This window comes from Elephas maximus, chromosome 1 (assembly GCF_024166365.1).
Source record: "Elephas maximus indicus isolate mEleMax1 chromosome 1, mEleMax1 primary haplotype, whole genome shotgun sequence".
Lineage (NCBI taxonomy): Eukaryota > Metazoa > Chordata > Mammalia > Proboscidea > Elephantidae > Elephas > Elephas maximus.
In genome coordinates this window covers 145,935,449-146,007,537 of record NC_064819.1, presented here as the reverse complement: position 1 = coordinate 146,007,537, position 72,089 = coordinate 145,935,449, and the positions used below count along the sequence as shown (strand labels likewise).

General features: G+C 38.6%; 1 pseudogene; it reads left to right on the top strand.

Annotated features, from left to right (window-relative positions):
• Positions 1 to 52,422: 52,422 nt before the first annotated feature.
• Positions 52,423 to 56,200, top strand: LOC126070057 (general transcription factor 3C polypeptide 6-like; annotated as a pseudogene).
• The last annotated feature ends 15,889 nt before the right edge of the window (positions 56,201 to 72,089 follow it).

Below are 72,089 nucleotides of genomic sequence, written 5' to 3'. Positions count from 1 at the left end.
GAATTTGAGTTGAGAATTATAAGTACAGAGAAGATCATTGAAGCCATAGGAGTCATTGTGATCACTCAGCAAAGACATTTAAAGGAAGAAGAAAATTCAGATTACCCCAACTTTTAAGAGAGAACAAGAGAAGGATAAATCATTTTGAAAAAACAGCTAGAAATGTAGGAGATGCACCAAAAGAGTGTACTACTGTGGAAATGAAAGATGGAGAAAGGTCCAAGATGCCCAACAGAGGCAAATGCTTTTAGAAGATTGAGTAGGATGAAAATTGAAAATAGATTCCTGACTATGAATACTATCAGACAGTAGAGATTATATGCATTGTGGACAATAGCGGTGACTTATACATAAGCTACATGACTGCACTGGAGTTTGTACATTGCCACTCATTCACTGTCTGACTTGCTGGGCAACATACTGCCACTCTCTAAGCCTCACTTTCTCATCACTATAAATAGGGCTGGAAACCCTGGTGGTGTAGTGGTTAAGTGCTATGGCTGCTAACCAAGAGGTCGGCAGTTTGAATCCAACAGGTGTTCCTTGGAAACTCTATGAGGCAGTTCTACTCTGTCCTATAGGGTCAGTATGAGTCAGAATTGACTCGACAGCAGTGGGTTTTTTTGGTTTTGTTTTTTTATAAATAGTGCTACCGAGAGGGACTTCCGGCATGACAGCATGGAGAGCTCTGAGGACCCACTCCTGAGTGGGACTAGTGAAAATTATAAACAGAAAAGTATTTAAAGCCTCTGGAAGTGGTACGAAGGACCTACAGCAAATGAAGAAACTTTGACTCAAGAAAATCTACTAAAATTTGGTAAGAACAGTGAGAATCTGTAGTATTTGAACAAAGATCTTCCTCCAACTGCCTCGCTCCCAATTCAGCAAGACGGAGAGTGTCCACATTGAGACACTGGGAAAAGAAGAGAAAACTAAACCTAAAATAAGTAGAAGGAAGGAAATAATAAAGATTTAAGCAGAAACGACAAAATAAAGAGAGAAAAAAACATAGAAAATCAATGAAACCCAACCCTAATTCTTTGAAAAGATCAACAAAATTGGCAAACCTTTAGCTAGGTTGACCAGGAAAAAAACAGAAAGATGCAAATTATTAGAATCAAAATTGAAAGAGTAAGTATTAATATTGACCTTACAGAAATAAGAATTACAAAGGATTAGTATGAACAATTGTATGTCAACAAGTTAGATGACTAAGATGAAATGAACAAATTACTAGAAAGACAAAAACTACTAAAACTGACCCAATAAATAGATAATCTGAATAGACCTATAACAAGTGAAGGGAATGAATTCTCAATAAACTAGCCACAAAAAAGCCCAAGCCCAGTTAATCTTCACTGTTGAATTCTACCAGACATTTAAAGTAGAATTAATACCAATTCTTGGTAAATTCTTCCAAAAGTTAAAAAGGGAAAGAGCACTTCCCAACTCATTTTTAGAGGCCAGTATTACTCTGAAAGCAAAACTAGACAAAGACATCACAAGAAAAGAAAATTAAAAACCAGTAATTCTTATGAATATGGATGCAATAATTCTCAACAAAATACTAGCAAATCCAATAACATGTAAAAAGAATTATGTACTATGACCAAGTGGGGTTTATTGATTAATGTAATATATACTGTATAAATAGAATAAAGAAAAAAGCACATGATCATCTGAATGATGCAGAAAAAGCATTTGAAAAAATTCAACATCCCTTCACGATAAAAACACGCAATAAACCAGGAATAGAAGAGAGTTTTTAAATAGCATCTACAAAAAACCCACAGGTAACATCACATTTAATAGTGAAAGACTGAATGTTTTTCCCTTTTGGCCAGGAACAAGGCAAAGATATTTCCTCTTACCACTTCTACTCAGCATTTTACTAGAGGGAAATTAGAGAGAAAAAAAATGTACTAAAAGGCATACAAGTTGGAAAGGAAAAAGTAAAACTATATTAGCATATGACATGATCTTACATATAGAAAATGTTAAGGAATTCACTAAAAAAAGCTATTAGAACTATAAACAAGTTCAGCAAGCTTGCAGGATACAAGATGAACATACAAAAATCAGTTTTATTTTTGCAATGAACCATCCAAAAATTAAATTAAGAAAACAATTTTTTACAATAGTATCAAAAAGAGTAAAGTACTTATGAATTAGTTTAACAGAAGAAGTACAAAATGTATACTCTGAAAACTACAAAACATCATTGAAAGAAATTAATGAGGACCTAAATAAATGGTAAGATATTCTGTCTTCATGGGTTAGAAAACTTAATATTGTTAAGATGGCAATACTTTTCAAATTGATCTACAGATTCAATGCAATACCCATCAAAATCTCACCTGCCTTTTTGCGGAAATTAACAAATTGATCCTAAAATTCATACGGAAATGCAAGCAACCCAAAATAGCCAAAACATTCTTGTAAAAGACAAACAAAGATGGAGAACTCACCCTTCCCAATTTTGAAACTTACTACAAAGCAATGATAATCAAGACAGAGTGGTACACGCAAATGGAAAGTCACATAAATCAATGGAATGGAATTGAGAGTCCAGGAATAAAACCATGTTTCATGATTAACTAATTTCTGTCAAGGGTGCTAAGACAATTCAATCAGGGAAAGAATAGTACTTTCAACAAATGGTGCTGGAACGACTAGATAGCCACATGCAAAAAAATGAAGTTGAACTTTACTTCACAACTTATACAAAAATTAACTCAAAATGGAACAAAGACCTAAATGTAAGAGAGAGAACTATAAAACTCTTATAAGAAAACATAGGGGTTAATATTCATGGCTTCAGATTTGGCAATGAATTCTAAGACATACAGAAAAATCACAGACAACAAAAGAAAATATAGATAAATTAGACTACATTAAAATTAAAAATATCTCTGCTTCAGAGGACACTATCAAGAAAGTGAAAAGGCACCTTACAAAAATGAGAGAAAATATTTGCCTTTCATATATCTGATAAGAGATTTGTACTTAGAATATATAAAGAATTGTTACAACTTAATTAAAAAATGGTCAAAATATCTGAATAGACATTTCTCCAAGAATGATATACAAATAACCAATAAGCACATAAAAAGATGCTCAACATGGTTAGCAAATGAAAACCACAACGAGATTATACTTCATGCCCACTAGGATGGCTAGAATCTAAATGTCAGATAATGACAAGTATTGGTGAGGATGTGAAGAAATCAGAACCCATATATACTGCTGGTAGGAACGTAAAATGGTGCAGCCACTTTGAAAAACATTTTGGCAGTTCCTCAAGTGATTAAACATAGATGTACCATATGGCCCAGAAATTCCACTCCCATAGAAATGAAAATGTATTTGCACACAAAACTTGTACACAAAGTTTAAATCATGTTAATTTATAATAGCCAAAACGTGGAACCATCCCAAATATACATAACTGATGAATGGATAAACAATTACGGTATGTTGAGATAAAAACAAAAAAACAAACCTGTTGCTGTCAAGTCAATTCCGACTCATAGCCACCCTATAGGACAGAGTAGAACTGCCCCAAAGGGTTTCCAAGGAGTAGCTGGTGGATTTGAACTGCCAACCTTTTGGGTAGCAGCCATAGCTCTCAACCACTACACCACCGGGGTTTCCTAAACACTAAGTAGTGGAATACTATTTTGTTAAAAAGAAATGAAGTACTGGTACATGCCGCAACATGGATGAACTTTGAAATATTGTGATAAATGAAAGAAGCCAGTTACAGAAGACAACACAGTATATGATTCCATTTAGATGAAATATCCAGAATAGGCAAATCTGTAGGATAGTTGATTTGTGGTTGCCTAGAGCTGGGGGGTGGGGGGAGGGAGAAGTAAGAAGACAGAAGGGTGATAGCTAAAGGGCAGGGGTTCTCCTTCGGGGACTGTGTTGATGTTGGCACGTATCTGTGAAAATCCTGAAACTCATTGAATTATACACTTTAAATGGATGAATTTTATATGTGAATTTTATCTCAATAAACCTGTTTTAAAAATGGTACCTACCTCATTGGATTCTTTGAAGAATTAAATGAGGTAATGCATGTAAGCTGCACAGTACCTGAAATACATTATTCACTCAGTAGATACTAGTTTTTTAATTAATAATAATATTGCAGTCAATTGAGAAAACTGGAAGTTAGGACTTAGAGGCTTTTCAAGAAAGGAGAGATAGAAAGCATTAACTTGAGTAGAAAATGAGGTACAAGGAGGGATTTTTTTTTTTTTTTTTTTTTCCTAGAATGGAGAAAGGCTCGAACATGTTTTCAGGCAGGGGAGAAACAGCTAGTAATTAAATAGAAATAATACTATTATTTTAAAAAATTTATCATGCTAAATTTTTTTATCAATGAAAGTTATTTCTTGAAGGTCATTTAAAGATTTAATCTTATAGACTACAGTTTCTATTAACCACTTTCTTTCTCTTTCTTAGATTTTTTTCTTTATTTAGAGAAACTTTTCTCATAAAGGATAAATTTCACAGAGAGATAATGTGACAAGTCCAATAAATCACAAACAGAGAGCAATATTTGAATTGTAATATCTATGGGTGAATCTAATTTGAAACCACCTACAACTTGTTGGCTGTTCCAAAGGAAAGTGTTTCCTCCAAGGGGAGCTTTCAATTTGAAGTTCTTTACTGCTTCTGAAATGAATATGAATTCACCAAAGATACTCCTAAGAGTCCAGAAAAATTTAACTACATAAGACATCACCTCTTCCCAATGGTTTTTCTATTCATTTGAGAATTAGAAAGATGAGAGAGAGAGAGAGGGAGAGAGATTGAAAATGAATGAATACCCCTAAAAAAAACTAGGCAGTCAACCCCACAAGCAGATATCAGGCTGTAGGAATTAACTATGGTAGGACTCTTTGGAGAATGCTGATTTACTAATTACCTTATTGGCCATAAAATATTCAGCAAAGAAGTTAAGCAGCCTCTTCCAAAATGGATGGGGATTTAGTAGCCCCTGCAATGGTCACAGCCAGAATTCTCCTTAGACATGAGGATGGTGAGACTTCGTCTCACATACTTTGGACATGTTATCAGGAGGGACCAGTCCCTGTAGAAAGACATCATTCTTGGTAAAGTAGAGGGTCATCAAAAGAGAGGAAGATCCTCAATGAGATGGATTGATACAGTGGCTGCAACAATGGGCTTAAGCATAACAATGATTGTGAGAATGGCACAGGACCAGGCAGTGTTTTGTTCTGTTGTACATAGGGTTGCTATGAGTTGGCACCAACTTGATGGCACCTAACAATAGCACCATGGTCACAGAAACAAGAGTAAGGGAAAAGAGCTGGAGAATACAGAATTCTGATATTTCAGTAAGTGACTTGATTAAAAAAACAGGCACTTCTGACATATTTTAAAGAAGTGTGATGAGACATTTTGACTGCCAGTGACCATTTTGAACCTTGCCTTAATCACCCTTATACTTGCCATTGAAAGTTTAGAAAATCTTAATCACTACCTGTTCATGATTTTGTCTGGGGTTGGCCCTTTGGGTAAGTGAAGAAAGTTCTTTTAGCTTAGTTCTCTAGACATCTCCAATCCTGGTACTTCCTCCCTCCAGAGGAGCTCTGGCCTCATGGTCAGTGGAAAGGCAGAGTGATTGTGGAAAGTGTACCTCACCAGACTTTGTTCTCTCACTGTAGTGCACAGCTTGCTCCAGTCAAAGCTTCTCTGTTGAATTCTCATTTTCTTCTTGGCTGTCCATTGTCTTCAGGAAAAGAATCTAAAAGACCAATTCAAACTGAGTTGCTGATGACTGATAATGGTTTACTATGCTATCCTTTCAGGCTATTTACATTTTAGTGAGAGACTTCACAAGAAAGCATTAACTCTGAAGGTAGGAATTTTAAGTACCAGGGAATGCTCTAGGGCAGATGTTTGATAGACCTTGAGCTCTCCCTAACACTTCACTAATTATATCATATAAACAGCAGTCCAGTCTTAGCTCTGACAATTTTTGGCAGGCTACAAGGCTGAAGATGCTAAGATACTAATAATAAACCAGGGTCCCAATCCTAAACACTGGCTAGAAACAAAAGTCTTCATAATTTGGGAAAACAAGATGAAATTACCTCCTTCCTCTGTGTAGCCCTTATCGTGGATTAACTGTGACAATTAAATGGATCTTGCACTGATTTTTTCCAAACCGTTGGTTTAAAAAAATCCCCAACAATTATTCTAATCTGAGAAAGAAACAAGAGGAAGAAAGTGGTTCACAGAAACTCTATAAAATTAAATCCTCAGGCCACCTTCAGGAAACAAAGAATTTTCCATCAATGGAAAATTTAGAATATAAAATCACTGAATAGATGTTAGTCACATTTGTAGAAAAGACACTATATTAACTGTTGTGGGCAAATATAAATGATGTGACGGTAAGAAACTACTAAATACATAAAAATTTAAGTGTGAGATATGGATAGATAACCCAGTGTAATTGCATGTGTGTGCCAGTGAGGACAAAATGTGGATGAAGGGTATTATAATGAGTGAATTTAACTGAAACTAGTCTGTATAACTGAGGAAGTTGGTAAAAATCTTCCCTTTCTTCATCTTTGGCCTTAGTAGTTGGTGAGCAAGTAGACCGTCGAGTCCTTCTTCCTAGCCTGTCTTAGTCTACATCTGTGGAAAGAGACGATGGGAAAGCTCCATATCATCAGTTAGAACAAGCCAGGGGCCGACTGCGGAAGAGACCAGCAATTACTCATAAGCAAATTCAAGTTAAAACTTAAGAAAATTAGAACAAGTCCAAGAGAGCCAAAGTACGACCTTGAGTATATCCCACCTGAATTTAGAGACCATGTCAAGAACAGATTTGACGTGTTGAACGCTAATGACCAAAGAGTAGACAAATTGTGAAATAACATCAGGAACATCATACATGAAGAAAGCAAGAGGTCATTTAAAAAACAGGAGAGAAAGAAAAGACCTAAACGGATGTCAAAAGAGACTCTGAAACTTGCTCTTGAACATCGAGTAGCTAAAGCAAAAGGAAAAAATGCTGAAGTAAAAGAGCCGAATAGAAGATTTTAAAGGGCGGCTCGAGAAGAAAAAGTGTTATGATGACATGTGAAAAGACCTGGAGACAGAAAAGCAGAACGGAAGAACATGCTCAGCATTTCTCAAGCTGAAAGAACTGAAGAAAAAATTCAAGCCTCGTGTTGCAATAGTGAAGGATTCTTTGGGGAAAATATTAAATGACGCAGGAAGCATCAAAAGAAGGTGGAAGGAATACACAAAGTCACTATACCAAAAAGCATTAGTGGACGCTCAACCATTTCAAGAGGTAACATACGATCGGGAAACGATTGTACTGAAGGAAGAAGTCCAAGCTCCACTGAAGGCTTTGATGAAAAACAAGTCTCCAGGAACTGATGGAATGCCAAATGAGATGTTTCAATAAAGGGATGCAGAACTGGAAGTGCTCACTTGTCTATGCAAAAAAATTTGGAAGACAGCTAACTGGCCAACTGGCTGGAAGAGATCCATATTTATGCCTACTCCCAAGAAAGGTGATCCAACTGAATGCAGAAATTATCAAATATCATTAATATCATATGCAAGCAAAATTTTGCTGAAGATCATTCAAAAGTGGCTGCAGCAGTATATTGACAGGGAACTGCCAGAAATTCAAGCTGGATTTAGAAGAGGACATGGAATCAGGGATATCATTGGTGATGTCAGATAGACCCTGGCTGAAATCAGAGAATACCAGAAAGATGTTTAGTTGTGTTTTATTGACTATGCAAAGGCATTCGACTGTGTGGATCATGGCAAATTATGGATAGATAACATTTCGGAGAATGAGAATTCCGAAACACTTAATCATGGTCATGAGAATCAAGAGGCAGTTGTTTGAACACAACAAGGGGATACTGCATGGTTTAAAGTTAGGAAAGATGTGTGTCAGGGCTGTATCCTTTCACTAAACCTATTCAATCTGTATGCTAACCAAATAATCCGAGAAGCTGGACTATATGAAGAAGAACAGGGCATCAGAACTGGAGGTTATGCAGATGACACAATCTTGCTTGCTGAAAGTGAAGAGGACTTGAAGTGCTTACTGATGAAGATCAAAGACCACAGCCTTCAGTATGGATTACACCTCAACATAAAGAAAACAAAAATCCTCATAATTGGGCCAATAAGCAACATCAGGATAAATGGGAAAAGATTGAGGTTGCCAAAGATTTCATTTTACTTGGATCCACAATCCACACCCATGGAAGCAGCAGTCAAGAAATCAAAAGACACATCGCATTGGGCAAATAGGCTGCAAGAGACACCTTTTAAAGTGTTAAAAAACAAAGATGTCACCCTGAGGACTAAGGTGGACCTGACACAAGCCAGGGTGTTTTCAGTCACCTCACATGCATGCAAAAGCTGGATAATGAATAAGGAAGACCGAAGAATTGATACTTTTGAATTACAGTGTTGCCAAAGAATATTGGATATACTAAGGACTCCCAAAAGAACAAATTAATCTGTCTTGGAAGAAGTACAACCAGAATTCTCCTTAGAAGCAAGGATGGCAAGACGACGTCTTACATACACTGGACATATTTTCAGGAGGAATCAGTCCCTAGAGGAGGACGCCATGCTTGGTAAAGTAGAGGATCAGTGAAAAAGAAGGCCCTCAATGAGATGGATTGACACAGTGGCTACAACGATGAGCTTAAGCATAACAATGATTGTGAGGATGGCACAGGACCGAGCAATGTTTCGTTCTGTTGTGCATAGGGTTGCTGTGAGTCGGAACCGACTCAATGGCACCTAACAACAACAGTCTGTATAAATTGAACCTAATATTGTTTTGGAGCCCTGGTGGTACAGTGCTTAAAAGCTCGGCTGCCAACCAAAAGGTGAGAAGTTAGAATCCACCACTTGCTCCTTGAAAACCCTATGGGGCAGTTCTGCTCTGTCCAATATGGTCCCTATGAGTTGGAATTAAGGCAAAGACAGTACCAAGTCCTGTCTTTGTATAGGGCAATTGCTTTCACAATCTTTTTTTTTTTTTTTTGATCCTTACAACCACCCTAAGAACTTCAGTATTTTAACACTAAAAACTCAAGTGCAGCAGAAACCCAGAGAGAAGAGTGTTGTTTAAAAGGTCATGCAGCAGGTGGACAGTTAAGGGGAGGAATGGGAGGGGAGTCAGGGTAAAGATTTAGCATCACTATTGACTTGAATATAATTTTATTGTACCCTCTATATGAAAATTTAAGGTTGCTCAAATCATAGTAATGACTCACTTGTTCACGGGCAAAAACATTTTATTTCAATTTAAGTATTCACTACTCCAGTGAATTTAGCCCATGATAATCTCACACATGTATAAAATTTCTTCCTTTTGTTTAAATGGCAAAAGTTTAAAACTATCTTAAATGTCCACCAATAGAAGGCTGATTAAATGAATTATGGCTCAGCCATACAATAGAATATTACATCAAATAGAATGAGGCCCCTCTCTCCCTACTGGTATGGAAAGATATAGAAAAATCTCCAAGATAAATTAGTTAAAAAAAAAAAAAAAAAAGCAAGGTGCAGAGCACAGTATGTAGCATAATACTTCTATGTGTAAAAGAAAAAAGAAAATATGCACACACATATTACATAAATATTTATAAACACACAGAATATCTCTAGACCTAAAAAACCCAGAATATCTCTAGAAGGATTCACAAAATACTGGGGTCTTTTTTTTTTCAGGCAGAAGAACTGCAGATCTAGTAGGAACAGGACAGAAGAAGACTTACATTTTAGTTAATTGGTTTTTAAAATCACAGTTAGGAATCTTCTCAGGTTCTACTCAGTTGCAGGCTGTCTCCTACAAAAAAAATGAGATTTCTTTTCTAAGTCCTTGAGTGACCCATAGTGTAAGATACAGTGCTCCTGAGGCTGTACTAACTGCCATCCTCCTTATGACTGATTATCCACACCCATCCCAACCCCCTCAATGGTCTGAATCAGCATCCTGGGCCACCTCTTTCTCCTTTCCTTTCCTAAGACTACTGCTTCAAAGCCAAATGGTCCCTAAGCTATTATTCATTAGACTATTAATGAAAATCTACCCATTACAATATCTAATAAGATGAGAAAGTTAGGGAGGAAATGCAAAAGAGAAGCAAACCAAGTCTGTCTCAGTTATTCTGAAAGCTTCAGAAAGAACAGTTGCACTTTCTGTATCTGCTGAAGTTTTTAGCCAGACGTTAGTTGAAAATTTGCTTCCCTTCCACATCTATTCTTCAGGTACCTTGAATCTTTCCAGTTCCATTTAACAACGAATTCCCTCAAATATTAGAAGGTATTCAGCTCTTCCCTTCTGAGCTGCTCTGGCAAGATTAACTAGAGAAGGAATTCACTCGGTTTAATGCTAGTCCAAAAATATTAAGTAGAGAGAGAGATTAGAATGAGAATGAGATTGGCCTCTGAAATTACACAGTGAGACTCTGAACAGAAGTGGCCATGTGTATCAGAAAGTGAGTTCTGATTCTCCAATGGGATTGCTATGAATGTGAGAGCAAAGTGTTTAACACCAAAGATAAAATTCTGTAGATCAGAGTTAGGTGTGGCCAGGCAAGCACCATAGCTGTGACTCAGAGAACAGTATTTCCTAAACCTGTCAGGCCTAAGAATCATCTTTTCAGCAGAAAGATTCCTAGCACCCTCCTCTGGAGATTCTGGCTCAGTCAGCTTGTGCTTCTGGTCATAATATCTATTTGCACGATTAATATGTATGGAGTGAAAGTTTAGAAAACACTGAAAAGCAGAATAGTGCACCAAGGGAGGAGAGAGCAATTCATGACTACTCTTAGTGTTTTGTCTTTCTCCACCTGACTGCCTTAAAATTAACCCTTAGAGTTAAGATTCTAAGGTATAAGCAAGAGACTCAGTTCAGGACTACTTGGATGGAATATCTTCATAATTTTATAATGAATTCATTTAAGCAGCATATCTCACACTAGCCCACTGTTACCCTTATTTCTCCTTTTTCCCCATAACTCTAAGATAAAAATTTCCCTGACACAAGTTCCCCCATTCACACCCCCGTATCATTTACATCCTGTAGAAAGGTAGTTGGCTTGAGAGTCCAGAGGGTTTCAAGAGAGGATAATCCTGAGAGACCAGAATCTAGAATGGAATTCACAATGGGAGAAATAAAACTACTCTTCAGGATGAAAATTAGGTCTTTCACCAGTACAAAATTAGGAAACATGCTGTTGATAAAAAAAATTCTAATGCAATTTATTCTGTGAGGTGTTAATAGTATGCTGTCTAAATAGGATTTGATGGCAACACAAATTTGGGAAATACTAATAATTTATTCCTTCCTTAAAGATCCTCAGTGCATATTATCATAGTTAAGACTGGGAGAAGTCCTGATGCACAGTACTTTATTTAATAGTTTGAACTCAGGGCTTAAAAGATTTGTTCTTACATTTTACTTATTAAAGTATTCTTGCAAACTTGGGGTTCCAAGGAGCACAGATGAGACATTACTGCAAATACTTCGACATCTCATTTGTCAGTCGTTGAGAGAGTAGTTTGGGAAAGGAGCTGTTTTCATAGAAATGAAGTCAGCTGAGTGAATGAGATTGGACAATTCCGGGATACATTTACTTATTTAACAAACATTTATTGAACACCATCTGGAAGAATAAACTAGACAAAAATCTTAATTTAACATTCAGTATATTAACATTCAGTATGTTGTAATTTTGTGGAAAAAAATTGTAGACATTTTCTGTTATATTCTCTTCCACAAAATATTCACAATTTTATTAATATGTACAGGATTGTTGGGTTAACAAGTGTTGATTATTGGTCTAAAAAACATCAGAATATGAGGACATTGATGTATTTATTTTTCACATATGTAGTATAACAAATGCTGAATTTTATAATGAATTCATTTAAATGACAATAAAACATTCAAGCTAATGACAAATAAAAATATCTAAAAAGATAGAATGAGGCTCCCAATTAAACATGAAAACTGAACCAGATTTTTTATTTCTGCTCTCTCCTAAAACCCCACATAAATAACAGCAATGGAATAAAAAACAAATAAACCCACAATGACAAGAAAATACGATGGGCAATAACAGCAGCTGAGGAATATCCACAAAATTTTAGAAGATGGAAAGTAGATGAATGAATGGTAGAAAACTAACTGCCTGCAATGAGGAACACCCCAACAAGAAGCACACGAATTGAACTGTAGGCTCCAGAAAGGTTTGGGACTTGAAGACAACTGGTACCCATGAAGGGCCAGGGTGTGGGATGGGGCTGAAAAGAAGAGAATTAATAGAACGACTCTTTAAGCAGCAGTTAGATCAGCCAGCAAAGTCAAACACTGACCCTCTAGTACCCTAGTAGTAGGCAGAGTGAAGAGTCAGATTTGATAGGATGACAACTATATTGCTACCAGACAAGACTGGGCTAAGAGGCAGAGGTTTCTGGGAGGAACGATGAAAGAGGGAGAGAAGGAGAAGATAAAACTGAGGGATTAGCTATTGTGTTGGACTATATTGAGACAAGTTTTATAGTTCAGGCAAAATGTTTAGGAATGAATTTGTTGTCAGCATGGAAAATTAAACAAATGTAAATACAAGCCAATTGCAGACTCAGAAAAAACTAAACAGTTATACAAGAAATAAAAGATACACATAATACAACTTATGGCTCAGTATTGTATAATATTTATCTAGACATACTGCCGAAAACACCAAAAATGTTATTATAACTCTCTTAGGTGGATAGATGGACGGGACCAGGGACCATATGTCCTTTTCCCTTGTTCCTGTTTATTTTCTTCATATCATGATCACTTTCTAGAATTCTATTATTCAGTTTCTTGACTACTTGTTTATTTTTTATCTTTTCACTCCAGAATATACATTTATCACAATGAGGACTTTGTCTTATCCACTGGTACATCCTCAGTGCCTACAACAGTTATTTGGGGGAAGGATGAGGGCAGGGGGTATATAACTGAGTTAAATCCCCATTGTTTAGGAATTCAGTAGACAACGTCCAATACTGAAAAATCTGGAAGTAGTAATACAAGCATATTATTTTAAATAATACCAGTAGAAACAGCCAGCATGAAAGTGGTTGCCTCTGGGGAGCAGACACTGTGAAAGAAAAGGGAGGCAGGTGAGAGCTGTGCTCCATTATAAGTCTTGTAATATTTTTTGATTCCTAAATTATTTACATGTATTACTTTGAGGAACAAATAATAGTTAAAATTTGAAAAGGAGAAGAAATATAAAGGGATACTATAAAATTATGCATAGCAAAATGTTTCATTTTACATTTAAAACATTTTACAGTAGTGTTTTAGAATGACAAATTTTACAAGAATACGTAGAATGAATCGAATGAGGTACGAGATTAGAAGAAAGCAAGCCAGAAAGGAGACTTTGGGATATTTCAGATGTTAGATGATAAGGCCCTAAACTAGATGAGCACCCCTGAAATTGGGGAAGTAGTAACATGTTAAAATAATATTTTGGGTGTTAAAAAAAAAAAGTTTAAAAATATTTAATAGCTCCCCGATGGCTGATAAAGATCAGATTCTTTAACATTCAAGTTCTCCAAGTTATAAATATTATCTTATATTCATCTTTTTCACATAATTTAAACTTAACAAAGAATTTGCTATTCCCTTCCCTGGCTACTTTTTCTAGAATAGGACCACACTCTCAGTCACTCTCTCTTTATCTTCAGTTGTTTCATAGCATTGGTTACTTTCCAAGAATTTATTGTTCATCTGTTTGACTAATAGTTTATTTTCTACCAGAATGTAAACATCCTAACAATGAGGTCTTTGCCTAGTTTACTGAATTTCCAGTCCTTAGACTAGTTCTTTGGTACTGAGCAGGCGCTCAATAAAATTTTATGAAATGCATAGAAGAATTAACAAATGTTCTGCAACCTACCATCTTGTTTATGCTGTTTCCTCCATCTGAAATAGCCTCCCCTTCACTTCTGCCATTTTGATTACACCCATAAATCAAGGCCTTGATTATAACATTCCTCTGCTACAAAATGTTTCCTGATCCATTTTTTCTCAAGCAAAAGGAAAAATCATCTTTGCCTCTTAGTAGATCCCTATAGTAGTTTATTTCTTCCTCTCCCTATGGTATTATTACACTGTGTTATATTACAGTTAATTGTGGACATGCTTCAAGCAACTTGAGTTAGGATATCATGACACATTTTTACACAGTGGAATGAATGAGTATTTTAAAAGTTGTCCAGAAAAGACCACATATCACATAGCCATCTTCACTAGTCATTCTCAAGTAATTTTTTAGTATTGTAGAAATAGTGAGTGCCATTCTGTAATTTAAAATAAACAAGTAAAAAGAAATCAGAGGTCACCCTTTTTTATCTCAATATTCCTTTCCAGACACTATTGTTTTGATGTCCATAACAAGCGATGTCTTCACAATTTTTCAGCACATGTGGTAACTTTCTAAGCTTGAGGTGAGATTACAATATCTATATCATATTATTACTTACAGTTCCATAGGTTCAGAACTCGCTGGCTTTCAGAAGTCAACATCCTCTTGCTTTAAGAAATCATCTGTCATATTCCTGATAAACACCTCAAGCTATCTCTCAGCTCTTTGAAATACCAAAACACTGTGTTTTTCCTGTCCTGTGACATTTACCTTATTCTGCCTTGCATGCTTTTCAATTACTTTCATCCCTCTTAGGCACTGATAAGGCCATTGGGACTAATATTTGTATAATATACATGTAGGTTCTCAATAAAGATTTGTTGACTTGAACTGAGTACTCATATTTGTACAGGCTTATAGAAATCTAATTATTTACTCTTTCCAAGAGCTATTTCCTCACTGAATAATCGATTGGACTAGATCAATTGTTCTCAAACCTGGCTGTACATTAGAATCATCTGGGTGACCGTTTAAATATTCCAGTTGTCCAATTCAATAAAAAATATCTGGGAGTAGAGCCTGGGAAATTTTTTAAGTTTCCCTGTTGCTGATCCTAAAGCACACCAGAGATTGAGAACTACTGAATTTGATGATCTATAGCTTTAATTCTCAAACTCAATTGGGTCAGAATCATCTAAGAAGCTTCCTAAAATATGCATTTGTTGCAGCCTCAAACTCTATGATTATGACCAAGTAGCACTCAGACAACTGCTGTTGATTTGTTTCCTTCAGTTTATTTTATTTGACAAGTTACAGAGACAAATAGCTTGGAGTAGGTGCTTCCCTTAGAGACAATCTTAAGTTTGTACCTTTGTAGTTGGTTGAATAATGTCCCCCAAAACTCATGTCTACCCAGAACCTCAGAATGTGAACTTATTTGAAAATACGGTCTTCTTGTTGTTGTTGTTGCTGTTAGGTGCTGTGGAGTTAATTCTGACTCATAGCAACCCTAAATGCCACAGAATGAAACACTGCCTGGTCTTGCACCATCCTTATAATCATTGTTATGCTTGAGCCCATTGTTACAGCCACTGTGTCAATCCATCTCATTGAGGGTCTTCCTCTTTTCTGCTGACCCTGTACTTTACCAAGTATGATGTCCTTCTCCAGGGACTGATCCCTCCTGACAACATGTTCAAAGTATGTAAGACACAGTCTTGCAATCCTTGCTTCTAAGGAGCATTCTGGTTGTACTTCTTCCAAGACAGATTTGTTCATCCTTTTGGCAGTCCATGGTATATTCGATATTCTTCACCAACACCACAATTCAAAGGCATCAATTCCCCTTTGGTCTTACTTATTCATTGTCCAGCTTTCACATGCATATGATGCGATTGAAAATACCATGGCTTGGGTCAGGTGCACCTTAGTCTTCAAGGAGACATCTTTGCTTTTCAACACTTTAAAAAGGTCTTTTGCAGCATATTTGCCCAGTGCAATGTATCTTTTGATTTCTTGACTCCTGCTTCCATGGGTGCTGATCGTGGGTCCACAGAAAATGAAATTCTTGACAACTTCAATCTTTTCTCCATTTATCATAGCATTGCTTATTGGTCCAGTTGTGAGGATTTTTGTTTTCTTTACATTGAGGTGTAATTCATACTGAAGGCTGTGGTCTTTGATCTTCGTCAGTAAGTGCTTCAAGTCCTCTTCACTTTCAGCAAGCAAGGTTATATCATCTGCATAATGCAGGGTTTTAATGAGTTTTCCTCCAATCCTGATGCTCCATTCTTCTTCATATATAGTCCAGCTTCTCAGATTATTTGCTCAGCATATGGATTGAATAGGTAGAGTGAAAGGATACAACCCTGACGCACACCTTTCCTAACTTTAAACCACTCAGTATCCCCTTGTTCTGTTTGAACAGCTGCCTCTCGATCCATGTACGGATTCCCCATGACACAAATAAGTGTTCTGGAATTCCCATTCTCTGCAATGTTATCCATAATTTGTTATGATCCACACAGTTGAATGCCTTTGCATAGTCAATAAAACACAGGTAAACATACTTCTGGTATTCTCTGCTTTCAGCCAGGATCCATCTTACATCAGCAATGACATCACTGGTTCCATGTCCTCTTCTAAATCCAGCTAGAATTTCTGGCAGTTCCCTGTCAGTATACTGCTGCAGCTGCTTTTGAATGATCTTCAGCAAAATTTTGCTTGCCTGTGATATTGTTTGATAATTTCTGCATTCAGTTGGATCACCTTTCTTGGGAATAGGCATAAATATGGATCTCTTCCAGTTGGTTGGCCAAAGAGCCCTCTTCCAAATTTCTTGGCATAGACGAGTGTGCACTTCCAGCACTGCACCTGTTTGTTGAAAAATCTCAATTGGTATTTCATCAATTCCTAGAGCTAGTTTTTCACCAATGCCTTCAGTGCAGCTTGGACTTCTTCCTTCAGTACCATCGGTTACTGATCACATGCTACCGCTTGAAATGTTTGAATGTTGACTAATTCTTTTTGGTATAACGACTCTGTGTATTCCTTCCATCTTTGTTTTGATGCTTCCTGCATCGTTTAATATTTTCGCCATAGAATCCTTCACTATTGCAACTCGAGACTTGAATTTTTTCTTCAGTTCTTTCAGCTTGAGATACACTGCGCATGTTCTTCCCTTTTGGTTTTCTATCTCCAGCTCTTTGCACATGTCACTATAACACTTTACTATGTCTTTTCGAGAGGCCCTTTAAAATCTTCAGTTCAGTTCTTTTACCTCATCACTTCTTTTTGCCTTAGCTGCTCGATCTTCAAGAGCAAGTTTCAGTGTCTCCTCTGACTTCATCTTGGTCTTTTCTTTCTTTCCTGTCTTTTCAATGAACTCTTGCTTTCTTCATGTATAATGCCCTTAATGTCATTCCACAACTTGTCTGTTCTTCGGTCTGAAGCTGAAATGGACTGGCATTGGCCATTTTGAATCAGACAATCATATAGTCTACTATGCTGGGAATGACAACTTGGAGAGGAATGACGTTGTATTCATCCTCCAAAAGAACATTTCAAGATCTGTCCTGAAGTACAATGCTGTCAGTGATAGGATAATACCCATATGTCTACAAAGAAGACCAGTTAATATGACTATTATTCAAACTTACACACGAACCACTAAGGCCAATGATAAAGAAATTGAAGACTTTTATCAGCTGGTGCAGTATGAAATTGATCAAACATGCAATCAGGATGCATTATAATTACTGGTGATTGGAATCCAAAAGTTGGAAACAAAGAAAAAGGATCAGTAGTTGGAAAATATGGCCTTGGTGATAGAAACAATGCTGGAGATCGAATGATAGAATTTTGCCAGGCCAATGACTTCTTCACTGCAAATATTTTTTTTCACCAACATAAAAGGCAACGATAGACATGGATCTCACCACATGGAACAGACAGGACTCAAATTGACTACATCTGTGGAAAGAGAGGATGGAAAGCTCAATATCATCAGTCAGAACAATGCCAGGGGCTGACTGTATAACAGACCATCAATAGCTCATACGCAAGTTCAAGCTGAAACTGAAGAAAATCACAGCAAGTCCGCAAGAGCCAAAATATAACCTTGAGTATATCCCACCTGAATTTAGAGACCACCTCAAGAATAGATACTGTCTTTACAGACATAATAAGTTAAGGACCTTCAGGTGAAATCATTCTGGATTTATGTGAGGCCTAAACCCAATGGCTGATGTCCCTATTAGAAAAGGAGAGGACACAGAGAGCCACACAGAGAAGAAAGCCATGTGGAGACAGAGGCAGAGGCTGGTGTTATGCTGCCACAAGCCAAGGAACACCTGGGACCCGCAAAAGCCGGAAGAGACAAGGACGGACTCTTCCCTAGGGCCTTAAGAGGGAGCATGGCCTGCTGACATTTGATTCCAGACCTCTAAACTCCAGAACTGTGAGAGAATAAGTTTATATTGTTTTAAGTCACCCAGGTTTTGGTATTTTGCTACGGCAGCCCTAGGAAACTGATACGACCTGTGAATAAGGAATTGATAAACTACCAGGGAGAGCATAATCATTATTTTATCTTTAGTAATGTTCCTCTTTCCTGCATCATATCTCCCTCCTCTTTCCACTTGGCTTACTTCTTGCCTGGAAAGGTGATTTTGGGGTAAGAGCAAGTTAGTACCTGTAAACTTGTTCCAAGACCCTGGGGAAGCAAACTGAATGAAATTACCAAAGTGGTTTATGTAATGCTATGTTTGAAAAGGACTGTTGCTCTTTCAGCAGAAATAGATAATAAAAATAATAGCTGCTATCAAATCAACTCTGATTCACAGTGACCCACTGTACAACACAACAAAATGTTGCCTAGTTCTGCGTCATCCTCATGATTGCTAGCATGTTCTAGTCCTTTGTCACAACTACTGTGCCAACTCATCTCACTGAGGGTCTCCCTGCACTGCCTGACCCTTTACTTCACCAAATATGATTAATTGATCCCTCCTGTTAATGTGTCCAAAGCAAGCAAGTCAATATTCTATTGTTATTCATAAGATTTTCAGTGGCTAATTTTTAGAAGTAAATAACCAAGCTTTTCTTCATAGCCTGTCTTAGCCTGAAAGCTCAGCTGAAACTTGTCCATCATGGGTCACCCTGCTGGTATTTGAAATACTGGTGGCATAGCTTTCAGCATCAGAAGCCACCATTGTAGAATAAACTGACAGATGGGTAGTGGTCACCAGATATAGGTGATATTTAATGGTAAAATATAGTGACCCTGTCCTTCTTATACAACATGCTATAACATTCTTAATAGTATGTTTACTACAAATAAATATATCATTTACTAAATAACAATATCACATTTATTTAATCATTTCACTATTATAAATACATAGGAGCCTCATGACAATTCTGTCAGATAGGTTGGGATATCATCTTCATTTCACATGTGAGCAAACTGTGGTTAAAACTTGTCCAGAGAAGCCAAGATAGGTCTTCTGTCACCTGGTTCCAAAAGCAGTTGTCCTTCATCTCTAGTGTGTTCACCATCTCTTTTCTGGAGAGAGTGAGAACCTTTTTCTTTTCTTTTTTTTTTTTAAGAATGTCAGATTTCAATCTCTGAATATGCCGATTTATTTCTGATGAATACTTCCCTTTGAAAAAGAAAATGGGGTAATGGATATTCCATACAATCAGGACAATACTATTTTTTATAATAATTTTATACATTACTCTCTTGTCTGTTTTCCACATGGAAATAGCAGGTCATGTTTAAAATGTAAAAATTTTCTGCAAAACTATTCTCAATACAATTTTCAAATAGATTTTTGTCCTGTAGATGTGCAGAAGAGTTTGATAAGCAAGTGTCCAAGGCCTGTTTTTCCATGCTGTATACCAAAAAAACTAAACCCATTGCTGTTGAGGCGATTCCAACTCATAATGACCCTATAGGACAGAATAGAACTGCCCCCATAGGGTTTCCAAAGAACAGCTGGTGGATTTGAACTTCTGACCTTTTGATTAGCAGCCATAGCTCTTAACAACTGTGCCACCAGTAAGTACTTAAAACCTGGTTTTGGATAATATTAACAACTACCAGTTCAAGTTGAAACAGAAGAAAATTAGAACAAGTCCATGAGAGCCAAAGTACAACCTTGAGTATATTCCATCTGAAGAACAGGTTTGACACGTTGAACACTAATGATGGAAGACCAGATGAGTCATGAAATGACATCAAGGACATCATACATGAAGAAAGCAAGAGATTATTAAAAAGACAGGAGAGAAAGAAAAGACCTAAATGGATGTCAGAAGAGACTCTGAAGCTTGCTCTTGAATGTCGAGTAGCTAAAGCAAAAGGAAAAAATGATGAAGTAAAAGAGCTGAACAGAAGATTTCAAAGAGAGGCTCGAGAAGACAAAGTAAAGTATTATGATGACATGTGCAAAGACCTGGAGATAGAAAACCAAAAGGGAGGAACACACTCAGCATTTCTCAAGATGAAAGGGCTGAAGAAAAAATTCAAGCCTCGAGTTGCAATACTGAAGGATTCTACTGGGAAAATATTAAACGATGCAGGAAGCATCAAAAGAAGATGGAAGGAATACACAGAGTCACTATACCAAAAAGAATTGATCGACATTCAACCATTTCAAGAGTAACATATGATCTAGAACCGATGGTACTGAAGTAAGGAGTTCAAGCTGCACTGAAGGCATTAGCGAAAAACAAAGCTCTGGGAATTAACTGAATACCAGCTGAGATGTTTCAACAAATGGATGCAGCACTGGAAGTGCTCACTTTTCTATGCCAAGAAATTTAAATGACAATTACCTGGCCAACCGATTGGAAGAGATCCATATTTATGCCTATTCCAAAGAAGGTGATCCAACCAAAGGTGGAAATTATCAAACAATATCATTAGTCACATGCAAGCAAAATTTTGTTGAAGATCATTCAAAAGTGGCTGCAGCAGTATATTGACAGGGAACTGCCAGAAATTCTAGCTGGATTTAGAAGAGGACATGGAACCAGGGATGTCACTGCTGATGTAAGATGGATCCTGGGTAAAAGCAGAGAATACCAGAAGGATGTTTACCTGTGTTTTATTGACTATGCAAAGGCATTCAACTGTGTGGATCATAACAAATTATGGATAACATTGCAAAGAATGGGAATTCCAGAACACTTAATTGTGTCATGAGAAATCTGTACGTAGATCAAGAGGCAGCCATTCAAACAGAACAAGGGGATACTGCATGGTTTAAAGTCAGGAAAGGTGTGCATCAGGGTTGTATCCTTTCACCATGCCTATTCAGTCTGTATGCTGAGCAAATAATCTGAGAAGCTGGACTATATATGAAGAAGAATGGAGCATCAGGATTGGAGGAAAACTCATTAAAAACTTGCATTATGCAGATGACATAACCTTGCTTGCTGAAAGTGAAGAGGACTTGAAGCACTTACTGACGAAGATCAAAGACCACAGCCTTCAGTATGAATTACACCTCAATGTAAAGAAAACAAAAATCCTCACAACTGGACCAATAAGCAATGCTATGATAAATGGAGAAAAGATTGAAGTTGTCAAGAATTTCATTTTCTGTGGACCCACGATCAGCACCCATGGAAGCAGGAGTCAAGAAATCAAAAGATGCATTGCACTGGGCAAATATGCTGCAAAAGACCTCTTTAAAATGTTGAAAAGCAAAGATGTCACCTTGAGGACTAAGGTGCGGCCTGACCCAAGCCATGGTGTTTTCAATTGCCTCATATCCATGTAAAAGCTGGACAATGAATAAAGAAGACCGAATAAAAAAGACCTTTGAATTGTGGTGTTGGAGAAGAATATGGACTGCCAAAAGAACAAACATGTCTGCCTTGGAAGAAGTGCAGCCAGAATGCTCCTTAGAAGCAAGGATGATGAGACTAAATCTCACATACTTTGGACATACTATCAGGAGGGATCAATCTCTGGAGAATGACATCATGCTTGGTAACATAGAGTGTCAGCGAGAAAGAGGAAGGCCCTCAATGAGGTGGATTGACACGGTGGCTGCAACAATGGGCTCAAGCATAGCAATAATGGTGAGGATAGCGCAGGACCAGGCAGTGTTTCCTTCTGTTGTGCACAGGATCACTATGCGTAAGAAGTGACTCGATGGCACCTAACAACAACAACCAGTATCAACATTCATGACACATGCATCTTGCTCTTGATGTATGCATCAAGACACCATTCGACCTTGCTGTGTGGGGAAAAAAAGAAGAATATGTGGAAAAGCCAAAAGGAAACTGCAGCAGTAGTTATAGAGAGGTCTAATTACAGGTATTTGAAACATGAAATTATTGTTTAGAATCTCGTCACAGAGGAAAGCTTGTCCTCTACCAGCTGTATTTTTCCTTGTTCTTTTCTGCTTTTGTTACCCTTCCAAAATGTTTAAATAGACTGCAGCTATATTTTGAGAGACAATTAGAAACTTCAGATCCCTACAAAAGGTTAGAAAAACAAAAAAAGACCTGTTCTAATTGATCTTTTTAATTTTATTTCATTTTAGAACGCAAAATGGGAAAAAAAGACTGAATGAGGAGTTGAGAGTTTATTTTATGCCCTGATTCTGCCACAGAATTTTTGTATAACCCTTGAGCATATCAGCTAACTTCTCAGAGCCTATATTTCCTCATGTGTGAAATGAACGCATTAGACTAGAAGATCTTTACCAGCTTGAACATTCCATAACACTACATTTCTACAATTCTCAAGTTTACTCCTCATTCTACACTGAACATGTTTGAAATTTAAAAGTTTATGTAGATCCTCATTTGAGAAATTGTTTTATTCCTACTAACACTGTTCATTAACCTGTGGTCCTCAAACTTCCTTTAAAAAGAATCACCTAGAATGCTTGCTTAAAATACAGATTCTCAAGCATCTACCCTCCTCCATCAGAATTTATGGGATGGAGGTGGTAGTGTTTAAGAATGTACGTGTCTAATGCGTTCCTTGGTGATGGCTAGTCCCTCTAAAGTTTGAAAATGACTGATGATCCAGGTATAAATCTTAGAAGAGGGGACAATGATAGTGGAATAGTGATAATTTCTGCCCAGTTTTAGGTGGTGGGGGCAGTGGTGGTTTATAGTGGAATTCTTACCTTCCTTGCAGTAGACCCAGGTTCAATTCCCAGCCAGTGCACCTCAAGCAAAGCTCCACTTGTCTGTCAGTGGAGGCTTGTGTGTTGCTGTGGTGCTGGATAGGTTCCAGTAGAGAGTCCAGGCTAAGACGGACTAGGAAGAAAGACCTGGTGATCTGCATCTGAAAATCAGCCATGAAAGGAGGGCTAAGTGGATGACAGCTAACAAGGACAATAGTTTTAGATGAGGAAGAAACAGGTGTAGAGGAAAGAGAGATACTATTTGGATGGGATGGGTGCTCTTAAAGAAGTATCTCTGTTAACATTTCTCACACTGGGTTCCTTGTTTGAACAGACCAAAATCAAGTACTGACTAAGAACTGGTTATGTAAAAATGCCCTGCAGTCATAGCATCAGCCGATATATTAGGTCTCTAGCTTTTGTTTTCTGTGATATTCAGAATCACAGACAAGCAAGTTGTGGTTATGTTTTATGAGTGAAGAAATAGCTCTCCTGAAGAGGTAGAGAGAAAGCTGAAGTAAACAATGACCATTTGGGGTAGCTGAAGATTTAGAAAGAGTGAATTAAAAGATATTCTTCTCCTGCTTGAGATTTTGCTCAAATTTTATTTTATTTTTTCTGTTTTGGGAACTGCCTGTTACTCAGGAGTGTTAAGGCTGGATCATTTATGAGAACCCGTAAGAAAACATACTCTTTTTATCAGCATGATTTCATACCAGTCATAAAACATCATTTTTTGTGCTTTTACAGTGATTGTCCCTGTAGGTTCTTTGACAAGTTTGCCTTTTTAGTACAAACGCACATCCAAACGAAATAGAAAGACAAGGAAAAATCTTATCATATAGTGTCATAACTTCAGACATGCTTGAGATCAAGCCTTGGGGAATCCAACTCATCTTTTGACAAGTCGAAATGTCCTATGTGAAAGGACTCTGAATTGCCCAAGCTGTTTCACTAAGATTAACTCTCCACATTGCTTTCATCAAGAGTGGATCCAGTGTAGGAGCTGCCATCTTTGCGAAGGGTCTTCCAAGAACTATGGACATGGGAGTACAGTCCCAGCACATGATAGCTTTGCAAAGGGCTACAACAAGGTGCAGGGACAACATAACAGTAACACTTCTGGATTTTCATTGATTGAAAAATCAATCGATGCATTTCTAAAATCATGGTAAGTAAGGTCTTGTGGCAGCCTAGCTCCTAGTCAGGCATCATCCTAGTGCAGAGGAGAATAGAAGTAACTGGAAAAAGGTGAACACAAGCTTTTGTTTCCCTTCTCCATGGCTTATTAAACAAATAAATGGCTTTCTTGGTAAGGTCTTCCCAATCTACTCATCCATCTTCTCTGTGCTATTTTTCTTCATAAACTTTATGCTCTTTTATTATCTGTTGAATCCACAAGCTGCTCCTTGGAAACTGTATGGGGCAGTTCTACTCTGTCCTGATAATGTCATTGGTGCCAACAATAATAATAATGTAATAGTAACACTTTAATATTTTATTTTAAATATATCTTTCGATGTTTCTATAATTGTATGGCCTTAAAGTTATTTATTTAAGGATATTTCTTTATAGCTGGGAGAGATGGAGAACAACCAGCACAGATTTCATATTTATTTGGCAGTAGCTTTGGAAGCAGAAATTCAGGGAGATCAAAACCAAAACCAGACCAAACCTGTTGGTGTCGAGTTGACTGCGACCCATAGTGATCCTAAAGGACAGAGTAGAACTGCCCCATAGGGTTTCCAAGGAGCACCTGGCCTCTTCTCTAGGAGGCAGAAGCAACTGAAGTCAAGCTTTGTTTCACACAGACTTCACACAAACTTTGTTCCCCCTCCTAATATACTGCAAGGCTGTTGTGGGGGCAGAGGTTAGGCCTCATCTGCTTCCTTATTTCTGGGGAAAGTTCTGAGTTACAGGTTAAGCAACTAGCAAGGGGACTGTTCAACCAGTATTCAACCTTGGTTTTACTGCCAAGATTTCTACCTGCTTTGCCCCAAAGGTTAGCCCTAAACAATCTGTATTAAGAGAAACCAAAAAGCAATTTTTGAAGCATGAAACTGACCTGCAATAACCAATGCAAAAATCAAGTTAAGCACTAGGAGAAGCCAAACACAATTGAGGATGTACACTTTTGAATCATAAAGTTTTTTTTTTTTTTTTAATTACGTATAACCTGAAGCTTTCAACCAACTATGAGATGATTTTACATTACTTTTTACATCAGGGAGGCAGCAAACGGATTACTGAAAGCTAGAGAAAGGCAACAGGTTTGGAATCTTTCCTCAGGGATGGATACTGATTTGAGGAGATGTCTTTGTTTCTTTGCAGAGAATGAATGCTGCAACCCCCAGGCACTTGCAGTCCCTCTCTGGCTACTACCTGTGGCTCCCTCACTGGTTCTATCTGAAATTGCTATGGGAATGTTGCGAGCTTTTCAGGAAGAGGCTGCTGTTCAGCCCAGTTCCCCAGATGCATCAATGAATTCCACAGCTCCTGGGAGCAAACGCAGGATGAAGTGATGTCTCTGATCAGCACGTGATATACTGGCGTGTCAGAGAGAAGTGCATGAAATTTCAAAGAAGAGACTGTTGCCCTCTGTAATGTTAACTCTGATCTAACTTGGGGAATCAAAGAAAGAAGTATCCTTGGACATACATGTTGCCCAAGGCCCTGCTTCACCAGCTGGTGTCCAGGATAACCATTAGAAGAAGTGGTAAAATGTCTGACTAACAATCACACAATAAGACCCCCAAACCCAGTAAACACTGAGCTGAGTGCTTTATATGAATCACCCCAAAATAAATATGAGAGATGCACACTATAATACCTCCATTTTACAGAGAAAAATGTTTTGAGGAAGTTGCATGGTTTGCTCAAGGTCATACAGCTAGTACATTGTAGAGCTGAAGCCTGTTCAGTCCGATTCCAAAGTCTTTGCTCCTAACAACCACACCACAGTGAATGAATACGTCAGGGAGCTTGGAAAGAAGGTAGAGAGATGGTATATTATATATATGGTAAAAGTTTTTTTTTCTAGAATTGTGGACCCATACAATGTTCTGTTCTGTTATACACAAGGTCGCCATGAGTTGGAACCAACTCAATAAAAACAACACAAGAACTAACTGAATTGGTCAAAACTATTGGAAGTGACAGTAACTCAATTCAAACTAGTCTAAGCCAGAAAATAAAAAAATTATTAGCTTATTTAACCTGAAAGTCCAAGGCTTGGTATTAAGATCTAGGTGTTTAAATGATATTTCCAGGAATCTTTTTCTGCGTATATTCATCTACTGATTTTATTTCCTTTTTTGTGTTGGTTTTATTTGTAGGCAAACTGTGTCCACATGGTGAGGAAGAATGACCTATGACAATGCCAGGCTTACACAATCATTGTAGTTCTTAACCTTAACTGAGTAAATAACCCTGATTATCCATATCAATGCTTGAAAAACCCTGTGGATCTGCTTGGATCACCTGCACATCCTTGGAGCAATCAGTATTTGAGGGGGAGTACCAGCCTGAGCCACAGGCTCACTCCTAGCAGGATAGGCAAGGCCATGTGATCAACAGCTCCATCTCTCCCCCAAAGAGACAGTTCCCAAAAGAGAAGGAGGCTGGGCAAACTAAAAAGGTAATAAAGTAAAAGTGGATACAAAAACTACTAACTCACAAACTAAATAAACTTAAACAAGACAATAACCCTTTCATGACCTGTGAGACATGTGGCACCCACCTACATTTTCTGCCTCTCGGTTCCAAAGGGACGTATATGTCTATTTATTATGCAAGTAATATTCAACCTGGCTATTGTGTCTAAGGAAGAAAAGGAAAAAAAAAAACTTTATAAGAAGAAAATCTGTTAGTCATTGAAAAAAATGACTTTGCATTAGACTAAAAAATACTAAGAGAGAGGTTCATGGTTGATCATCATTTAACACAAAAGCAAGACCTTCAAAGATGATCAGAGCCCATGCTGAAATATTGCATTGATTCAATAGCTAGAAACACAATTAGTAGGAAAAGGAAAATCACTGACATGGGTGGGAACAGTCATCCTAATCAATCTTTCATAAATTGTCCCTGGGCAATTAATTTCATCGTTATAATTTCCTTCCCTGCTCTCCACCCTTTCTCAACACTCAGAAGTATTTGAAATCAGTAGAAGAACTCTTGCCACAGAATTATATTAAAAGGTTTAATTAATAGAAATTTCTGACAGCCCATCCATCAAATACAAAGAGGTTATTTTCTCCACAGGTGAGGCAGTAGGGGTTGAGTGGTAGAATTCTCACCTTCTGCGTGGGAGACCTGGGTTCAATTTCCGGCCAATGCACCTCATGTGTAGCCACCACCATCATTCAGTGGATGCTTATGTGTTGCTATGATGCTGAACAGATTTCAGCAGAGCTTGCACACTTAAGACAGACTAAGAAGAAAGGCCTGGTGATCCACTTCTGAAAATCAGCCAGTGGAAATCCTCTGGATCACGATGAGATCCTGTCTACATCCAATCATGGGGATGGCACAGGACCAGGCAGCATTTCATTCTGTTGTGCATGGGGTCACCATGCATCAAAGTGACTTGATGGCAGCTAACACCGACAACATTCTCCACAGGAATTCCAGGGATTCCTGAGCAACCTCCGTCTGAACAGTCCATTCACCTCAGTCACGACCTCTGACACATTCTCTTCTTGAGAAGATGTGGCAGACTGTGGTTTGAAATCACTTTTATATTCAACTTCCCAGGGCTTTCTGCAACTCTTCTTCATATTATTCCTTCTTGGCTCTTGGCCTGTGGAATAATCAGCTCTCATCTGTAGAGGCCCTTATTCCATCCAGCGATTCACCTGTCACCTCCTGGGAAGCCACTGAACAGAGACACAAGAGACACTGTTGCCTGTGGAACCTGGGGAGCCGTAAGAACTCTCTCCACTATTGTTAAGGGGAAGGGAACTTAGACTCTCTGCTAGTGATTACCATTTTGTTTCTCTCTATAATTATCTTCTTACCCGAGTAGAGTAATGCCCACCCTCACTGGGTCTTCCAGTGACCTTACTAACCTTCTCATTCTTCCAATGCTCCCCTACAATATATCCCTACTTGATAGTGTCGTTATAGGAATGTGCTGAGGCATGCACAAATGGAAGGGAAGATCTAGCTCCAATACAATAACCTGACAACAGTGCAGAAAGAAGGTAATATAATATAGTCCATGTTGACTATCACTGAAGCACAAATGAATTGACAAACCACTAAACTCTAATCTCAGCTCTTCTGGAAACATTCCTGTCTTTACTATCTTCTCCATGTCTTCAAGTACTGTTTTCTTCCCTTTCAGGCACTCTGCTTTGCTTTATGGCCTAATATTCCTCTTTGTTGACTGAGAAGTCACTCAATGATTTGGGAGACAGAAACTTCCTTCCTTCCTTTCCTCTTCTCTAACAAAGCATTTGCATCAATAGGACATTACCTTCATTAGCTTTAGTTTTATTATTTGTGGTTCTCCTTATTGATAAATGGAAACCCTGGTGGGGTAGTGGTTAATAGCTACGGCTGCTAACCAAAAGATCAGCAGTTTGAATCCACCAGGTCCTCCTTGAAAACTGTATGGGACAGTACTACTCTGTCAGATAGGGTCACTATGAGTCAGAATTGACTTGACGACAATGGGTTTGGTTTGGATTTATGGATAAATAATTGGGTATCATTTCAGTTTTTAATTGGGGATCATTTCAGTAAGACAGTATGTTAGCAGAATTGGTTTATCTGATACATTCAAGACTACCTACTATTTTAAAAATTGTTAGATAATGGGCTCAGAAGGATTGAGACACTGAATATTACTACTGAATAAGATTGGTAGGTCATACAATGCTCTAGAGATAGTGGACACTGGTAACTTTTAAAGAAGTTCTGCAATGAGATTAAGAACCATTGTACTTAGCTTATAATACTGCAAAAGAATATCAGACCAGGAATAGATCTTAGAAATCATAGAAGACAAGTGTTGATAGGCACCTTTCAGCTAGCCAATAGCCCCAGTTTATTTTTGGATGGATTTGAGCCTACAACAATTAGGTGACTTTGTATAGAGGTTAAGTACATGGCCTTTTGTGTCGCTCTGCATGAGTGGAAGCACTCCACCATTTACTAGCTGTGTGACATTACAAAATTTACTCTGCCTCATCCTTCTCATCTGCAAAATGGAAATGATGATAGTACCCTTCTCACAATGAAGTTGTAAAGACTAAATAAAACTTGTTATAAACAGCCTGATACATGGAGAATACTCAATAACTGTTAGCTATTATTATTGCCTAAATTTGCGTCTTTCATAGTTTTATTAGGGCACATCCATCACAAATCACAGCTATAGCTCCCAAAGGACCTTCAGATCACAGCAATTTTCTCAACTCTATATTCCAACATGATTCATTCCTACCATGGACTCTCCACTGATGTTTCAACACTTGAGGGTTTATTTTTCATTTAATCTTAACCCCTTAAGACCACTTTGCTTGCTGCCTTCTACCCAGCCAACTCTTTCTCTACATATAAGAGATGAAGAAAGATCAATATTTGGAAAAAATATAAAAAACTCTCTGTAGTTTTTCAAAGTTGGTGTTCAGTGTGTATCGATCCATGAACCTACAATAGATTTGAACAGGATCAAAGACTTTCTGCCCTCTTTTCTGTGGTCTACTGCAAAGTGACCAAGGTCAGGTGGAGGATGGGAGGGTATAGAGGAAAACTAAAGCTCTTTGGTACAGCTTAGTTTGAAATTGACTGGCAGTTATCCCCCCCAAAAAATCTTGTTCTTAGAAAGCTGCACTGCTCAATTCCTTACCTGACTGATACTTCTGCTTGAGTAAAGATAGAACAAAATGAATAAAATCAGGCTATTAACCAAACTAGCAGCAGAACAACTAGGAAAATTATATATATTTAAGCTATAGGGTTGCTCCAACTGAAAGGCACACAATAATAAGAAGAAGAAAAGGTTATAGTTAACGTTTGTTCCATACAATGTGATTTGGTATGGCTGGTGTTAGCAATGCCTGTATACTTTCAGCCCTTTTCGGGTGGATTATTTCCATTAGAACCCTTGTTCTTTCCATCTTTTGATATTCTTCTCTTTCCATATTTACCCCTCTGGAAAACCAGAAGTATAAATGTTGTTTACAGATTTTTTTCTTACCCCCAATATTAATAAAAATTAACCAGCTATACTTGAGATATCAATGTCCAACTAATCTCAATATAAAAAATTCAGCCATACTCTAGTTTTAATTAAATTGATAGCTATGTTTAGTTGTTAAATTTATTTCATCCCAGAAAAGACAAAAATGTCAAAGCAGATATCAAACATTAAGAAAACTTTTATTCTTAATATACTTGGTACAATATAGATCAGAATGTAATTATCAAATAAAAAAGGTTAATAATTTTTAAAACCCTTAGAACATAATGATTTCATTGTCAGAGAAAACATTCATGGAAAGTTTTAAAGGCAAAGACTCTAAATATAATTGAATGTTGTTTTAGTGTAGGCAAAATTTCCAAAATTACTTTAGACACTAGCAAGGTTAGATGTTTTCTCCACCTTTCAAATGTTTTTCATGTAGAAATAAAGAGCATATGTTCTGAACCAAAATCTATATTTGGAGTCTTTGCCTCCGTATGTAATACATACTTGAAATCAATTTTCCAAACTCCTACTGTCTTCTTATGTGGTACTAATACTGCCCAATTCAAAAACTTCTATCCCTAGATTAAACTGAGCCAAAAGGAATAGAATGTAAAGTTAGGTCAGGGTGTACCACTCACTAACTATATAACTTTCGGCAATTATTTAATGTGTCTGATTTTTAATTTTTCTCCTTCATGAAATGGGGATAATTCAAGCTTTATGGGAATTGTTGTGAGGATTAAATGAAATAATGAATGCATAGTGCTTGCACATTTAATCCATATGGCTATTATGAGTAACTTCTTAAGTTTAGCCCCACTCATTTCTCTAACTGACTTATGGAACACATGTGAATACATTCCCCTATGCTCTCAGCACTTGCCTTTATTCTTTTATTGAGCACCTACTATAGCCCAGATACAATGCCAGCTGCTGGTGATGTAGAAAGAACATCAAGAGGCTCACAGAGTAGCAGAGAAGACAAATGTTACGGAAGCTCGGAATAGAAAGCAACTGACTGTCCAGAGTAGAAGAAGGGTAAAAGAAGGGTTCTTAGAAGTAAAAAACACCTGAGTTGTGCAAAAGGGGAAAGGACAGGCAGCTCATGATATGCTCCCTGGGCCTCTTCCTTGAGGAGAGGGTGCCAAAGTTCTCTGTGGACCTCTGTTCTAACATGACTGCACTCCCACACCCTACACCGAGCTACATTAGGGATGGCTGCTGCACTTGAAACCCTGCTTTCTTCTGGGGTCCTATTTCTCTGAAAACTCTGTACAATAGAATTGAAACACTGAAAGGATAAGTTTCTCCTCCTCATGGAGAAAAAAGATAGAATATCATTGTTGTTGTTCCCTACTTCTCCTTCATACATATGTTCTTCCATTCTCCTATGCATTCAAAAACAATTATTATCAGTAAAGTTCCAGATACTGTGCTAGATTCTAGGGATACAGAGAGACAAAGAGCTCAGTTTCGTGAGAGCGACAAACAAGAAAAGCAAAGATTACAGTACATTTATGCGAGCTCTTATAGAAGTACAGTGGAGCCCTGCTGGCACAGTTATTAAGAGCTCAGCTGCTAACCAAAAGGCCAGCAGTTCAAAACCACCAGCTGCTCCTTGGAAACCCTATGGGGCAGTTCTGCTCTGTCCTACAGGGTTGCTATGAGTTGGAATCAACTTGACGGCAACAAGTTTCAGAGGATAACAGGAGTATATCTAAGAGGATTGGCAGAGAAGTGCTAGGGTGAACAACCATCTCGGTTTACCTGGGACTGTTCCTGTTTTAGCATGGAAAACCCACATCCTGGATTTTCACCCCTCAGTCTTGCACAAACCGGAATGGTTGGTCACCCTAGCACTGGAGCACAGAGCAGACACTCTTAATGTAGCTCTGGGTAAAGGGTGGGGGTGCAGTCGTGTTAGAACTGATGTTCAACATGAACTCAGTGAAATAGTAGTTGAATGAAGAGGCTGGGAACATTAGTTAAGTGAATAAGTTTAGCACTTGGAAACTAGATTACATTGACTGGTTAGGAAAATCCCAGCGAGGTGCCCACAGTTCACATGGCATGTTTTTCTTAGAGTTTTGTGTGGGCTGAGTGACTTACGTATTTTTGAACATCTGTTATCTGAAAAGGTAATTCTGACAAAGTCACTGCCTGCAAGGAGCTTATAGTTCAAGAGAGGATAAAACTGTATATATAAGTCATTATAAAGTTAACTGCAGATCTAGAGAGTTAACCTGAAAGAAATTCAGAAACAGTGCCATGAGATTCACCTCTGGTGTGTGGGAGGAGTGCCTGAGAGGATCCAGGGATGACTTCCTGGAATAAAAGCGTGGGAGAACGAACCAAGAAGAATTGCAAAGAGGATTGGCAAGAAGGAGCTCAGGCCGAGAGGGAAGAGCCCCTCCACACACAAAGCAAAAAATGCACCTGGCACCTTGGCAGAACAGTTGATGCTGTAGGATAGAGTAATTCATTATGCACTGACTTTTTTCTCCCTCAAGATTTCACTCCCGCAGAATATTTCCCAGAGACTCTTCAAAGATGGGCTCATTTGGAGTTCGTTTGACTGTGGTTACACATTTTGTAATTTGAGTCAAAATACCAATATTTTGTTACCTGATATCCTTCCTCACAGTGCTAGCTGTTGTTCAGTTGAGCAGGCTTCCGGCTGTTCAGTAATATATTCCCAGGGTATTTATTAATCAGAGAGTTTATTTTTCAAGCTGAACCTTCATGATAATTGATAGCAAAACCCAAGTTTCATGATTTCTTTTTCCCAGTTACTGGTGCCTCACACTCACTCTGAACTCCCATAAATTCAACCACACTGTTCATCCTTACTCCTCACTGATCCCCTCCTCCAACTCCTGTCACCATAAAATAGTGTTCACATCTCATTTCTCTGCAAAATTATGAGACGTGTTGAGTGAATTCACGTTAATAATATTTTCACTAACTACACTTTGAGGAGTCTACAGACCATTTACCAAGGAAACTAAATTATTTCAAATACTTGTGTCAAAATAAATGAACTAAGGCTTTCTGATGTAGCAGCCTACCATTTTTTTGTGGATGTAAACACAGCTCACTCATCCACAAAATTTAGCAATCCTTATGAGGTTCTTTCTTCATATTCTTTCTTCATTAGCAAGAGTAAAAGAATGTTCCAGTATAGATTTTTCCATAAGTCTTACAGTGGAATAGGGCATTTCTTTCCCAAGGTAATTCAAACTAATACAAAACTCTTTTTATATAAAAGTGTCTTTGGAACACCTTGGAATTACTGCAAACTGTAAGTAGAATTTATTAAGGCTATGAATCAAAGAGAAATGTTGTGTTCTTGCTGTTGTTAAAAAAAAAAAAATTTAGAGGTTAATCTATTCCCCATTTTTTGGTTTAGCGATGACTCTGTTGTTCCCCGCTCCCTCCGCCCAATAAGTTCTCTTTGATTCCAAGGTATTCCCAGTTGCTGAGAGTCACATATCCTGCCTGAATAGCAGGGTGACCTTTTCAGAGAGGAGCCAATGTTTGTAAGCTAAAACACAAAGGAAAAAAAAAAAAAAAAAAGTTTATTGAATGAATGTGTGGCTCGAAGAAGAAAGTTCACTCAAACAGACCTCCCCCGTGACCTCGATGTAGTAGTGGAACTGTCAGCTACCGGAACGTGGTAGCTCACGCAGGCTCTTTGATGTCTTTAAAATTCTCCCTCAGTGTCCGCTTATCACCTGGGGAGAGGAAGCAGTATATGGCACCTTGGCTGTGCGAACACAGCTGACTGCTCCTGGGAAGGGGAGACGGGAAGCAGCCGACCTGCCTTAGGAAGGCACGTGGCCTGGGTTACTCCTACCCAGAACCAGTCAGGCAGATTACGTTGTGTCTGGATATGACCAGATGTCCCCAATTCCCCAGGCTTGAATACACTTAACCTTGCTTCTTCAGACCGCTTTGCATTCCTTTCCCACCCTCTCAGCCCCTTCATTCTTAGCTCTAAAAAAAAAAATCACAGGCGCCGCAGTTATCATCCATCTCCTGCCTTTTCATCATAGCTTCGCATACCCCTTTCAAATATTCTCTTCCTTTCTCCCTCTTTTTTTAACCGTACAATTTTGCCTTTTGGCAACCAACCAAAGATTTCTCTGTGTGACTTAAAAGAAATATTATGAGACAGACCCTCTCCTGGTACAAAAGCTACAGAATTATTTGCGTATGTAATCTCTTCCCGTGCCTCCCGCTAGCACAGGCCTTTTTGTCTCCAATCCTCATGGTGTGACAAAAGAATAAATTACTGTACTACTGATAGAACATTAAACTGACAATCTTTTGAGGCACCAGCAGTTTTAATGGAAACCAAAGAAAATTCGAGATGATACATTTTCTTGTAAATGTATTTCTTTTTCCTGTCTGCCCTCTCACATATTATCAATTTCTTGCCTCGTTGTTATTCAGTTTTCTACCTGCCAAAGAACAACCCTAAAGCTGTCTTTGAGCCGTTCTCATCAACACAACTCTTCTTGCTGATACAAGATTAAGGTGTTGGCAAATCGGTTACAAGGCATTTAGGCATATAACTTAAAGATTTAGTTAAATTAGTAAGCTGTAGAAATTTCAACAAGACTAACTGTATTGCCTTACCTAACATTTTGCCCCCTTCCTGGCCACTTTGTTGGGAAGACTGCAAAATTGAATGTACAGTGCCATCTGGTGGTAAATACTTTAAAAATCTGTTTGTCTCATCTCCAATAACTCACTGCTGTGTAGTTGATTCTATCTCACGATGACCACATGTGTGTCAGAGTAGAACACTCCAAAGAGTTTTCAAGGCTGTAGTTCTGTGGAAGTAGATCGCCAGTCTTTCTTCCATGGTACCACTGGGAGGATTCAAACTGCCAATCTTTCAGTTAGTAGCTGAGCACAGAAAATAAATGCTACTGTTGGGTCTAGTTTGAGATCCCAGGTTTAATTCCAGTTTTGTTTTACCTATCAGGGATTACCCAATTCTGAGGGCTCTTTTGGGGATTACTGGGAATTTCAAGTTTTATTTTGCTTTGTGGGGAGCCAAAAAAGATGAAAACTCCTTCAATACCCTGAGGAATTACTACTTTGACATTTTAACTTTAACTCTTCCTTGTCGCTCGGTTTCCTTTTGTCTTGCTAAAATAAAAAAACTGATTCTGCTGACATTAGGAAAATGTTAATAATCTAAGAAGTAATCATGCCACTTAAAATTTAACTTCACTCACCTAAAGCACAACAAAATTGAAAAAATTAACATTATTCCCCTCTTCTAACTCTTCTCATTTAAGTCTACCAGTCTTAAATTTTAAATATATTAATTGTTTTAAAAGTTTTCTTCAATTACACTTATTAAATAAATATACAACTATGAGAACAATAACCAGATTTTTAGAAGTTGACCCACCGTTATGGATTGAACTATGTCTCCAAAAATACTTGTCAACTTGGATAGGCCATGATTCCCAGTATTATGTTGTTGTCCTCCATTTTGTGATTTGATGTGATTATCCTATGTGTTGTAAATTCTAACCTCTATGATGTTAATGAGTTAGGAATACAGGCAGTTATATTAATGAGGCAGGACTCAATCTACAGGATTAGGTTGTATTTTGAGTCAATCTCTTTAGAGATATAAAAGAGGAAATCAAGCAGAGAGGGAGAGGGACCTCATTACCACCAAGAAAGTAGAGCCAGGAGTGGAACGTGTCCTTTGGATTTGGGGTCCCTGTGCTGAGAAACTCCTAGACCCAGGGGAATATTGATGACAAGGACCTTCCCCTGGAACTGGCAGAGAGAAAAAGACTTCCCCTGGAACTGACACCCTGAATTTGGACTTCTAGCCTCCTAGACTGTGAAAGAATAGTTATGTTTGTTAAAGCTATCCATTTATGGTATTTCTGTTGTAGCAGCACTAGATAACCAAGACACACGCTGTTAGTAAAGTTCAAAATGAATAAACAACTCTCCTCCTACACATACGGAAAAGAAACAAAAATTAAAAATAAGAAAGTAATAACTAAATTAGAAACTACCGTCTAATTATTATTGTTTCCCAGGATTAGCTTGAACTTTCGAAGTCTTATCTCTAACTTGTAGTTGAGGCTGGCTTTGCTTTGACTGCGAGATGCTTCCAGGATCAGGTCTCATCCTGACACCTACTTACGAACTGCTCAGTTTCCAAAGCATTTCCACCTGTCTGAGCAGGGTGCTCTTCCTCTACTTGAACTCAGAGGCTGATCAAATATGCATGTGTCAGACATCGACTGCTTCCCAACTGGGACAGAGGTAGATTCTTACCAAGTTTACTTCAGAGGGCTCCAGTTCCTCAGGACCTCTTATTGCTCTTCTGTGATGATTTTCTTCTGTCATTATTCTTTTACCCTGTCATGATCTTGTGCATAAAGTAATATTCAGGAAAGAAAATTGAAAACTTAAACATTGTTGGGCAAGTCTAAAATATTTTGAATAAACAATCCAAAAAAAACCAAACTCAAGGTCATTGGATCGATTCTGATTTGTAGTTTTTTTTAATAGGACAGATTAGATCTGCCCCATAGAGTTTCCAAGGAGCGGCTGGTGGATTTGAACTGCCGACCTTTTGGTTAGCACTGGAGCTCTGAACCACTGTGTCGCTAGGGCTCCAAATAAATAATAGGAGGTAGTTACATGGATGACTGTCAGATCTCATATGATGTCTGTTGAGATAGCATTCATCTGGTGAGTCTCATGGCCAAATTCCTAATTTCCCAATACAACCAATCATCTGGAAATTTTTCCTTAAATAAATTAGATCTTCTGCTTATAGTTCCCTGACACTTATGAAACGGTTTCTGTGGTCTTAATCTTTTCTTTATTATGATACTTATAACTATAAAAATGACCATAATTTTTCAGGACGACAGATTTTAGGATACTATGCTTTTACTGTGTTAATTAGAATGAGAGTAACTGAATGAGGCAGACCTGCAGTTTCAGTTTAAAAGGACTCAAAACCTCTGTTCTTAATTTCAGCTAAACTACTACAGAATTTTGGAAATGTGAGAGTGATCTCGTGATCACTATGGTTTCAGTATTCCTCCAAAATATTTAGTCAAAGTATCCTATTTTATTGATAGCATTAGCAGTGATTTCATAATTACAAGTTAGAATTGACATGAAGTGAAGTTTCAGTAGTTGTTGGTATTGTTTTTGATTAAAGATTTTTAAATTAAATACCAGTTTAATGTCTGATGTTCTTTGAAAGGGCCAATCTTCCACAGCAGGAGTTTTAATGGAAGAATGCCAAGCAGTGCTCACTTTATGTCTCACTTCCAATCCTTTTTAATGGTGCCAAGTTTATTATGGCTTAGAATTGAACAGATTCAAGCAGCCCATTTCTAAAACGTAATCATTTAATTTTCATATAATTTTATTAAGGCAGCTTAATTATTTGATAGCAATGTAACCAGAAGATGATAGGATACGAGGTTGTGATGAATACACTATCTTGCAACCTTTAGTATGAGAAAAAATCTTAATTGAATCACATACAGAGATTCAATTAACGTAATACGTAATTGATATTGGCATCTGTTTTAGTTATCTAGTGCTGCCGTAACAGAAGTACAAGTGGATGGCTGTAACAAAGAGAAATTTATAATTTATTCTCTCACAACTTAGGAGGCTAAAAGTTCAAATTCAGGATGTCAGCTCTAGGGGAAGGCTTTCTCTGTTGGCTCTGGGAAAGGTCCTTGCCATCAATCTTTCCCTGGTCTAAGAGCTTCTCAACGCAGGGACCCCAGGTCCAAAGGACATGCTCTGCTCCCGGCTTTAATTTTTTGGTGGTAAGAGGTCCTGCTTTCTCTGCTCACTTCTCTCACATTTTATTTTGCAAGATAAAATGTGATGCAGGCCACACCCTGGGGAAATTCCCCATACATTGGATCCTGGCTGTGACCTGAGTAAGGGTGTTGCATCCCACCCTAATCCTCTTTAACATAACCTAATTTTTAATCTTGCCTCATTAACCACAGGCATATGTTAGGATTTACAACACATAGGAAAGCTACATCAGATCACAAAATGGAGAACAAATACACAATACTGGGAATCATGGCCTACCCAAATTGACACATATTTTGAAGGGACACAATTCAATCCATGACAGCATCTCTTTTTCTCCTATCCAGGTGGGTATAGTAAGAAAAGCCTTCCTTCTGTATTATTCTGGTTCCTGTTTGGTTCTTGAGCTTTCTACTTTCTAGTAACTTGTAATACACTATTTTGTGCTGATCTTAAAAGTACAGTAAGAAGACCCAACAGGAAAACAGGACAGTAGCCAAACATGAGAGGACTCTCAGAATCTGTCTGCTCAACTCTGACCTCCACTCTTGTCAATGGTGTGCAGATAGAGTGGGCATAGATGCTGGGGATGGGCACCATGCCCTCACCCCACCTGGAAAAAAAAAAAAAAAACATGTCTATGATGCCCAAAAATTATTTCTAGGTTATCTGGATGTCTTATTAAAATTTCATGGAAGTTTTATTAATACAATTAAAAGTCAAAAGGACATTCCATTTTATGCGACATCTTAGAGGTAAGGTACCAATGATTGCGTGTACAGGCAACCCCCAGGTTATGAACAAGATCTATTCCTAAGTGTGTCTTTGAGAACGTATAGGTAAGTTGGAACAGGTGCATGCAGTTCTTATTTAGCTTTACTTTAGTGCAAGAGAAGCTCTGGTGGCGTAGTGGTTAAGAACTCGGCTGCTAACCAAAAGGTCAACAGTTTGAATCCACCAGCCACTCCTTGGAAACCCTATGGGGAAGCTCTACCCTGTCCTAGAAGGTGGCTACGAGTTGAGATTGATGGCAATGGGTTTTGGTTTGGTTTAGTGTAAGAAAAGGCTTGAAGCCTTTTCAATGATTTAAAAACTGCACATGCAGCAAGTGAAGATGACTGTGATGAAGGATTTTTTGCAAGTAGGGGTTGGTTCAAACATTTCAAAGTGAGTGCAAATTTACATAACATTAAAGGGCAAGTAGGAGTTGTCTATAAATCAGATGTTTGTAACCTGGGGACTTATTGTACTACCGTTCTTATCTTCAGAAGGACTGATTACCTTTTTATGCTTCAGATACTAAAGAGAAGGTAACTGGTAGGGATGGACTAGTCTAGGTCCATAGAGGCAATATAGCTGTATATTCTTAAAAAAAAAAAAAAAGGGAGGGGGGGACAGGGTGGTTCTTGTGTTAGGGAAAGGCGTTAAAAAAAAAGTTGTATCCACAGGAACTGGGAGGACAGGTTTTATGGGTTCTACAAGGAAAGAGATCTTAGCCCACTTGGACAACATGCCTCTGAGAAGACAGGCCTCAGTGAAAGAGGCAGGGGAGTGTACTAGAGCTGTGACCTATGTGAGTCTATTTAAAGTGTCTGTGCTGAACATATGTAGAGGGGAGGGCGTGAAATGACAACTGACCCACGCTGCGAGAGAGGATCTATGTAAAACTTGGGTAGAGGCTGAACCAGAAGATTCTGTGACCTCATGTAGCATTGATGGAAGAAGGGGAGAGGACTAGCACTGACACGTGATTTCATGGAATTATGGCAGCAGCCACAATCTTAGCCTGAGAAATCAGAGATATTCTCCAATTAGGATGTGGAGACCCTTACAATACGGAAAGGAGGCTCTGAAATGACATACATAAAACTCCATATCCTGTGGAATTTTATAAACAAATACTTACACACACACATTTTTTTTTCTTCCAAGTAAAGTTTTCATTTTCATACAGAAACTGAGGACAAAAGAACAGTCTCCAGATTCAAAAACTTCTCTTTCAATGATCTTTGGTTTCAGTGTTTGGTAGGAAAGATTCTGGGAATGCTAGAAACTTTAGAAGGAAATTTCTTAATCTCACTCCTCACTTTCAGTTTCAAATTCACTATATACAATGAAGCGAAGCCAACATGGTGCCCTGCACAGACACATCATGCCATCCCTGTGCAGCAAAGACCTGAAAAAAAGTAAAAGAGATTCAGATGTCAGTCCTGGAACCCTAAGCATCAAATGAAGGGATAAAGAACTAGATCAAGCAACAAATGGAAGAAGAAACTGAAGGAAGGCAGAGAATGAGGGGAGATACAGAGTGGAGGTCCCCTGCTGACTAACGCAGCGTAGCATCTCCATTTTGGAACACAGCCAGTAATGACCCTGGACAGGGAGTACAGGAAGGCAAATTCATGGAGCTCCGAACAGAAGACAGTGCACCCAGTAACCAGAGAAACACATTTTCCCGTCCCTCACCCTTCTGCTTCATATGCCATCCCCACTCCTTCCCAATGGGCTATGCTCTGCTGCCCAGCTAGAGAGCTACCATCCTACCATCACCCTGACTCTGCCCTGCTCCTACCTACTGGCTCCTGCCACACCATTTTTCCCCTTTCTTTATTTTCTTTCTCCCTTTCACCTACCCCTGAATGCCACCCCCATCCCTTCCCAAATGGCCATGCCATGCCACTCGGCTAGGCAGCTACTAGTCCACTGTCACTCCTGGTCTGCCCTGCCCCCACCTGCCAGTTCTTGCTGTGCCATTTTTTTCTCCTTCTGTTTCTTTCCCCCTCCCACCTAGCCTTGTACCCCACCTCTGCCCCTTCCCACTGGACCACATCATGCTGCCTTGCCTAGAGAGCTACCAGCCCACCACCATCCCAGGTCCATCCCACCTCACCCGCCAGCTCCCACCACACCATTTTTTTTCCTTTCTTCCTTTTCTCTCTCCCTCCCACCTAGCCTTGTATGCCACCTCTACCCCTTCCCACTGGACCTTGCCACACTGCTGCAGGTAGAGAGCTACTGGCCCAATATCACCCCAGGTTGGCCCTGCCCCCACATGCCAGCTCCTGCCACACCTTTTTTTTCCCATTTCCTCCTTTTCTTTGTCCCTCCTACCTAACCCTGTATGTCACCTCTATCCTTTCCCACCAGACCAAGTTGTACCACCGGGGGTAGAGAGCCACCAGCCTGCTGCTACCCCGGGTCTCACCACCTCCCCTCTACCCCTATCAACCAGCCTCCACCATGCCATTTTTTCCCTTTCTTCCTTTTCTTTCTCCCTCCCACCTAGCTTCATACACAAGCTCTATCTCTTCCCACCAGGCGGCACTGCACCACTGTGGAAATAAAGCCACCAGCCTACCACCAGCCCAGGTCAGCCCCACCCCCACACACGAGCTCCCCCCATGCCATTTTTCACCTTTTTTCCTTTTCTTTCTCTGTCCCACTTAGCCCCATATGCCACCTCCCCCCTCTTTCCCGCTGGTTCCAAGTCTGCCCCACCCCCACCTGCCCGCTAACTTTTTTTCTTTCTCTCTCTTTTTTTTCTTTCTTTCTCCCACCTAGCCCCACATGCCACTCTCCCATTCACTGTGCTGCCATGGCTAGGGCATCCTTCTCTCAAGTCCACTACTGCAGTGGGCCTGAACTGTCCCTCCTCTCCAGCCACTCAACCAACTGTTCGGTGGAGTGAAGTGGGCCCATACCACTCCCCATCCAACACCCCCACATATCTGGAAAGAGGCTGTGAATGCTCCTACATTGCTGGAACAACATCAGGAGGCAGACGGCACCCACCCACTCTACTCTCAGCCACCTTGCCAAACCAGTGTACAGTAAAGTGGGCTTGCCTTGCCTGCTGCTGGCCTGTCCACCCAGAAACATGGTGAGAGCTATAGTGCCCGCAGGCGAGCTAGCGGCAAAGCATGCCCGGCTTGCCCACCCTTACATATGGAAACAAAACAAAGAAGCAGAACAGAATGGACAAATGCACAATCAATTAATACAGAAAATAATACCTTAATGTCTTGGAGACAGCAGATATATGAAAACATAAAAAAGCAGGACATGATGACTCCACCAAGTGACCAAAATAAAGAATCAGATAACCTTCCAGTAGAAGAAAAGGCAGTGGGAATTACCTGATATGGAATTCAAAAGATCAATATTTAGGGCTATCCAAGAGATTAGGAAATAGATCAAGGAAAACACAGACAAAACCAAGGAGAACATAGCCAAAATCAAGGAAAACACAGACAAAGCAATAGAAGAACTCAGGAAAATAATACAAGAACAAAACATCAAAATAAATAAACAATCAGAAACCATACAAAAGCAGCAACTGGAATCTAAAAGGTAGAAAACAAAATTTCAGAAGTGGACAACTCAATAAAAGGTTTTAGAAGCAAATTTGAAACAATTGAAGGCAAATCCTGGGACATCATATTGTTTGAGGGAAAGTCAGAGAAAAGAATGAAGAAAAAAGAAGAAAGCCTAAGAATTAGGTGAGTCACAATCAAGAGCAAAAATTTATGCATGATCAAAGTCCCATAACAGGGGAAGAAAATGGAAAACTCAGAGAGGCTTATTGAAGGCTTGCTGGCAGAAAACTTCCCAAATGTCATGAAAGAGGAAAAAATGACCATCTAAGAAGTTCAATGAACCCTGTATAGGATAGATCCCAAAAGAAAGTCACAAGACATCATAATCACACTTGCCAAAACCAAAGACAAAGAAAGAATTCTGAGAGCCACTCAAGAAAAACAAAAAGTCACTTACAAAGGTGAAACAATAAGACTAAGCTCTGAACACTCAGAGGAAAATATGCAGGCAAGAAAACAATGGAATGACATATAGAAAAACTTGAAAGAAAAAAAAAACCTGCCAACCAAGAATAATATATCCTGTAAAACTCTGTCTCAAATACTATGGTGAAACTGGGACATTTCCAGATAAACAGGAATTAAAGGAATTCGAAAAATCAAACCAAACTTACAAGAAATATTAAAGGAAGTCCCTGGGTTAGAGAACAAACATCAGACAACAACTAGAGTCTAGAACACAGAAAAACATCAGCCAGATACCACCTAGGTAAAGAACTCTCAATAATAAAACAAAGCTAAAAGACTTAAAAGAGGAAAACAGAGACGTCAATTTGTAAATGATGATAACATCAAAACATTGAAAGAGGGAATAAGTGGTGTAGGTACAGAACTTTCAAATAGAGAGGAAGTCAAGGTGATATCAACTAATAAAAGAATGGTTCAAAATTAGGACAAGAAGGACAAATTTCCAGGTAACCACAAAGAAAGCTAACAAATTTACTCATCAGAATAAAAAAGAAGAAAAATATAAAGTCTCATTAAACACAAAATCTATAATAATGAAATAAAAGAAAAGAAAATCCACTAATAAAAGAAAATAAAATCCACTAACAAAAGAAACTCAGCACAGGAAAGTAAAAGGAAAAAGAAAACATCAACACCACCCACCCACACACAAAAAGCACAATATGACAACAATAAACTTATACCTATTGATAATCACACAGAAAGTAAATAGCTTAAATGCACCTGTAAAGAGACAGAGAGTGGCAGAATGGATAAAAAAAAAAGCATGATCCATCAATATACTGTTTACAATAGACACACACCTTAGACACAAAGACATAAATATAATAAAAATCAAAGAATGGGGGAAAAAAAGTATATTGAGGAAACAGTAGCCAAAAAAGGGCAGAAGTGGCAATATTAATCTCAGATAAAACAGGATTTAAGGCAAAATCAATCATAAAAGACAAGGAAGGCCATTAAATAATGATTAAACGGACAATCCACCAAGAAGACATAACCTTAATAAATATCTATACACTCAACAACACGGCTTCAAAATACATAAAGCAAATTCTGTCTATTTCTCCCTGAAAAGAGAAATAGTTCCACTTTAATAGGAGGACACGTCAACACACCATTCTCGGTAAAAGATAGAACATCTAGAAAGAAACTCAAAAAAGTTACAGAACATCTACAGGTCAAAATCAATCAACTTGACCTCACAGGCAGATATAGAACACTCTACCCAACAGCAGCAAAGTAGACATTCTTTTCCAACACACATGGAACATTCTCCAGAATAAACCACATTTTAGGCCACAAAGCAGCTCTCAACAAAATCCAAAACACTGAAAAAATACAAAGCATGTTCTCTGATCACAACACCACGAAAGTAGAAATTAGTAACAGGAGGGTCAAGGAGAAAAGCGTTATCTCTGATCACAGTGCCATAAAAGAAAAAATCAATAAAGGAATAACAAGGAAAAAGAATCAAACACATGGAAAGTGAATAACACCTTGCTTGAAAACAAATGGGTAATAGAATAAAACAAAGATGGAGTAAAAAAAAAAAAGGTCCTAGAATCAAATGAGAATGAAAATGCATTATACCAGACATTTGGGATGCAGCAAAGGCAGTGCTCAGAGGTCAATTCATAGCAAAAAAATGCACACATCAAAAAAGAAGAGCAGACCAAAATAAAAACATTAGCTCTACATTTCAAACAAATAGAGAACACCAAAAGAAGCCCACAGCCACCGGAAGAAAGGAAACGATAAACATTGGAGCAGAAATAAATAGAGAACAGAAAAACAATGGAAAGAATCAACAAGACCAAAAGTTGTTTCCTGGAAAAGGTCAACAAAACTGACAAACTATTGCCAAACTGACAAAAGAAAAACAGGAGAGGAAGCATATAACCTAAATAAGAAATGAGATGAGGAACATTACAAGAGACCCAACTGAAATAAAAGGAATCATAACAGAATACTATGAAAAACTGTACTCCAACAAATTTGAGAACCTAGAGAAAATGGACACATTTCTAGAAATACACTACCTACCTAAGCTAACACAAACTGAGACAGGAAATCTGAACAGACTCATAACAAGAGATCGAAGACATAATTTTAAAAAAACTCCCAATAACAACAACAAAATAAAACCCTGGCCAGGTGGCTTCACTGGAGAATGCTTCCAAACATTTAGAGAAGAGCTCACACCTGTACTACTCAAATTATTTCAGAGCATAGAAAAGGAAGGAATACTCCTGAATTCATCATATGAAGCCAGCATAACCCTGATACCAAAGACACCACAAAAAAATAAAATTACAGACCAATGTCTCTCATGAATACAGATGCAAAAATTCTCAACAAAATGTTAACTAATAGAATTCAGTATCATACCAAAAAATAATACACCACGACCAAGTGAGATTTATACCAGGTATGCAAGGATGGTTCAGCATTAGAAAATCAATCAACATAATCTACTATATAAATAGAACAAAAGAAAAGAGTCACATGATCATCTCAATCAATGCAGAAAAGGCATTTCATACAATCCTGATAAAAACTCTCAATAAAATAGAAATGGAAGGGAAATTCCTCAACAGAAAAAGACAGCATCTACACAAAACCAACAGCCAACATCATTCTCAATGGAGAGAGGCTGAAAGCAGTCCCACTGAGAACGGGAAAAAGACAGGAATGTTCTTAATCACCACTCCTATTTAACATTGTGCTAGAAGTCTAGCTAGAGCAATAAGGCAAGAAAAAAGAAATAAAGGGCATCCAAACTGGAAAGGAAGAAGTAAAACTGTCCCTATTTGCAGATGATGTGATACTATACATGTTGTTGTTGCTAAGTGGTGTTCGAGTCTGTTCCAATTCATAGAGGCTCTATGTGCAACAGAACAAAATACTGCCTGGTCCTGTGCCATCCTCACAATTATTATGCTTGAGTCCATTGTTGCAGCCACTGTATCAATTCATCTCCTTCAGAGTCTTCCTCTCTTTGCTGACCATCTATTTTACCAAGCATGATGTCCTTCACCAGGGACTGGTCCCTTCTGATAACATGTCCAAAGTATGTGAGGTGAAATCTCCCCATCCTTGCTTGTAAGGAGTATTCTGATTATACTTCTTCCAGGACAGATTTGTTCGTTCTTCAGGCAGTCCACGGTATATTCAGGATTCTTCACCAGCATGATAAACCAAAGGCATTGATTCTTCTTTGGTCTTCCTTATTTATTGTCCAGCTTTCGCATGCATGTGAGATGACTGAAAATACCGAGGCTTGGTTCAGGTGCATCTTAGTTCTTAAAGTGACATCTTTGCTTTTTAACACTTTAGTTCTTTTGCAGCAGATTTCCCCAATGCAATGCATCGTTGGATTTCTCTGCTGCTGCTTCCATGAGCATTGATTGTAGATCCAAGTAAAATGAAATTCTTGACAACTTCAATCTTTTCTCCATTTATCAAAATGTTGCTTGTAGGTTCGGTTGTGAGGATTTTTGTTTTCTTTACGATGAGGTGTAGTCCATACTCAAGGCTGTGGTCTTTGATCTTCATCAATAAGTGCTTCAAGTCCTCTTCACTTTCAGCAAGCAAGCTTGTGTCATCTGCATAATGCAATTTGTTAATGAGTCTTCCTTCAATCCTGATGCCATGTTCTTTTTCATGTAGTCCAGCTTCTCAGATCATTTGCTCAGCATACAGACTGAATAAGTATGGTGAAAAGATGCAAATCTGAAACACAACCTTCCTGACTTTAAACAAAGCAGTATCCCCTTGTTCTGTTCAAACGACTGCCTCTTGATCTATGTACATATTCCTCATGTGCATGATTAAGTGTACTGGGATTCCCATTCTTCACAATGTTATCCATAATTTGTTATGATTCAATAAAACACAGGTAAACATCTTTCTGGTATTCTCTGCTCTCAGCCTGGATCCATCTGACATCAGCAATGATATCTCTTGTTCCATGTCCTCTTCTGAATCCACCTGGAATTTCTGTTGATATACTGCTGCAGTCACATTTGAATGATCTTCAGCAAAATTTTACTTGTGTGTGATATTAATGATAATTTCCTCATTCTGTTGGACCACCTTTCTTTGGAATGGGCACAAACATGAATCTCTTCCAGTCTGTTGGCCAGGTAGCTGTCTTCCAAATTTCTTGGCATAGATGAATGAGCACCTCCAGCACTTCAGCTGTTTGTTGAAATGTCTCAATTAATAGTCCGTCAATTTCTGGAGCCTTGTTTCTCGCCAATGCTTTCAGTGCAGCTTGGATTTCTTACATCAGTACCATTGATTCTTGACCATATGCTTCGTCCTGAAATGGGTGAGCACTGACCAATTCTCTTTGGTACTGTACCTGGAGAACCTCAAAAGAGTATATAAGAAAACAACTGGAACTAAGAAAGATTAGCAAAGTTGGAAAATATGAGATAAACATACAAATATCAGTTGAATTCCTATATATCAACAAAGAAAACTTTGAAAAGGAAACCAGGAAAATAATACTATTTTTGATAGCCTTAAAAAGATAAAATACTTGGGAATAAATCTAACCACAAAAGTAAAAGATCTATATAACGAAAACTACAAAACACTACTGCAAAAAACCAGAAGAAACCTACATAAATGGAAGAACATACATGCTCATAGATAGGAAGACTCAACACTGTGAAAATGTCACTTCTCTCCAAAATGATCTACAGATACAATGCAATCCAGATCCAAAAATCAGTAGCATTCTTTAATGAGATGGAAATACTAATCACCAATCCATACTGAAGGCTGTGGTCTTTGATCTTCATCAATACATGCTTCAAGTCCTCTTCACTTTCAGCAAGCAAGATTGTGTCATCTGCATAATGCAGGTTGTTCATGAGTCTTCCTCCAATCCTGATGCCCCGTTCTTCTTCATATAGCCCAGCTTCTTGGATCATTTGCTCAGCATACAGACTGAATAAGTACAGTGAAAAGATGCAAAGTAAGAGTCCTCATGAGACCTGATCTCAGAACCTATTATATAGTTATGGTAGTCAAAACAGCCTGGTACTGTTTCAATGACAGACACATAGACCAATGGCACACAATCGAGAAACCAGATGTAAATCCATCCACCTATGGTGAGTGATTTTTGACAAAGGACCAAAGTCCATTAAAAGGAGAAAAGACAATCTTTTTAACAAATGGTGCTAGCAAAATTAGATGTCCATCTGTAAAAATATGAAACAGAACCCATATCTCACACCAAACATAAAAACTAACTCAAAATGGATTGAAGATGTAAATGTAAAACCTAAGATGATAAAGACCATGGAAGGAAAAACAGGGACAATGCTAGGGGCCCTAATACATGGTGTGAATTTAATACAAACCATAACTAATAATGCACAAACCAAAAAGATAAACTAGATAACTTGGACTTCCTAAAAATTAAAACATTTATGCTCATGAAAAGGCTCCATCAAAAGAGTAAAAAGAGAATCTACAGACTGGGGAAAAAATTTGGCTATGACATACCCAACAAGGATCTAAACTCTAAAATCTATAGACTACTTCAACACCTCAATAACAAAAAGACAAATCAGCCAAATAAAAATATGCACGAAGGATATGAACAGACTCTTCACCAAAGAAGACATTCGGGTGGCTTACAGACACGTGAGTAGATGCTCGGGATCATTAGCCATTAAAAATAAAACCAAACCCACTGCCATTGAGTTGATTCCGACTCATAGTGACCGTATAGGGCAGAATAGAACTGTCCCATGGGGTTTCCAAGGAGCACCTGGGGGATTCAAACTGCTGACCTTTTGATTAGCAGCCATAGCTATTAGCCGCTATGCCACCAGGGTTTCCCATTAGGCATTAGAGAAATGCAAATCAAAACTACAATGAGATACCATCTTGCCCTGACATAGCTGGCATAAATTAAAAAAACACACAAAATAACAAATGATGGAGAGGTTTGCGGGGAGATTGGAACTCTTATGCACTGCTGGTGGGAATGTGAAATGGTACAACCTCTGTGGAAAATGATACGGCACCTCCTTGAAAAGCTAGAAATAGAAGTATCGTACGATTCAGCAATCCAACTCCTAGGAGCATATCCTAGAGAAATGAGTCATCACACGAATAGACACGCATACCCATGTTCATTGCAGCATTATTCACAACAGCAAAAAGGTGGAAACAATCTGAGTGCCCATCGACAGATGAATGGATAAACAAATTATGGTACATAAACACAATGGAATATTATGCAAACGTAAAGAACAATGATGAATCTGGGAAACATCTCACAACATGGATGAATCTGGAGCGCATTATGCTGAATGAAATAAGTCAACCACAAAAGGACAAATATTGTGTAAGATCACTATTATAAAAACTCAAGAAAAGGTTTACACTCAGAAAAAAAATAATCTTAGAGGGTTATGAGGGAGGGGAGAGTTGGGGAGAAGAAATCACTAACTAGATATTAGATAAGTGTTAACTTTGGTGAAGGGAAAGACAACACACAATACAGGAGAGGGAAACACAACTTGACCAAGGCAAAGTCATACTAGACACATCCAAACACCTTGAGGAACTGAGTTACTGGGGCTGAGGCCTGGGGACCATGGTCTTGGGTAACACCTAGGTCAACTGGCATAACATAGCTCATAAAGAAAATGTGCTACATACTACTTTGGTGAGTAGCGTCTGGGGTCTTAAAAGCTTACACACGGCTATCTAAAATATATCTATTGGTCCCATCATGTTTAGAGCAAAGGAAAATAAAGGAAACCAAAGACACAAGGAAATTATCAGTCTAAAGGACTAATGGACCACATGAACCATAAACTCACCAGCCTAAGTTCAGAAAACTAGATGGTGTCTGGCTACCACCACCAACCGCTCTGACAGGGATCACAATAGAGTGTTCCATACAGAGCAGGGGAAAAACATAGAACAAAATTCAAATTCACAAAAAAAGATCAGACTTACTTGTCCGACAGAGACTGGGGAAACCCCCAAGACTATGGCCCCTGGACACCCTGCTAAATCAGAACCGAAGCCACTCCTGAGGCCCGCCTTTCAGCCAAAGATTAGACAGGCCTATGGAACAAATGGTAACACATGTTAGGAATGTATTTCTTGGCTCAGTCAAGTATACGAGACCAAATGAGCAACACCTGCCCAAAAGTGAAGGCGAGTAGGCAGGAAGGGACAGGAAACCTGGGTGAATGGACAGGGGGAACCCGTGGTATAAAGGGAAACGGGGAGAGCACCGATACATTGCAGGGATTGCAACCAATGTCACAGAACAAATAAATTTGTATAAATTTCTAAATGAGAAAAAAAAAATAGGGAGAGTAATATGTACCACATAGGATTATTATGAAGAATAAATGAAACTATGTAAAAAAAATCAATATACACACTATTACAGCTTTAAAAAAAAAAAAACCAATTGCCGTCGAGTCAATTTCAACTCATAGTGACCCTATTACAGCTTTAGGTGCAAATTAAAATGCTCAAAAAGAGAGAAAACTGGCAAAAATATATATCAATAAGAAGTTACTGGAGAACTATACGCAGGTGGAATATTTGTTGGTGTTAAAGAATAGTTTTTAATGGAAGCTACAATTATGAGGAACCCTGGTGCTACAGTGGTTAAGAGCGAGGCGGCTAACCAGAAGGTGGGTAGTTCAAATCCACCAGCTGCTCTTTTGAAACCCAATGGGGCAGTTCTACTCTATGCTACAGGGTCGCTATGAGTCAATTATGACTGTCATACAACTATGACATGAACAGATGTCAACGATCTTGTTTAGCTTACTGATTAATGAGGGAACCAGTAAGATATTACAACTGGTTCAAAGGAAAATTCTAAGTACCATATAGATAACAGCCTGTTAGGAAATTAAGGAGTTTCTGGGGGGCGAAAATGTTTACTCACAGAAAGGGCTTGAATCCACCCAGAGACCACCTAAAGGCCTGGTGATTTACCTCTGAAAGGTTACAGTCGTTGAAAACGCTATGGAGCATAATTCTACTCTGAAACACATAGGGTTGCCATCAGTTGAAATCAATTCAATGGCAACAATTTTTTTTTTTTTTTTTTTTTTTTTTAGTTTTAAGAAAATTAACTTACAAATAGATGCAAAACTTGCTTATTGGGGGGGCAGGGAAATAAATTGTATTTCCAGCTGATGAAATTAATTTGCATGTCTATGTAACAAGAGTCATCTGCATTGCTGTCAGTTATCTATAATTTACAGAGCTGCAAAATAGCTGAAATACAATAAAAGCTCAGTGATCCCACAGAATTAGCTAACCTGCCTAGTTTCCCATTCAAGTTACCCAGCAATCTTTTGGGTTCATTTCAGTCTTTCACAATTTTCCCAACATTGGAAATCATGGAAATAATAGATTGCTTTCAAATGCTCCACAAAATCCTAGTTATTCCTCAATTCTTTCATAAATAACTCCATTTAGAAGTTTTTTCCTCATCCTCTCAACTGATTGGTGATCTCTTCCTTTTGTAGCTCCACAATTCCATTGTCTCTCTTTTATGGGCGGCATTTCAGCATACCTTGAATAACAGTTCTTTATCATATGTAACGTGTATATGTAATATGCTCAAAAGATATGTTTAATAGAATTTAATGTAATTCTTATGTCCATTCAGCTAGTCTTGATTAGTTTTGCTTATAGAGATGTCAGCTTCCTACAAAGATCTGTAAGGAATCGTCTTTGTAAGGAATCACCTTCCACGGAATTAATTTAAATTGAAGAACTCTGGCAATGCTTGCTTTAGATCCAGTCTACTCCCAAATCTCTTTTAAACTACTATGACTACCTGAAAACATTTCCACTACTGACTAGTGAATTTAGTGAATGAAGTCATAATCTCTAAAAGAAGGCTATTTCAATGACCATTAAAATGACCATTAGCTGCTATTAACAGGTCAGCAGGGGGCAGTTTATCCCTTTGATAGGCCTCAAGGGAATGGTAAAGAGAACACAGTTTAAAAAAAAAAAAAAATGAAAGGAAAAACGGAAAATGCAGAACTAGAACACTTGGAGTTGGGGCTGTGCTGTGCCTACAATTATTGATGATGAACAGAAGATGAAGATGACCTTTATGGTCATCCTTATGAAGAGACTTTGCTGCTACTTTATCCCCAGTGAAACTGGAGGTTTAGAAAGATATTTCCACGAAGAGTGTGATTAGGAAATACCTGACCAATGAGACCATCGTCAGAGGTGGACATCTCAGGTTGGGCAGAGATTTGCAGGCGAGGAGAGGAGCAACAAACTCCCAGGGAGCTGGTTCTCCCAGGGAAGTGGCTCTGAACAGGCACGACTGGTGCCTGGGAGGCACCTAGGAGTTGAAATGCGGTATCCCAATGCAGCCTGCTGAGATGTGGAGTCAGGAGGATGGAGAAGAGGAGGAAGAGGAGGCAGAGGAAATGGTTATGGTGGAATTGTCAGAAATTATTGATTCAGACTTTAACTCAAAATGTAGACATTTTCAAAAAGCATGACTGGAGTCTCTGTTAAAATTGAAACAGATTATTGAAGGGATAAACCAAAAAACCCGTTGCCATAGAGTTGATTCTGACTCATAGAGATCCTATAGAACGGAGGAGACCTGCCCCATAGTTTCCAAGGAGTGCCTGGTGGATTCGAACTGCTGACCTTTTGGTTAGCAGCCGTAGCAGTTAACCACTACACCACCAGGATTGCCATTGAAGAAATAGAGCTATTCAAATCAGGCAGCACTTGGTGAGGGTTCAACAAGGTGCTCCGCCATTCTGAGGGAGAAGTGAGCTTTTTTTTTTTTTAAATAATTTTTATTGTGCTTTAAGTGAAAGTTTACAAATCAAGTCAGCCTCTCATGTATAAACTAAAGTGAGCTATTTTTACAGAAAAGTGGGGAGAGGAATAGTGACTACAATCAAGGGGGCTTTGGGATTGCACACATTTACGAGACAATAGCAAGTTGAAATTTTACAAGGTTTGCCGATTTATTTGCCAACATAGGACTCTTGGCTACAACTTAGGAGGCTATGTATACATTCTTCTAGGGGCCTGCCCTGCTAGCATACTTCTGAGACCATCCTGACAAACAAACATTTCTTCGTAAACTACGTCCTTGCCCCTGTACTGTTTGCAGAGGATGATTAAAGTTTCAAAAGAAGTTGCAGCTCTAAATCAGAGGTTTTATTCTTGTTGTTGTTGCTAGGTGCCATCAGGTAGGTTCCAACCCATATAGACCCTATATACAACAGAACGAAACATTACCCGGTCCTGCCCCATCCTCACAATTATTGTTATGTTTGAGCCCATTGTTGTAGCCACTGTGTCAATCCATCTCGTTGAGGGTCTTTCTCTTTTTTCTGACTCTCTACTTTACCCAGCATGATGTCCTTCACCAGGGACTGGTCCCTTCTGATAACATGTCCAATGTATGTGAGATGGAATCTCCCCATCTTCAATTCTGAGGAGCATTCTGGCTGTACTTCTTCCAAGACAGATTTGTTTGTTCTTCTGCAAATTCATGGTGTATTCAATATTCTTCGCCAACACCATAATCCAAAAGCATCAATTCTACTTCAGACTTCCTTATTCATTGTCCAGCTTTCACCTGCATATGAGGCGGTTGAAAACACCATGGCTTGGATCAGTCACACCTTAGTTCTCAAAGTGGCATCTTTTGCTTTTCAGCATTTTAAAGAAGTCTTTTGCAGCAGATTTACCCGATGCAATGCATCTTTTGATTTCTTGACTGCTCCTTCCATGGGCGTTGATTGTGAATCCAAGTAAAAGGAAATCCTTGACAACTTCAATCTCTTCTCCATTTATCATGGTGTTGCTTGTTGGTCCAGTAGTAAGGATTTTTGTTTTCTTTATGTTGAGGCATAATCTATAGTGAAGGCTGTGGCCTTTGATCTTCATCAGTAAGTGCTTCAAGCCCTCTTCACTTTCAGCATGCAAGGTTGTGTCATCTGCATAACCCAGGTTGTTTGTAAGTCTCCTTCCAGTGCTGATACCATGTTCTTCTTCATATAGTCCAGCTTCTTGGATTATTTGAGTAGCATACAGATTCAGTAAGGATGGTGAAAAGATAAAACCCTGACACACACCTTTCTTACTTTAAACCACGCAGTATTCTCTTGTTCTGTTAGAATGACTGCCTCTTGATTTATGTGCAGGTTCCTCGTGAGCACAATTAAGCATTCTGGAATTCCCATTCTTCACAATGTTACCCATAATTTTTTATGATTGAATGCCTTGGCATAGTCAATAAAACACAGGTAAACATCTTCCTGTTATTCTCTGCTTTCAGCCAGGATCCATGTGACATCAGCAATGATATCCCTTATTTTTTTTTCTTAGGAGGGCAGAATGGAAGACTTTGAACAAATTTGATCCAACAGTGGAGCTTAGATTTAGAACTAGAACAGTCATCTTTAATCAGTGCAAGCATCTCAGTTTTAGGGTGTCTTCACACAGTCATAATTGACTAACTGATCCTCTGAGTAAATAATTTACTATCTAATTTTTAATATGGTCTCTTAGCTTTTTGCAAACATTTGAAAGACTCTTTCCTGGAAAATTCTTTAAGCAATCATTGTTACAATCTTTGCTGTTACATCTTGCTGAGAAAACAATTCCTTCTTTTTATCTGGTTTAAACTATACCATTTCTCAAGCCCCTCTGAAAACAACAACTGTGAGCTGTTTCTCTCAAAGTTAGTGTTAAGCAGAAGTAAAGCATCCTAGGTTTTTTTTTTTTTTTAAAAAAAGATGGAGTTTGGCCTGCACCTTGAGCAGAAGCCTCTCTCATGCCAAGCACCTAGATTTTTGAGGCTTTTATTTTTTACACAAAATCAACATGAGATTTTAGGAATTGACAATAAAAGGCCCATCCTAAAAATATAGCTATGTCTTTGCTGAGAAGTCTGAAGACACAAGGACCTGCGTTATGTTTGAAGAAAAAGCGCAAAGTGTGGATGTAGAAGACAATAATTAAAACAGTGCTAAACATCTGGGTCTTAAAAGCCTATGAGCAACCACCTAGGATACTCCACTGGTCTCACTCCTTCGGGAGCAGGGATGAATGAAGAAAACTAAAGATACAAGGGAAAGATTAGCCCAAAGGACTAATGGACCACTTCTACCACGGCCTTCACCAGACTGAGTCCAGTACAACTAGGTGGTGCCTGGCTACCATCACTGACTGCTCTGATAGGGATGACGATAGAGGGTCCTGGACAGAGCTGGAGAAAAATGTAGAAAAAAATTCTAACTCAAAGAGAAAGACCAGACTTGCTGGCCTGATTGAGACTGGAGAAACCCTGAGAGTATGGCCCCGGACAACCTTCCAGCTCAGTAATGAAGTCAATCCTGAGGTTCATCTTTCATCCAAAAATTGGATGGGCCCATAAACCAAAACGAGACTGAGGGGGCCCACCAGCCCAGGGGCAAGGACCAGAAGGCAGGAAGGGACAGGAAAGCTGGTAATAGGGAACACAAGGTTGAGAAGGGAGAGTGCTGATATGTTGTGGGGTTGTTAACCAATGTTATAAAACAATATGTGTACTAACTGTTTAATGAGAAAATAGTTTGTTTTGTAAACCTTCACCTAAAGTACAATTTTAAAAAATGATAAAATATAAATGCCATACAATGAAAATGCTTAGCATGACAAAAACTCTCCTGACAGAAAAGACGGAAGGGGAAAAAAATGTTTTCTTTCACAGTAGGATGTTCCATTTCACCATGACATGAGACTTGGAAGGTGGTAGAGTGGCATCATCTATTGTATTATGAAAATTGAGTAGGACAATGATTTCTCCTATAAATCCAAAATAATTTTAACTTTCTACATGAAAATGAAGACATTGTAGCTGTGACACCAAATAAACCTAGAGTTGGAAGAGGAAGAGATTCAAATGAAAGATAACTCAGACTTGAGCTTTGAGCAGCAGAGACAACTGCACTGGAAATAGAGAATTCTGGTCCTCTTATTGATATCTCTTCTTCTGAGATAGAAATTTCTGTTTCCATGGAAACTCAAGATGCAGCCTTAGAAACCACTCCTAGATTATTATTTCTAATAATAGTTGTACTCTTCTTAGAGATTTTATATCAAATAATTGACTCTGTAGCTTTGAATTAGACATCTATTTTCATATTTTTGTTTGCTATATACATTTCTAATTACAGCGCAGCTTAATGTAGCCAAAAAATATTTTAAAGACTTTCTTAAAGATACCTCTTATTTTTGGAGTATGTGGCCCTTGAAATACAATTTAAATCATGATCATTACCTAATGTTTATTTGGGTTGGTATTACACTGAAATTTGTATGTCACTTGGGTGACATAAAACACCATCTTTTAAAACTAGAAATTATTGCATTGAGACCCAGAAACAGTTGGCATCCTTGCATAAAAGACACTTGGTACCAATTATTTATGGACTAAATAGGTCTAGGATTCCAGATTAAATTACCCACAGTTTTGATTCAATTAGCTTTTGATTCAGTGCCTATGTTTTTAATGACAAAGTTATTTCAGGAAAAGTTGAGCACTAGAAAAGTTTTGCCTAGCTAAGATTCCCCTGAAGGGAGAATGTGAGTCACACAGTACTTATATTAGCAAATAAAATCACAGTGCATGTCTGCTGCCTGTGGATTTTAATTTGCAACAACAATAAAGTACAAGTAATGGGCCTTAGTTTAAATAGTTGGATATAAAGTTCAAACCAGAGCTAGGAGGTAAGGTAAATGTCATAGGCCAAATAACCTGAGTAGACTTACAGAAATGCCTTCTGCCTCACATCTAGGTAGCCTGCCTCCCCACCCCATACCCTGGATATCTTTATGTGAGTCTTGTCACTTAGTTCTTTCCAGGACTTCAAACCAGGTCATTCTGGTTTGAACCCCTGCTGAGAATTTGTGTTTCCACTCCAGATGTACTGAATCAGAATCTGCATTTTAACAAGATCTCCATAAGAATCACCCGGGGATACATAAGAATCATGTGGGAATCTTGTTAAAATGTAGGTTCTGATTCAGTATATCTGGGGTGGGAATGCAAATTCTCAGCAGTGATTCCAACTAGAGCAAACCTGTCAAAGCCCTGGTTCTTTCAACTCAGATTGCACCTTGCGCTTATATTCCTAGTTATCAACTTAGAAATATCACTCACTGGCCGCAGGTGGGAACAGTAGAATATGACCAATACAAAATTTTAAGTTGTCAAAGTATTAATTTCCCACTCTATGCCTCTCCTTGGGGTACACATTCATTTCCAAATACAGTGCTCATACTTCCCCCTCTTCATTTATTAATTTATTATATCATTTTTTATCTTGTTTTACTTATTCAGGAAACCCTGGTGATGTAGTGGTTAAGTGCTAACGCTGCTAACCAAAGGGTTGGCAGTTCGAATCTGCCTGGCACTCCTAAAAAACTCTATGGGGCTGGTCTACTCTGTCCTATAGGGTCGCTATGAGTTGGAATCGACTCAACAGCACTGGTTTTTTTTGGGGGGGGGGGTTTTACTTATTCATTCAAGTACATTTATGCATTCCATCCAATAAACAAACACCCACTGAGAACCTATGGTGTTCCTTAATGAAAGTGCTATTGGCATTTTGGGTGGGTTAGTTGTTTCCAAACAGTAGCCTGGGTGGTGGAAGCAGTTTCCCATCAGCTGCTAATCTAAAGATTGGCAGTTTGAACCTGCCCAGCAGCTCCATGGAAGAAAAGTCTGGCAAACTGCTTCCCTAAAAATTGCAGCCAAGAAAACCCTATGGAGCAGTTCCACTCTGAAACACATGAGATCATTATGAGTCAGGGGCCAACGTGACAGCAGCTAACAGCAGCAATAACAATCCTGTGTGCCGGATTGTCTAATACGTTGTGAGACATTTATTATCCCTGGACCCTAGTCATAAAACAGTGTGCAATCCCTGTGCAATTGATTCCCCTCCCCGCTTTCCGTTTCTAAACATCTGAGAAGAAGAACCCTGGATAAGATCCACTGCAAAGGATGTCAGGATGAGTAAGACAAGGTCCTAGACTTTCAAAAGTTGGTAACTTCATGAGGAAAACAAATAAGTAAATTACAGTACAGTGTGATAAGTGCTATTAAAGAAATAAACACCAACCACTGACTTAACTACTGGCTTCAAGAAAGCTTTTCAGAGGAGGGAATGCTTGAGCCAAGTCTTTTAAGAACAAGTAAGTATTATCTAGATGAAGAAGATTTCCAGGCAAAGAAAGAGATCTAAAGACCATGCAGGGGACAGAAAAATGCTTTGGAAGAACTCTGAGCAAAGTCATCTAGGCTGGTATGGGAAACTCAAGTTGGGGAGGTAAAAAAAAAACCCCAGTGCTGTCGAGTCAATTCCGACTCATAGCTACCCTATGGGACAGAGTAGAACTGCCCCCACAGAGTTTCCAAGGCGCACCTGGCAGATTCAAACTGCCGATTCTTTGGTTAGCAGCCATAGCACTTAACCACTACGCCCCCAGGGTTCCCGTTGGGGAGGTAGTGACTGATAAAGACAGGAGGTATGGTTGGAGAACTGCTCAAGGAGGGTGTCTCAGGCCAGACTGAAATATCCCCGTTCTTAGGGATATGGGGGCTTGGAAGTGACATAATCAGATCTGAATTTCAGAAAGATTTTTCTGACAAGGTCTCTGGGATGTCGATTGGAGAAAATAAGACTAGGGGCAAGGGAAACCATTTTGAGAATGTAGAGTAACCAGAAGACACATGAAAGATACTTGAATGGAGGCAATGGCAGTGAGAATTGCCAAAGACCGCCAGTAATATACCTTTGGTTGAACAAGCTGGTTTTATTACATTTACTCCTCACTTATTGACTATTCACAACAATGGTAAAAAAATAAAAATAAAAAAACTATTATCTGATCATTTTGTGCATTAACAGCGTACATCTGGCAGTAACAGATGCTGAGATACGAGGTGAGACTAACGCTGGCTGTGGCGGGTAAGGTTATGTGTCAACTTGGCTGGGCCATGATTCTCAGTGGTGGAGGTTAGGTAATGATGTAATTTGGCAGTTATGTAATGATGCAGTAATCCTTCATTTTTGTATAATGCCAGTTTTCACATAACAACCTGGTTTTTGAAACCTAACTGTATCTATAAGTGAAGAGTGAATGTACTTGTTGGAGTAAGGGAGAATGTGCACCATGGGGAACTGAAAAGTGCTTCAGTAATAAAGTGTTAGAAGGAAACTATAGGATTTGAGCTTTGGTTGAGTAATTTGGGGGATAGTCTAAGGAAAAGGGGGTTCACTTGCTATCAAAAAGCAAGGACAATTCTTTGAATATCTCTATAAATCTTATCTATAGAGGGCAGAAAAGAGTGAGAACTGATGTAGAAGTAGTAGCACTTATATTAGCTGTGAGGGGGGGTGTTTGATATTTTGTGAGTTGCACAATGATCTTGTTTTTGTCTCACTTTATTATGGTCTCTGAGTGAGTTTGTCCAATGTTGGTGTTTTGTGAGATTGTTATGTCCAGCAAGAGAACAATATGACCTAGCTGTGAGCTTTAAGCCAGCTTGTAATAACACTGAAGTATAGCTGTATCAGGCCAGTTCCCATATGTGAAGGAGCAGTTTGTTTTTTGTTTTGTTATTATTTTGTTTTCTTCTTCAGGATGGAGGTAAGAGAATAAATTCCAAAGTGATTAAGGAATAAACACAATTTAGTGATTGGTTAAGTAGGGGATCTGAGGAAGGGTGAGGTGTTAAGGGTGACTCCCAAATTTCTAACTTTAGTGACAGGCTGGGTGATGGGGTTATTCACCAAGACATGACATACAGGTAAGGATCTAGGATGACATGCGGGTACAATAAGTTTGAATTTCCAATAGGATATTGAAGTAGAAAGCTGGTTATTTAAGTCTACTGCTAAGAAGAAAGACAAAGATTTGACAATATTCAGCATATATGTGGTAATATCTAAAGTTGAAGGAATGGGTGTGATCATTCAGATGGAATATGCAGTGTAAAAAGAAAGGATCAAGAACAGAACTTTAAGTATTGATCAGATGAAAGAAAATCCTCAAATAAGGTGTTTGTAAGAGCAACAGGAGAGGCAGGAGGAAAATCAGCTTTCTAGTATTTGAGGAGTGAAGTCCCAACCCATTGAGTCAATTCCGATTCATAGCGACCCTATAGGACAGAGTAGAAGTGAGCAAAAGAAGACATTGCATGTAGAGTTCAAGTAATTGGCTCTGAGGGAAGATAAAATGGGGTAGTCGTTAAGTGGTGTGGGTTGAGTGAGTTTTGTTCATTTTTATGGAGATACTTGATTAAATTAATCAACTGAGGAAATGTACCCAGTAGAGAGTGAAAACCGAGCAGAAAGAATAATTAGCAAAAATCCTGTAGAAGTTGGAGATCATGAACTTGCCTTGGTGCGGTTCACAAGGTTGTCTGATTTCTTCTAACGTGCTAGTTGTTCCCATAGTATCTATTTCCCGCTTTCCAATAGCTCCCAATTTCCATCTAGGGAAACATGTGATTCTAGTGAGATTGACTCCATATCCAGTTCCAACATGGAACACATGACTGAGCTTAAGCTTATCAGTTTACCCCATTTCCCCGGCCACAGTGATTGTTTCAGTGGTGGACATAAGACCTGGGACATTTACTGTGAATACTGACACATATTGGCTCTTCTCTGCTGGATATGAATGAGGAAGAAGCCCTGGAATTTGCTGATAAGCTTCTGGGGACCATGAGGGTTTGGCCTGTGGAAAGCAGAATGGAAAGACAAAAAGAAACTTGGTTTTCTTTACGACATTTGAACAGCTAAATTAAGCCCATTTGAAGAAGGGACATTTCAAATCACCCACCCAACAGATTCCCTTTATTGTTTAAAAAAAAAGCAGTGTAAATTAATCTTTCTGTTGCTTGCAACCTTTTCTCTAACTTAACCCATGTAAGAAGTGAAGGCTGACTTTCAAAACGAAACGCTGCCCCGTCCTGCGCAATACTCACAGTCATTGCTATGTTTGAGCCCAGTGTAGCAATCGCTATGTCAATCCATCTTGTTCAGGGTCTTCCTCTTCTTTGCTGGCCCTTTACTTTACCAAGCATGATGTCCTTCTGCAGGGGCTTCTCCTTCATAATAACATGTCCAAAGTATGTGAGACAAACTCTAGCCACCCTCGCTTGCAGGAGCATTCAGGCTGTACTGCTTCCAAGACAGACTTGTTCGTTCTTCTGGTGGTCCACGTTATATTCAATATTCTTCTCCAACACCATAATTAAAAGGCATCTGTTCTTCTTCAGTCTTCCTTATTCATTGTCCAGCTTTTACATGCATATGAGGTGATTGACTATAGGATTGCTGTGAGTCAGAATCAACTTGATGGCGATGGTTTTTTTTTTTTTTTTTTGAGGTTATTAAAAATACCATGGCTTGAGTCAGGACCACCTTAGTCCTCAAAGTGGCATCTTTGCTTTTCAGCATTTTAAAGAGTTTTTTGCAGATTTGCCCAATGCAATACGTCATTTGATTTCTCGACTGCTGCTTCCATCGGTGTTGATTGTGGACCAAGTAAAAGGAAATCCTTGACAACTTCAATATTTACTCCATTTATCATGATGTTGCTTATTATTTATCATGTTGTTGCTTATTGGTCCAGTTGTGAGGATTTTTGCTTTCTTTATGTTGAGGTGTAGTCCATAACCAAGGCTGTAGTCTTTTATTTTCATCAGTAAGCACTTCAAGTCCTCTTTGCTTTCAGCAAAGAAGGTTGTATCATCTGCATATTGCAGATTGTTAACAACTCTTCCACCAATCCTGATGCCCCATTCTTCTTCATATAGTCCAGCTTCTTGGACTATTTGCTGAGCATACAGAATAAATAACTATGGTGAAAGGATACTACCCTGACACATCTTTCCTGACTTTAAACCACGCAGTATCTCCTTGTTTTGTTCTAACGACTACCTATTGGTCTATGTACACAATATGCATGAGCACAATTAAGTGTTCTGGAATTCCCATTCTTCACAGTGTTATCCACAGTTCATTAGGATCCACACAGTAGATTGCCTTTGCATAGTCAATAAAACACAAGTAAATATCTTTCTGGTATTCTCTGCTTTCAGCCAGAATCCATCTGACGTGAGTAATGATATCCCTTGTCCCACAGCCTCTTCTGGATTCGGCTTGAATTTCTGACACTTCTCTGTTGATGTACTGCTGCAACCGTTTTTGAATTATCTTGAGTGAAATTTTACTTGCGTGTGGTATTAATAATATCGTTTGATAATTTCCACATTCAGTTGGATCACCTTTCTTGGGAATAGGTGTAAATATGGATCTCTTCTAGTTGGTTGGCCAGGTAGCTGTCTTCCAAATTTCTTGGCATAGACGAGTGAGCACTTCCAGCACTGCATCACTTTGTTGAAACATCTCAATTGATATTCCACCTATTCTTGGAGCTTTGTTTTTTTTTTTTGCCAATGTCTTCAGTGCAGCTTGGACTTCTTCCTTCAAGACCATTGGTTATTGATCTTGTTACCTTCTGAAATGATTGAACATCGACCAATTCTTTTTGGTACAGTGACTCTGTGTATTCCATCTTTTTTTTGATGCTTCCTGCATCATTTGATATTTTCCCCATAGAACCCTTCACTATTGCAACTTGAGACTTGAATTTTTAGTTCAGTTCTTTCAGCTTGAGAAATGCCAAGCATGTTCTTCTCTTTTGGTTTTCCATCTCCAGCTCTTTGCACATGTCACTATAATACTTAACTTTGTCTTCTTGAGCCATCCTTTGAAAACTTCTGTTCAGCTCTTTTACTTTGTTTCTTCTGTTTGCTTTAGGTACTTGGCATTCAAGAGCAAATCTCAGGATCTCTTCAGATATCCATTTTGGTCTTTTCTTTCTTTCCTGTCTTTTTAATGACCTCTTCCTTTCTTCATGTATGATGTCCTTGATGTCATTCCATAAATCATCTGGTTTTTGGTCGTTAGTGTTCAGTGCATCAAATCTTTTCTTGAGATGGTCTCTAAATTCAGGTGGGATATACTCAAGGTTGTACTTTGGTTCTCATGGACTTGTTCTAATTTTCTTCAGCTTTAATTTGCACTACCATATGAGCAACTGATGGTGTGTTCTGCAGTCGGCCTCTGGCCTTGTTCTGACTGATGATATTGAGTTTCTCTACTGTCTTTTTCCACGGATGTAGTCAATTTGATTCCTGTGTATTCCACCCAGCAAGGTCCACGTGTATAGTCACCGTTTAAGTTGTTGAAAAAAGGTATTTGCTGTGAAGAAGTCATAGGTCTTGCAAAATTCTATCATGTGATCTGTGGCATCATTTCTATCAGTAAGGCCATATTTTCCAACTACTGATTTTTCTTTGTTTCCAACTTTCACATTCTACTCACCAGTAATTATCAATGCATCCTGATTGCATATCTGATCAATTTCAGATTGCAGAAGTTGGTAAAATCTTCAATGTCTTCATCTTTAGCCTTAGTGGTTGGTGTGTAAATTTGAATAATAGTCATGTTAACTGGTCTTCCTTGTGGGTTATGGATATTATCCTATCACTGACACTGTTTTATGTCAGGGTAGATCTTGAATTGTCTTTTTGACGATGAACATGATGGCATTCCTCTTCATTTTGTCCTTTCTTAGAATTGTAGACTATATGATTGTCCATTTCAAAATGGCCAATACCAGTCCATTTCAGCTTATTAATGCCTAGGATATCAATGTTTATGTGTTCCATTTTATTTTTGACGACTTCAAATTTTCCTAGATTCATACTTTGTACATTCCACGTTCCAATTATTAGTGGATATTTGTAGTTGTTTCTCTCATTTTGAGTAGTGCCTCTTCAGCAAATGAAGGTCCTGAAAGCTTGATTCCATCCAAGTCATTAAGATCAACTCTATTTTGAGGAGGCAGCTCTTCCCCAGTCACGTTTTGAGTACCTTCCAAGTCGAAGGGCTCATCTTCTGGCACTATATCAGACAACGCTCCTCAGCTATTCATAGGTTTTCATTGGTTAATTCTTTTCAGAAGTAGATGACCAGGTCCTTCTTCCTAGTCTGTCTTATTCTGGAAGCTCAGCTGAAATCTGTCCATCATGGGTAACCCTGCTGGTAATTCAATACCGGTGGCATAGCTTCCATCATCATAGCAATACGAAAGAGCCCACAGTGCAATAAACTGACAGACATGTGGGAGACATTTTGACTAGGAAGTCAAAAATGATCCCAAGAGGAAAGAACTTCTAAAGATTCTTATACTCCATCTCCTCGACACTGCCATAGAAATGGGGCCAGAACAGTGTTTATATTGTAACCATTTGCCCTAAAACATAGCTTCCAGTCTGATCTTGTAGTTTCTGTTTCTGGAAACTGACTGTATATAAATAATTCTTCAATAGAGCAAAATGCCTAAGGCAAAACTTTCTTTACTGATTTTTCTAGACCCTTGGTTCATTTAAAGGTGACCTTTATTTTTTAAAGATTATTTTATTGTGTTTTCAGTGATAGTTTACACAGCAAATTAGGTTCCCATTTAACAATTTCTGCACAAATTATTCAATGACATTGGTTACATTTTTCACATGTCATCATTCTAATGAATTTCGTTCTGGTTGTTCTATTTCCAGTAGTCTAGTTTCTCTGTTCCCTTAAAGGTGACTTTTAGAAACCAGCTTTCTCAAGGCCCAAAAGAACATCTCAGGGCAATGGCTTGAGCAGGTGACCCTACCTCCATGGATCCCAAAAATCTGGATTCCAAGAGAATTCCTCAATAAGCAGTTATAATCAGATCCATAACAAATAAATTCTTGAAGAATTTTGAATATCCATCTATTAATTTCTAGCCTGATACCTATTTCATTAATAATTCCAGGGTGATGAGATACTTTTTAGCTTTACTTATTTCTCCCCCAAATTCCTCAGGAGATAAAGACAGGCAACTTAAACTGTTGGAATTGTTGTAGGGGAAAAAACTTCACAAAGTTCAGTAAAGCAAAAAGAAAGTTTTATTTGGCACTTATTCAAAAAGACAATAGTTGAGAAGAGGACAAGCATGCTGCCAGAGCTAATGTCTCCTCAAGTCCAAGGAACTATTACAGAATAAGCAAGAATGGGAAAACGGACAAGCATGCTGCCACAGCTATGTCAGTCTGAGTCCAGAGAATATCACAGGGTCATCAGTATATATTAACATTACAATTGGGCAAACTATTGAAAGCTTCACCTTTTCACAGATTGGCTAGAAACTGTGATCCTACGTTTTGAATTGCTTTTCTTAACAATCAGTTGTACAGGTTTCAACAACGACAGTCAGGAGAGTCTTCATTGGTCCAACAAATATCTGTTCACTAAATGTTAATAGAAAAAGTTAAGAGTGGAAAGTCTTGTGTTCTGGTTTAAGTGAAAAGTTCCCTAAAAGGTATTTTCCAAGATGATTCTATGTACTGTTTTTATACCCCAGGGCCCAGTTGATGTGTCCTTGTGAGCGCTTATGGGCCCTTGTGAGCTCAGCTCCACCTGGGTGACATTCTCTACGCTCAAGGACAGGGAATAATGACTCCAATATCGTTTCCTGTATCAGAATAAAAATCAGCCAGCATTCAAAGCTGCAAGTAACAGGACCCATATCACCTAGTTTAAGCAGAAAAGGAATTTATTAAGATGTTGGGCAGCTCACCAAATCTTCAAGAGGGCCTTATAATCAGGCTTTAAGGCTTCCTGTTAAGACAGAGCCCCTGCAGTGCTGTATTTTTTACCTGGTTCCTCCCCTACAGTGTTGTATTGAAAAATTGTTTCCTTTGCTGCCGTCCTCCGCATCCCTAAGCTTTGCATTTGAATCCTGCTTTTGTTTGCAGGTTATGTGTAAACCCCACTGAGCCTGTCTGGTATGATTAAGGCTGTTGCTGACATAATTTGTATGAATTCCCTACCTGTAAACCCTTTTAAAACTAACTGGCCTGCCCACCCTTGGCGAGCAGTCTAGGCAGTAGTAACTCCGACTGACTCCATTTTACTTGTACAACGAAATAAATATACCTTTCTTGTTCTCCCGCCTCGGTCTCTCGTTTACTGGCCAACACGAGTAATGCCAACTAAGAACCTGGAGTTTCCAGCTGGTTACAAAGTTGTTGTTGTTAGGTGTCATCGAGTCAGTTCTGACTCATAGAGACCCTATGTACAGCAGAATGAAACACTGCCTGGTCCTTCGGCATCCTCACAATTGTTGCTACGCTTGAGCCCATTGTTGCAGCCACTGCGTTGATCCATCTCTTTAAGGGTCTTTTCTCTTTTTCACTGACCCTCTACCAAGCATGATGTCATTTTCCAGGGACTGATCCATCTAGATAACATGTCCAAAGTGTGTAAGACAAACTCTCGCCATCCTTTGATTTAGAAAATAATATTGGAATCATTATTACCTGTCCTTGAGCACAGAGAATGTGACCCAGCTGGAGCTGGGCTCACAAGGGCTCAGAAGGACTCACAAGGACACATCGACTGGGCCCTGAGGTATAAAGACAATAGGATGATCTTGGGAAATATCTTTTAGGGAACATTTCACATAAGCCAATCAAACAGAACACAAAAGGGTTTCCACCCTTATCTTTTTCTATTAGCATTTAGTAAATAGAAAATTTGTTCAACCAGTGAAAACCCTCCTGATTGTCCTTACTGAAACCTGCAACAATGATTGTTAAGAAAGACAATTCAAAGTGTAGGATCACATTTTCTAGCCAAGCTGAGAAAGGTGAAGCTTTCGATGGTTTTGCCCATCTTGTAATGTTACTATAGACTGGTCATTCTGCAATATTCCTTGGACTTGCATAGATATGCTGGCTGTGGCAACATGCTTGTCATTTTCCCACTTTAGCTTTGATTAGGGCAGACACTAACTCTGGCAGCATGCTTGTCTGCTTGCCACTTTTGCCTTTTTGAATATGTGCCAAATAAAACTTCCTTTTTGCTTTACTAAACTTTATATTTTCCCCTACAACGCCTTGCTTCTAAGGAGCATTCTGGCTGTACTTCTAAGAGATTTATTTGTTGTTTTGGCAGTCCATGGTATAGCCGACATTCTTCACCAACACCGTAATTCAAAAGCATCCGTTCTTCAGTCTTCCTTATTCATTGTCCAGCTTTTGTTACCAGTTGCCAGTCTGACACAAAGCGTCCTTGTGTTTTCCAGAATAAGAATACATGCGAAAGACAGACTTTATCTTTGGCAAGCTTTATTTTGCTTGAGTCAAGCAAAACGAGTCAGCAGGAATCTAAGCCTCTCCAAAAGACTGACTCAAAAAGGGAAGCAAGGCTAGGGCTTATATGGGTTCAGTGGAGACAACAGAGTAATGAATATTTAGTGGGCTTCTTTCAAGGGGTGGGTACTTCTCAGAATGGTGGTGCATGTTAATTAGGTTACAGGCACATCTGGATTCCAAGATGGAACCCACTGATATTCAAGATGGAGTCCTCTAGGCAGCCCTTAGCATCACTTATTATGGGATATAGTGCAAGTGCACTGATATTTGGTGCTACATCACCATCTTTGGAGGGCCAAGGAAGGTTAAACTGCGGTCATGCTTTGCTCTTCCGCATTTGCAGAAGCCTGTAAAGGGGGAAGGCACTAGAAGAAAACACTAAGAAGATAGTAATTCAATTGTTTCAACCTTTTCTCCTGTTGACAGGGTGTTTACCCAACTTCTAGATGGTAATCTTTTAACAGTTCTTTTGTTCTGCCAGCACAGTTAACCCTATCTTTTTGCTTCCACATGCATATGAGGTGATAGAAAACACCATGGCTCGGGGCAAGAGCACCTTAGTCCTTAAAGTGACAGTCTTTGCTTTTTAACATTTTAAAGTGGTCTTTTGCAGCAGATTTGCCCAAAGCAATGTTCTTGGATTTCTTGACTGCTCCTTCCATGGGCATTGATTGTGGATCCAAGAAAAATGAAATCCTTTACAACTTCAATATTTTCTCCATTTACATTTTCATGGCTAGTATAATTAAGCTACTGGGGTTTCCAGTAAGGACGCTACTATTGCTGTTTCTGGATAGAGGAACTGAAGCTTGTGCTAGTAATGCCGGATATAAGACTCAATTGCTAAGCCCTCCCCCCACCTTAGCTGCCTCTGGGATGCCTTCTTCTTCTTCTTTTTTTTTTAAAGCTTTACTTTCATTTAGTCACCTTAAAAAAAGAACCTTTTACTTGAAAATAATTACAGTTTCATGTTGTTGTTATTAGGTGCTGTTGAGTCGATTCCGACTCATAGCGACCCTATATGCACAGCAGAATGAAACACTGCCTGGTCCTGTGCCATCCTTACCATCATTGTTATGCTTGAGCCCAGCTGTGTCAATCCTTCTCGTTAAGGGTCTTCCTCTTTTCCGCATTGATGTCCTCCCCCAGGAAGTTGCAAAAATAGTTGAGAGGTCCCTTGCATCATTTACCCAGTTTACCTTAATGATTACATGCTACATAACTATAGCACAAATTCAAGACAAGGAGACTGGCATTGGTACAATCCATAGACTTTATTCAGATCTCACCACTTTTATGTACACTTACTGTGAGTCTGTATGTACAGTTCTATGCAATTTTATCACGTGTGGACTCCTGTGACCACCACCATAATTAAGATGCCTAACTGATTACCACAGAGAGCAAATCATGCTATACTTTTAAGGTCACACCTACACCTCCCCTTCCCCCTCCAACCCTTGGCAATCACCAATCTGTGCTCCATCTCTATACTTTTGTAATTTTGGGAATGTTATTTGTGTAGGTGGAATTGTGTCTTCCAAAAAATATGGCAAAGTCTTAACCCCTGTACCTGTGAATGTGATCCTGTTCAAAAATAGATATTTTTCTTTCATTAGGTTAATAAGGCCATACCAGAGTATGCTGGTCTTGAACCTAATCCTTCCTGAGTGGTGTCTTATAAAGGGAAGTAGAGCCACAGAGACACACAACCACAGAGGGAATACACCATGTGAAGACCAACACGGATGCATCTACAAGCCCAGGACTGCAAAGGATTGCTCACAGCTACTAGAAGCTGAAAGAGACAAAGACGGAATTTCCCCCCAGAGACTACGCCCTGAATTTAGGCTTCTAGCCTCCAGAGCTGTGAAATAATAAATTTCTGTTCTTTAAAGCCATCCACTTGTGGTATTTTTTGTTAAGGCTGCATGAGACACATAAATGGAATCACACAGTATGTGACCTTTAGAAACTGGCTTTTTTCACTCAGTATATTACCCTTGAGGTCCATCCAGGTTGTTGTGTGTATCAATACTTGGGTCCTTTTTATTGCTGAATAGTACTTATCATATGGGTATACCATAGCTTGTTTAATCATTTACCTGTTGAAGGACACTTGGGATTCTACTTTTTGGCCACTACAAATAAAATTACTATGAGTATTCATATACAGCTTCTCTGGTCAGCTTTTGAAACAATGTCTTCTTTAGATGAATCAATTGGCACAGCCCTGGCCACAGCTTGTGCCCAAGCCTTATCACTCTCTTTTACCACAGTTAGCCCTTACAGGCCATTTTCAGGACAATTTCTAACATAGACAAAATAGACGGAAGCATATGATGAACATCAATGTCCATCTCTGAGCTTCAGCATTTACCATCATTCTGCCATTTTTTTTTTTTTCATTTATGCCTCCATCCTCTTTCCCCACCACCATTTGGTTATTTCAAAGCAAATCTCAGACAACATAATTTTATCTGTAAATATTTCAATATGTATCTTTAAAAATTCAGGACTCCCTTTTAATTATTTTTTATTTTTTAAAACAACGAAAATGCCATTATCCCAATGCCAGGTTTTGGTACGGGGATTATGCAACCCTCATAGAGTGATTTAGGAAGGCTTTCCTCTTCCTTTATTTTCTGAATTATTTGTGTAATATCGGTGTGTTTTTGTTTAAATGATATAATTCATTAGTGAAACCATCTTTGTAGGAAGTTTTTGATTATGAATTCAATTTTTCTAATAGATACAGATTTTCTGGTTTATCTTTTGTCAGTTTTAGTAAGTTGTATTGTTGAGGGAATTTATTGATTTAATCCTAGATGTTGAATTTTTTAATCTAATGTTCACAATAGGAGTCCTTGGGTGGCACAAACAGTTAAGTGCTTGGCTACTAATTGAAAGGTTGGTAGTTGGAATCCACCCAGATGTACCTTGGAAGAAAGGCCTCGTTATCTACTTCTGAAAGGTCACAAACATTGAAAACCCTATGAAGCACAGTTCTACCTTGAAACACATGTGGTTACCATGAGTCAGAATTGATTAGTGACAACTGATTTGCTCATAATATCCACTGCCCTAGAGTCGATTACGACTCATAGTGACCCTATAAGGTTTCCAAGGCTATAAATCTTTACGGAAGCAGACTGCCACATCTCTCTCCCTCAGAGAGGCTGGTGGGTTTCAACCATGCATCTTTTGGTTAAAGCAGCCTACAACTTTAGCCACTGTGCTACCAGGACTCCTTAATAGTCTCTAATTTTTCCTTCTAAAGTCTGTGGGGTCTGTAATGATAATCACTCTTTCATTACTGAAATTGGTAATTGACATTCTTGTTGGGAGAGAATTACCCATGGGTCTCTGACATTTCTGCACATCTTGGAAGCAGAGGTACTAACAGCCTTTGTTCTGGGCTATCTTTTCAAGGATACTTGTATAGCAAAAGGGTTCCCAGGTGGTGCAAACGGTTTGTGCTTAACTGTTAACCTAAATACTTGTGGTTTGAACTCACCCAGTTCAAAATAAAGGCACCACAAAATAAAGGCCTGGCAATCTGCTTCTGAAAAGATTATAGCCAAGAAAATCCTGTGGAGCAAATCTACTCTGTAACATAGGGGTTGCCATGAGTTGGAATCAACTCTATGGCAATGAGGTTTTTTTTTTTGGTATAGCAAAGATCCTTGGTAAACAGTGATAGTGGCTCCCTCTCAAGCAGAGGACAGGTTTGTTTAATTTATGGATTATTTAAAACATTTTGTTTATTTACAAGTACTTGGAGTTTTCTGAGCTCTTATTTTATTGATCTTTCAAAGTAATACAATATTTCACAACTGAATGAAAATACAACATAAATTTATGTATGCAGCATAATACAGAAAATTTTTCCCTCAGGAGTAAAGGACAGGCAGCTTTGCTTGCAGCCTACTATAAAAGATTAAAAAAAGATTAGGGCCTCCTAATCTTGGGATTCCTTAGCTGAGATGCCAAACCACTACATTTACAACATGTACCTGGGCCACTTTGTGTTATTCCAGTGGAAAGTACTTTCTTCAGTGTTTCTTGTGGGGTGGTTCTTTTTATTTATTTAATTAAAGCATTTTTTTAAATATTTAATTTTAATATTGGTGAAATATACACAGCAAACTTGCTCCTATTCCAGTTTCTAGACATAAGGATCAGTAACATTCATTACATTCTTCATGTTGTGTCAACATTCTTGCTATTTCTGTTCTAGTTGTTTCACATCCATTTACTTAAACTTCCTGCCCCCTAACCTTCTCATCTATGCTTTAAAATAGCTGTTGACTCTTTGGTTTATATATATATACACATACACATATATTTTTTAATACAATACTCAAGGTAGACAATCTTTACTCTTTGGGTTAAACTGTTAGATTAAAGATGGCTTCAGGGGGTAGTTTTTACTCAAAGTTTGAAGGGCAACTCAGGATCATAGTCTCAGGGACTTCTCCTGCCTCAGTAGGTCTCGTAAATCTGGATTCTTTAAAAATTCAAAGGTCTATTCCACATTTTTCTCCCTTTTATCAGGATTCATCTATTGTGCCCCTAATCAGAATGTTTAGTAGTGGTAGCTGGACACCATCTAGTTCTGGTCTCAAGGTGGAGGAGGCAGTGGTTCATGGAGATAATTAGTTCAGTTCCTTCTCTGATTCTTGAGTTTTCTTCTTTCTCTTTTGTTCAAGACGAATAAAGACCAATACAGTCATGTGTTGTTTA